Source organism: Crassostrea angulata, chromosome 2 (assembly GCF_025612915.1).
Source record: "Crassostrea angulata isolate pt1a10 chromosome 2, ASM2561291v2, whole genome shotgun sequence".
In the NCBI taxonomy this organism is placed as follows: Eukaryota; Metazoa; Mollusca; class Bivalvia; order Ostreida; family Ostreidae; genus Magallana; species Magallana angulata.
The window spans coordinates 3,817,076-3,889,164 of NC_069112.1; the positions used below are offsets into that span (position 1 = coordinate 3,817,076).

The following is a 72,089-nucleotide window of genomic DNA, read 5'->3' on the forward strand; positions in this document are numbered from 1 at the left end:
TTACGTCGCGGCTGGACTATGGAAATGCGCTCTTATACAACATAAATAGCACCTACATAATGAAACTCCAGAGGGTTCAGAACACTGCTGCACGTCTTATTACCAGGACAGGCAAGCATGAACATAATCAGCCCATCCTGTTTGATTTGCACTGGCTTCCTGTGATGTATAGAGTGTAATACAAACTATGTGTATATGTATAGAAGGCGCTCCATAATCTTGCCCCGACGTATCTAGCTGAATTAGTTTGCGAACACAAACCTGCAATGTCACTTCGCTCGGAGGCGGCAAACCAACTAGTAGTGCCGCGAGTCCGAGCAAAAACCTATGGCGATCGTCTATTTGACAGGGTGATACCAACGCTGTGGAATCAGCTTCCAGTGGAACTTCGAACAGTTACCAGATTAAATATTTTTTAAGCACAACTAAAAACTCATCTTTTTAGAGAGGCATTTCATTTAGTAGTGTATATATCTGAAAAGTTTAACATGGTGATTGCGGTCATTTTTTCTACATTTTAAGAGTCCTGGTCTTACTTAATTTTAATCTATTTAATGTGGTTTGTTTTAGCGGTATAATGTAAATCAGTCCTGTTTTATTATGTATTTTTGACTTACTCTGTAAAGAGCTTTAGAATTTTATTTCACCAAATCAACTGTACTGAGGAACCAATGAGATTGCCTATAGGTCACGTGATTGTCAGTGTTTAGAGGTTTCTCAAGATGTATAGACTTGGTTTTTTGGTGTTTAAGCAGTTTGGATAATTAAAGCTGCTTGGTCCGATTTTAAATCAAATTTTATGCACGCTTTTAAACGATGGTTATGATTAGTATATGTATAATAATAGACATTGCATAACTTTTTTCTAGTCAATTAAGCCAAATTTCAACGAAGAAAAATACGTACAAATTTTGCTAACAAACAAACGACATAAAAGGGGACCTCGTTATTTCGCCTCATGTTAAATTTCACTCCTGACGACGAGACGGGTATGGTTATATTACGACTTTGACATTGCATTAAATAAAGGTAGAAATAATCAGACAAATTACAAATAAACATGTACGTTTTGTTCGCTAATATTTCTGAAGTCTGCTCTCTTTACAATCGATGCATGGCATGCGGGTTGAAAAACCCCAATCATTCGGGGGACGAAACCAAACGGTTTCCTTTTTCTAAAAATTCCCGTGATGCACTTTGGTTTGTTTTCTCGTTGGCCCAAAAAGAAATTATTTTTATTTACTTTGATGTTTCTAACTTTGAAAGGAGACTGATTCTGCTCGTGTAAATAGGAGAAAGTCCATAATTTTCTAAGATAATTGGTTTGTATGGAAAAAAAATTGATACTGTAAATACAAAACAAGAGGCCTTGGCGTACAATAGGTTGTAGATTGTGTATGGTCTACTGTCTTAAACGGTAGCATTTGTGAGCATTGTGTTTTGTGAACATGGATTTTAAGCAAAAGTTGATTTTGATTTAAGACAGTGTTGAAAAATTGATTGGGTAAATTTGTTAAAACCAAGGAATTCTAAATGTGCAGTTATAACACATGAAGTACATACATGCAACTTGGCAAGCGGTGTCGAGCACTTGCTCTGGTTAACATGTTTAAAAGGTCTAAAAGCCCATATTAAGCTATCATGTCAGCCATTGAAAAAATTGGGTATTTATTGTGCATAAAAATGTGCGGTTGTTTTGGTCTGATCAACTTTTTTTAACGTAAATTTTGTGAGGAAAATAGTATTACTAAAATGTTCATGCAAATTACATTAATGGTATTGTGTCTTGACTTGGGTGCGATTGTATTTCAACACCGTCACCACCCCTGTAAAGTCAAGCGGTTTGTTTTAACTCTGTGAATTAACTCATTTCTTTCATTGAAATTCCTGAGCAGAAGATATAAATAAGAAAAATATATACCCCACCCCCTCCCAGCCACAACCCTTGCCTAACATGTAGGTAACATGCATTGCCAATATTAATATAAATGACAGCTTAATTTTTTTTTCTAAATATGCAGTCAGTTTTTATTCTGTGTCAGTAGACATTTTTTAAACATTCCAGTATATTCATTAACACTAAATGACCATTTCGGCCACACCCTGCAATAAGAATCCCTACCCTATACAATACATGTATACGAGTGTTTTGGTCCCACCCTAAATTTAAATCCCTACATTGCGGGACATGAAATTTAAAATTTTGATAGATGGCTTTCTTTTCTTTCTTTAAAGCAGTCAGTTATTATTCAGTATCAGCAGAAATAAAGATGACAACTTTTTAAAACATTAATGCATTAACATTATATGAACATTTTGGCCCCACCCTAAATTCAGAAACCCTACCTCATGGGACATGAAATTTATAATTTAGGAACAGGGCTTCCTGGTCTAAAAAATCAAGAATTCCGTTTTCCTTACAGGTGTGTGAGAGTAGAGAAGATCATTTTTAAACATTATATGCATTAACATTATACATCCATTCTGGCCCCACCCTAAGTCAAAACCATACTCCAGGGGACATGAAATTTACAATTTTAGTAGATGACTTCCTATTACCCCTAGTGTTAGCATAATTATGAAGTCATTTTTTCTAACAGACGTGTGATAATAGAAAAAAAGATTTTAAACATCATATGCATTATCACTATATGGTCATATTGCCCCCCCCCCCCCCCTACAGCCGGAACCCCTGACACAGGGGCCATGAATTCACAATTTAGGTAGAGCAGGTCGTGGACATCATAACCATGCAATCAATTTTTTCCCCACATGTGTGGGAGTAAAGAAGAAAGCATTCTAAGATTTAATACATTTTTACTATTTGGCCATATTGGCCCCACCCTAGAGCCTGAACCCCTGAACCAGAGGTCATGAATTTCACAATTTAGGTAGAAGGCTTCATGGACATCATAACCATGCATTTAGTTTTTTAACAAATATTTATGATAGTAGAGAAGAAGATTTTCTAAGATTTAATAATTTTTACTATTTGGCCATATTGGCCCCACCCTAGAGCCTGAACCCCTGACCCAGGGGTCATGAATTTCACAATTTAGGTAGAAGGCTTCATGGACATCATAATCATGCATTTAGTTTTTAAAAAATATATATGGTAGTAGAGAAGAAGATTTTCTAAGATTTAATACATTTTTACTATATGGCCATATTGCCACACCCTAGAGCCAGAACCCCTGACCCAGGGGCCATAAATTTCACAATTTTGGTAGACGGCTTCATGGACATCATAACCATGCAACCAGTTTTTTCCTCACATGCGTGGGAGTAGAGAAGAAGATTTTTGAAAATTTGGCTTTTTTTGCATATTTGGCCCCGGGGTGGTAGAGCCATGAATTTCACAATTTAGATTCTTCTTACCATAGAGATGCTTCACACCAAAAATGGTAACGATTGGCCTGGTAGTTTTCAAGAAGAAGTTAAAAATGTAAAATTGTTAACGCACGACGCACAACGCACGACGACGGACGAAGACCAATTGCAATAGGTCACCTGAGTGACTCAGGTGACCTAAAAATTGGACCAAACAGCTTTAAGGATTTTTATTCTTATATCGGAACTTTCCACCTCCAGTGCAGATTATTGTGTATTGATTGTATAAAATCGGAGGAATTTGCAGATCTAACACTGTAATTAAATGCAGTGAAAGTTAGGGAACTTTTCCATGAAACTTGATACATGTACTGTGCCTAACCCAATTCTCTGTAACGAGGCTGGAGCTACACCCAATTCTGGGACTGGCATTTATCATAATAATGCAATCGTGACTTTACCCAATTCTGGGTTGAATGATATTGTACCACATTCGGGGTCAGACATTTTGAATACATCCAATTCTGGATCTAACATTTTAACAATGCCGTTGTGCAGTCAATTAAGGTAGTCCATCCTTTACTATCATGCATATTTCATATCTAATATTGCAAGTTTGATTACTAAAATCTTAGTGTGTTTTTAAGGGGTTTATTTGATAATAAAGATTCATCTTTAAAATTTGTAAAAATTTTGTATTTACAAATTTATCCCATTTTGAAGTTATCATTAAAGTCTATGGGTAAAAATGCATTTTTGAATATATCTTCATTGTAAAAATAATTCTCTCACAAATCTCTTGGTAAAAGGTTGCAAAAGCTTTCCATTTTCTTTCACAATGCTAAAAAATTCTTTACCGTACATATTTTTAATAATAATATATTTTTAATTTTTGCAAGGGGTAGACAACTCTTTAAAAAAGTTCAAGTGTAAAAAGTTCATTTAATCGACTGCATACATATTCCCGAGTTTGTTTATGTCGGCCTCATAATAATTCTAAAATAGAAAATCAATATAGTTCATATCAATCAAAATTGTTAAATTCACCTGTTATGGATGGACTGCCTTAATTCTTGATCCAGACACAAATGAAATACGATCCACCAGTAATAACAACCACCCGAGATCTCGCGAGGCGTCCGTAACGGGAACAATGACGGCGCCCATACGCGAATTTACGCTAGGGACAATTTTAAACCAACAACAAACGTTGTTACACAATTTATTGTTTGAGATCAAGCAGCTGAAATCCAAAACTCCAGTGACTGAAAATCGAGAGAAGACAGAGAAAATACACCTCGGCAGACCAGAATCCGATGAATCTGATGACGACGATATGGAGGAAATTCGGAGGACAGTGTCAAACAAACCTGACATTAATATAAAGTTAGACGATCTCCTCCAACCGAACATACAAGTCCAGATGATGTTAATGCATATAATGTTAAAAATTATCTTCTTTACTCCCACACACCTGAAGGGAAAACTGAATTCATGATTTTGTAGACCAGATATTTCAGCTTTTCGCCAAAATTATAGGTTGTAGTTCTTTTTGAAAGATTTCAGGTAGGGAGGTGGTCGTCATTACAAATTTATAATTTTTCTACTCCATTATGAAACCTACCTAATTAGACGCATATATGACACTCCTCGACAAGTTTGTGTATGGGATTTATGATACTCGGGTGGCCGTTAAGGCCAATCTGCCTCTTGTATCATCCTTACAATCGTTAGCGATGGGGTTAGCTTGGTATTCAGCTACTACCTTCCACCCTTAAGGGCTAGAATCAGCTATTTTTATTGATGTCTGTCTCTAATTCAAAAGTTCAATACCTTCACCAATCTTTGTCCGGGCGGTGATTTTGTTTTCAACGTTAAGGTTGTTGCTGTCCAAATTGGCGTCTGCTTCCTAAGATTAGTGATAACTTGTGCGTTTCCCCGGTTCTTCACTTCGTTTCCATAACGTTTTAACTTGTAACTGCCAAATTTGTTCTCCTCTATTTTCGCTAACTGCGATGACGAGAGTTCTTTCTATGTTGTTCCCATGGACGTTTGAAAATTCTTGAAACTGCTGTCTATCAGTCTTCATGCTGCTTAAGATTTAATTTTGCGACGATTCCACTGCTCTTTTAACTTATGAGCTAATTATTTGCTGAACCTCGGAACTTATACCAGCATCCCCGTATTCGAACACAGATCATACACTCGTCACCGCGTGACTCGTAACTATAAATTTCATTGGATATATTTTTCTACTCATTAAACAAGACAGTTATTTTCCACTAATCTCCGTACCTCGGAAAATATTAAATATCCTCGGGCGAGTATATAGCGTGACACAGGTGACCCGATTACCGGACGAAGGCACTGTTTAAACCCAACTAGCAAGCCCAGATTTTTTTTTTTTTTTACACAAATTTGTAGATGAAACCTTTTGTGCCCTCGGACAATAAAATTTGACCGTCCGTTTGAATGAGACAATCTTTAAAGGAAAACTGTATTCTGTGGTAAAATTTGACCGTTCGGATCTGGAACGCAGAATTTCGGATAAAAGAGACAAATTAACGTGTAAAAATTTGGCTCCCTGTGAAAATCGACTAGAAAGTGAAGCGTCCGGATATCCGAGGCTCCACTGACATATTAATGACATTACTAATGGCATTTCAAACAATATTAGATTTTTTGGTACTTCTCCATTTGCTTTTATTGATGATGATGTCATACAACAAAAATGACCTTGACATAATTATTAATTGTTCCAACACATGGGCTGTAGATTTTAATGCAAATAAAACTGTAAATGTTGTATTTACTACGAAAAATGTAACATATTCTGCAATTCTGTTTTTGGATATAATGATGAAATGATTAACAGTAAAAAAATTCATGTACACTTAGGCTTGCATCTACAGTCTAATGATGGTGGATATTTTAATGGTATTTATGAAACGGCATGCAAGAGATTGGTTATATTAAGATTGTTCAAGCATACAATTGATAACGAAGCACTGGTTAAAATATATATGGTTTTTATTAGACCTATTGATAACGAAACACTGGTTAAAATATATATATTTTTTATTAGACCTATACTGGCATGTGGTGATGTTGTGTGGGGCAACTGTACCAATGAAAAAAACTCCGGTTTGCTTGAAAAAGGTACAAATTGAAGCAGCCAGAATAATAACAGAGTTGAGAGTTAACTCTTCTAAAAGTATCTTATAAAGTGAACTTGACTGGTAAACCCAACAATCTCGAAGGGATAAACATAAGCTTATTCTGTTCTAAAAAATATTTCAAGGTTTAGCACCACAATACTTGTTAGATTTAATTCGACCAGATATTTTTAACTGAACATCCATATAATCTTAATTTTTACTTTTTGCCACTATGTCGGAATACTTATTATTACAATAGCTTTTTACCGTCGACAATTAAATTATGAAATAATCTTGATGCAGAAATAAAAGATTTAACATCTTTATCTACTTATAAGTCAAAACTCAGAAACCAATATATACCCAAAAGTTATAAACACTACAGTTTTGACAATAGATAAGGAAATATTATTTTGCGTCAATAAGGGAATAAAGCTAGTAATTTTAAAATGCTCACTTATATAATGATTTCTTAATTGATTAGAGTCAATGTTTATACTGTGGGTCTCAATGAAGAAAATATACATTTTTTTCTCGTCCAAGATACACTCAACAAAGAGTTAAACTTTTTAATTAATTCATGTTACCTTTTCATATTAACTATATTCTGACTTTACATACAAGTTAAAGTGTAAGATGTTTTTTATGTTCATAGTTATAGCTTCTAAGTGTTTTTGACTCTTTATTTTTATAAGTACTCTTTTTATTTACTGTTCCTTTGAAATGGGTTGGATCATAAAAACTCTATACTTATAGTTGACTGTCGGTATAAATGAAAAAGGTGTTCATGTAGTTTGAAAGACACAAACTTTCTGTTCTTAAAAGGGCGATTTTAAAGAATTTATTCCTTTTGGGACCACCTTTTCCACAACATTGGACCCATTGATACTTCCATATTAATTTTGAACTTGACTGTGCTTGAGAATGTATATATATAAAATTTTCCTCTTTTAAAACATTTATGATTTTTCTAATAAAGTATACAAGTTAAATGGCATAAATCATATTTTAACAAACTTGGCTTTTGTTTCTAAATACAATGAAAAGTTACATTTGGCAATGCATCACTTGTAAAGTTACTCATGAAATTTTTAAAATGATAAAAACTGCCCATCAGTCGGTGACCATGAGGCAGAATACAAGCATTTAGTCTAACAAATGTGAAATTGCTTCACCAGGAAGACGGAATCCTATCACAAAGCAGCAGATGAGTAAGACAAGACTGTGAGTCAAGTCTTTAAACAACGGTTTCTGGCTTCTATCACAGTTTTCACTGCTTCATTAACTTTTGGTCGTGCTCCCAGTATCTTGTCATCAACGACGAAGGGCAATCATTTTCAGAAGTACAAAAAGGTTTTTACAAAAAATCCATTCCTATGCGAAAATTCCCCTCAACACTAGGAAGAATGTTTCAGATCAAAACAGAGAAATTACCCATATTTCGAACAAACAACGATGAAATACATTCATATGCAAAGCCATATACTACGAAAAAACAATAGATTAAAAAGCCATCAATTTCAAGTACATGTAAGTCACAAAAATACCATATGCGCAAATATAAGTAGTTTAATAAAAATAAATATTGAATTATATTTTGTATTTATTGTAAGCCTGCCATTCATTATGGAAAGCATTCATTGTGCATACCTTCTAACAATTATAAGGGTCAACTGGTGGAATACAGGATGAAAATGTTTCTGTGTAAACATATAAATATATATTGTACATACATGTATATTGATTTATATATAACATCACTTCTTTTGTTTACAGATGACAAGCTGACAAGAGTGCGTAGTCTTTTGACACATGTGGAATCCATATCACAGTAAATGTTTCAGCCATACGAGTCTGTGTCTGTGGATGAACGGATGGTAGCATCAAAGCATCACTACTCGGGAATCCGACAATTTTCCGTGAAAAACCAATACGTTTTGGCCTGAAGTTGTTGGTACTAGCAGATTGCATTACTGGTTATACATGTGCATTTTCGTATACCTTTGCAAAAAGAGAACATAGCTGAATAACACAACCCAAGGGCTGGCATACAATATAGTGATGGAACTGAGCAAGAAACTTGTCAACCAGGGATATAGAATTTATACTGATTCTTTCTACACCACCCAACATTTGGCTACAGATCTCTTACAGAAGAAAACATATCTGATAGGTTTAAAGAACAAGTAGTGCTATGCCCCAATGCTTGAAAGATATTGAACTCTTTGAAAAGGGGTCCTCACGTGGAGATTTTCGATGGCATAGGGAAGGTGACTTTGTCTACGTACAGTGGAGAGACTGCAAAACTGTAACCATTATTTCTCCTATCCATAAAGGTTCTTCAATTGGACAGTGCCAACGAAGTGTAAATGAACGTTCAGGCTACAAGAAAAAGGTTATATCGCAGCCATTGATTGTTCAGGACTACAATACCAATATGGGAGGTGTTGACAAATCAAACCAAATGTCAAACAAGTATCCATGCTACATCAAATCAATCTTTCATTGGTGGAAAGTGTTGTTTTTTCATAGCATAGACATTATGGTTGTGAATTCTTACATCATTCTTAAGGAATTTATGAAGGACAAAGTCAATGAAAGTTCAGTTCATGGAGTTTCAGCAAGCTTTGGCCAGCTTGAGTATCGTGAAAGTCTTGCCATGACATTGATGGGCTTAGATTTCAACCGCCAAATTGCACCCAGTCCTAAACATAGTGTTGACCAGTGGTTGCCGAGGATCTCAGAAAACTGGAGAGACTGTATACATGTACTATGGTTTCATTAATATTCAAGGCAGCAATTTTCGTGGATAAAGTGAAAATCACAGTTTCAAGGATACGTAAATTCGTGGCCAATGACCCTATCGATACAAAATGTTAATAAAAATTGCACTTCAATGAACATTTAATTTCATGGATCAACTAAACAACGAAATCCACGAAAATTGGTATTCAACGAATATTGATACAAGCGAAAAGCTGTCAATGTGACAGCAAACCGGGTTTTCTTTTATGTAAAGTGTATCCATAATCCATGTCAACCCTTATCCAGTGAAATGGAGTACCCTACATGTATATGCAACATTTTACCAAAAAATGACTAAGTTCAAAAGCTAGTATTTTTTTCATAAATTATCGGAAATCAAAATCCTAGCAATATGCACACCTCTGATATATGTACAATTGATCTGCAAAAGAACAACTTCCTATCTTGAGAACTGTAGGAGGAGTTATCCGTACAATGAGGGTACCCTATATGCAATATTTTGCCAAAAAATGAAGAAGTTCAAAAGCTGGTATTTTTTCGATAAATTATCGGAAATCAAAATCCTAGCATTATGCACACCTCTGATATATGTACAATTGATCTGCAAAAGAACAACTTCCTATCTTGAGAACTGTAGGAGGAGTTATCCGTACAATGAGGGTACCCTATATGCAATATTTTGCCAAAAAATGACTAAGTTCAAAAGTTGGTATTTTTTCGATAAATTATCAGAAATCAAAATCCTAGCAATATGCACACCTCTGATATATGTTCAATTGATCTGCAAAAGAACAACTTCCTATCTTGAGAACTGTAGGAGGAGTTATCCGTACAATGAGGGTACCCTATATGCAATATTTTGCCAAAAAATGACGAAGTTCAAAAGCTGGTATTTTTTCGATAAATTATCGGAAATCAAAATCCTAGCAATATGCACACCTCTGATATATGTACAATTGATCTGCAAAAGAACAACTTCCTATCTTGAAAACTGTAGGAGGAGTTATCCGTACAATGAGGGTACCCTATATGCAATATTTTGCCAAAAAATGAAGAAGTTCAAAAGCTGGTATTTTTTCGATAAATTATCGGAAATCAAAATCCTAGCAATATGCACACCTCTGATATATGTACAATTGATCTGCAAAAGAACAACTTCCTATCTTGAAAACTGTAGGAGGAGTTATCCGTACAATGAGGGTACCCTTTTGGCAGCCGCCCGCCCGCCCGCCCGCCATCCGCCCGCCCGCCCGCCATTTTCACCATTTTAATAACCGGATTTTTCCGTTGGAAAACCCGGTTAAAAACCACAGTGTGCTGCAATGGTAAAGCATCAATGCTAGGACAGAAAGTTCCAAGTACCAAGACCCACTATTACTGTTCGATATGTGAAGTGCCACTTTGTCTTCAGAGAAAAAGAAACTGATTTCTTGAGTGGCATTCTCCAGACGGGAAAGTCATTAAAGATTGGGCAAGGACAAAGGGCAGAAATAGGAAACTTTGAGCTTCGATATGTTATTATTTTCGAAATTCAGACGTGAAGAATTGTTGTTCTCTGTGTTACCAATTAGCAAGAGAGATTTCAAGTATATGTATCTGATTTTACATCTTCAGTGCAACTCCAAATGTAAGCATTGTGTGTCAGTTACACATTAACACTATTTCAAGTATTTTTTAATTGTGTTAATTTGTTTTTAAATTTATGTAAAATGATAAAAACTGATAGCCTTCACTTGCTGTATTTTTTATTTTAAGTTTTAAAATTATGCTGCCACAATAAAATATTATGCTATAACCGTCGATGAATTTATCGGGGACATTGGTCTTTCATTGAAGACACGAACAACGTCGGACATTGAAAAAGTGAATTTCATCATCAGCCATCTGGAGGGTCCAGCAAGGGAAGAAGTTCGTTACAGGTCGACAGCCGAAATAAAGTAGCCAAAAGATATTTTAGATATCCTCAGAGAAGTATTTGGAGACAGAGGAACCATATCCGAACTCCTCTAAGACTTTAATCAGTGTAAACAAGAAGATGAAACTTAACAGTAGTATTGCCACAAAATCATGTGCAAATTAGACCGAGTTTGCAAGAAAGATCAAAAAGGCATTACGGATCGCGACACTCTGAGAAACAAGCTAGCAGAAAATGTCAAAGAAGTATGGTTGAGAGGAGAGCTGAAGAAAAGGACCCGAAGCACACCATCTATTACCTTTAGTGACATTAGGGAAGAGGCGACTCTTTTGGTTGAGGAACTAAAGAACACCGCAGCGGTAACAATCAATGACTACGAATGTGAGGTTTTCTTTTTAAAAATTTGGGTCCACTCGGGGTTTACTTGGATATTGCTTTTGTGGTCAACTGTACGCAGTGAAGTGTGAAGCAGACCCGTCTTTTTTCGTTCCATCCTACTGCCTGTAATTCCTGCCCCTTGTGTATTCAGAATACACAGTTAGCGTCTGCTTTCAGGGGTACACTTCTGAACGTAGTTTACTTTATGTGTCCACTCTGGGTCCACTCTAGTAAACTAGGGTTTACTAGTAGTTGGAGTATACTTTCTGTTAGGTTAGGTCTGCTCGGTACTGTATCTCTTTTTCATGAATGAAGGTTATTAAGAAAGTATTTATGTCCAAAATATATTAACATGCATACACATTTATTTACTTTTGGTGTTTACCGGAAGTTGTTTAATTCATTCCTTCTCTTGGTTCTTTCATTTAAATGGCCTTTTGATCATGTTAACTGTTAGTTTATTAATTTTTTCCTGTTTTATCATTAGATTTATGCATTACTACCATTAACTGGACCACGATGCACAACTTACTGTGTTTGTTTTTAAAAATGTGCTTTTGACGGAGTTGCAAGGTGTCACATATAGACATTTATCGTCACGTTCAAGTTCAACATTGATGTAAGCCCAACAGCAGTCAATAGATTTCCATCGGCAACTAACGGGTGATACAGAGGAACGACTTGGAGCAATTTGTATGACACAAATCAATAAGCACGGTTTCTAAGCTTATGTCTGTGATTGTTAGAAGACTGATCAGTAAATAGATTTCACATTTTTTTGTTTTCAATTTTTATATTAAATAAACGCTTTTCATTTTTTGTCGCTGAAAATTTGGAAATACATGTATATATTAAAACATTGATGTATTACAGAGAGAAAAAATCCCATTTCTCAGAGATGAACATGGAACCTATGATGATATCATTGTGAATCCGAGCAGACTTAGGCAGGCTTTGATGGTAAAATCTCAAGATTTTGGATTTGATTTATACATAACAGGAACTTGAAGCATCTAAGAGAGTTAGACCCCCAGATGCTTACAAAATGAAAGTTGTCAATGGTTAGATTCTGATATTGTATTAGTAATTTTTCACAGTTGATTGTCAGAATATTTCACGTCATATTTTACACATATAATACTCAATTTTTTTTAAATTGTACACTGTACAAGAAATGGTGTATAATAACATATAATTTTATTTAAAAGCTATAGATAAGAGATAAACACATAATAAATCCTTTTAAAATATATATATTCATCAATGATCCCATATCTAATATTGTTACATTTTTCATTTATTCTAAAGTACATCCATGCATGGACATAATATTGTTACATTTTTCATTTTTTCTAAAGTACATTCATGCATGGACAACAAAAATGAATGTAGACAACTTGAACGCACGTCACAAACCAGCCTTATTCACAACAAAATTGGAAATACACGGTTTTTTAAAAATAGAAATAGAATGCTGTTTTTTTTTTTGGCAAGTGATTTAAAGGGACCTAAACACGATTTGAGATTTTTAATTTTTATGTATATCAAATGGATTATCTGCGTATTTTGAATGATTCACCAAAATTTGAATTCAAGAAAGTTGCAAACAAGATACATAGAGAAGTTGTTGTTACGTAAACAAAGCTTAGATCTATATATTTGTTTACAAGTAAGAGCTTTGATCTAATATTTGTTTCAAATAGTGTAAATTAAGGAAATATTGTTTGTGATTCTACGGAAACCCAGTATTTCCATAAGCGTAAGTTAATTTTGCGTGATTTTTAAACAGGAACATCACGCTCGGCTGAAAGAAATTACAGACACTATCCAAAACATACACTATGAGGATATGGCACAGGTAAAGAGCCTCTAGAAGATCCACCGGACAAAGTTCAAGAAGTTCGAGTAAACCAGCTACCCCTCATTATGGAAGCAGTGGCTTTTAAGACCATATTAAAGTACATTGAGGTAGAAGCTCAACAGTGGACAGAGCTTGAGAAAAGGATTTGTGGCACAATTTTGTAAATCTTATATTTTCCTATAAAAAAAATGCTAATGCAGCTGATGAAAAAAGAGACAACTAAGTATTTTTATTACCCCGCGGTGTACTGCTGATTAGACAGCTGGTCAGAATATGCATAATTCTGAACTGATAAAATGGCTCTACGTCAGAGGTTCGTCCCAGTTATCAGCATCAGTTCTTTGTTTACATTTAAGACACAGAGGTTACACTAGTTTTTAACATATCATGCTTAACTGTGCTGCATTTGGTTGCCACAACACAGCAGTGGAGGGAAGTGGATTTAATTTTAACCACTTTCTAAAAGATTCTAATATGAGGGACTGGATTTATTACTGCATCAGGATGGATTTTACACCTGGAGATGGGCATAGAATGTGATCAGTACGCTTTACAAACAAATGCTATGATCAAGATCCTGAGGACTCTAGAACTAGAGTTCAGCTTAAGAAAAGGTTTAAAACCTGATGCTGTGTCACACAAAACCACTTAAGTGCGAGGGGCATTTGCTAAATGGCAGAGAGCATGTCAATTTTTAAAAGTAGAATTTACACTATAGATAAAGTATTCTTTTATTATTATAATTCATGTTTCTCAATATAGTAAGCATATATAACCTTCAATATGTATATCTGAAGCCTTGATATTAATACTGATATAGGTTCTATATAAAGCTATTAAAGAAAGTTTGTCGCTCCCTTATGACGATTCCTGAAAATCATTCCACAAAAACATCCAAAGAAACTAGAAACAAAACCGTTTAAGTTGATCTCCACCCTCCTGAACGCACTTGGTCCAATCAGACAGATGAGCGACTAATGTCATCAAATGAAAAAACAGAGATCGTTTGGTATTAAGACAGATGACACATTGTTCAAATCACGATCGCCGGGGTATGGTGGGACAATAATGGGGGGGGGGGGTGTTAAAATTACCTGAAACTTGTGAGAAAGCACAGTGCAGATTGAAGTTTGATCATGATTCCTTTCTTCCGAGAAGGACGGATCTGCGATAAAACAAGAGGACGATTCAGTATTTATCAAAGAAGTTACAAAGTACAAAATTAAAATTGACAATATATGTGATTACATTTCATAAGAACCAGCGCAACTAAAGACTGTTTACGATATAGTAAACAAGCTCAAAAAGCTTTTCGGTAATTTGAACAAGACCTTTGAGAAATTTGACGACTATCTACAGTCAACAAGAACTTTTGACAGACAGGCAGAAATAACCAGGTGGAAGGTGGTTGTATATAATATGAGGGAACTACCTCAGCATGTGACCAGCTGTGTCTGGAAATCTTGTCTGCTTAATGCATAATGTCATTATTTATGCTAATGAAGTAGGCCAGCCTGGAGAGCAACTAACCGAAACGATGGTAGGCAGTTTTCCTACTAGGGGGTCAATTTGTGATAACAATGTACTGTTACAAGTATTGTGGGTAATTATGCTTTCTGAAAATGGAAGGTTACGCATTGGGTGTTTTATTTTCTATTATCGTCACATGGAAACGAGGTGCAGCATCAAGTTGATCAAGAAGTTGAAAGTAAGAAGGATCAGTCAGAAGACTCGGAACAGCGGCTTGTTGTTTCCATTCCAAGTTAGAGTCAGACACTGAGTGTTGATCATGATGTTAGAGAGCATTTAGAGTCTAACTCCGAGTCTCCTATCAAAGTTTATATTCAAAAACTAAAAGTTTTACCAATAGACCAAAGAACATTGTGTTTACATAAGTATGAAGCTGTACACAGATGGTTGTATTATTCTAATGTAAAAAGTGGCTACATGTGTAAATACTGCGAACTCTATTCTTTATCCTCTGATTCTCAATCTTCTGACAAATCCTTCATATATAATGGTATTCTCTTTTGAGAAGTGGACAGGCATAGCCTACATCCACTTCTCTTCGCAAGCCCTCATATTTTGATTCTGGAAAACCTGTAAATGTCGGAATCAAAGACGGTTTACACTTCCACCCATGTTTCGACTCCAGTTTCCCTGAATTTTCGTAACAGACCTATTATTTCTACATTTTAAGCATTATTGAATCCATATATCACTAAAAAACTCAACACTAACCCGCTGTCAAATCATTTTTTGCAACTTCTACATCCCGGGTTTGAATTTTGTGTATCACATTGTTTATCTAGGTCAGCGCAGATTAAATGTTTATGTTTCGGATAAAATTGGATACCTATTTAAGACAATAATGTCGAAAACGCAATTTTAATGTTTTCCTTTGTACAACTGAGTCCCCAATGTGGCCCCAAACTACTCCTATGAAAACATTAAAAAAAAAAAGGAATATAAAAAAAAATAATTTTCTCGAAAATACGTCAACCAGACGCTACAAAAGTGTAAACTTGATCTGTAGTTTGACATTTTGAAGCTGTTCAGCAAATTTCACATTATTCCTCAAACGCATAAAGAAAAAAAGGTGTGGAAAACTGAAGTGGGACAGAGAGACGGACGGACGCAGAGGAAAGCTATAGTCCCCTCCGGTGAAAACCGGTAGGGGACTAATAACCCATATTTAAGGCTCTGACTATGTTGCATACACTTTCATAATATGCCCATATGAATTTTATTTTTCTACATGTACCTTCTTAAAAGTATCCCTTTTATTAGTCCTTCTTATGTGTTATAAGTAATAGTACCCGCAATATCATTTTGATTTTTTAATACAGATTTTTCAAACCTCACAGAGATGAGAATATCACTGGTATGTGTTAACGAGGTCATTCCTAATACACGACACAATGCGGAAAAATAAGATTAATGTAAAGAAAAGAAACCCTGAGTGATGAAGAGAAGTGCTTATTAATGTATCTCTTATATTCATCCTGATAAAGCCTTTCCCCTTTGATGACTTGTATCATTTATTTGGTAATTTAAGGATGAAAATATTTATTTTAACATGTATGATATATTATTTAGACAATTAATAAACAACATTATTATTGTAAAAGAATATACATTATAGTACATGCAATATATGCTATAAGAAATAGAATTGATAGATATCAAAATTTGTTTATACTGACGAAGTTCAGTAATGAAGATTGTAATGGCTATATACTGTTTACTGTTCATGTGGAGTACAGTAACTGATTGTTAAAGTATATGTCTTATGTTTATAATTATGTTTAATTTTATGATTGCATAGTATATTCGAAATCTGATAAGTTTGGTATTTATTTTAAGAATGAAATTTTGTATTACATTTTGACAAAGTAACAAAGTTTTCAAAAACTTAATATGTTCGTTACTGCATCTGTAATAATACATGTATACTTCCTGTGTAATGTATTCGACGTATACGTAACCTCAATTAACTGTCCACATGTAAATATCACATACTAAAGAGGACTCCAACACAACGTACAATAGCCATAAACCTATCACTATCAAGAAAAAGTGGGCGTTTGCTCTTTAAACAATCATGTCGTTTATTAAGACACACTACGATCTTTGCAGGTCATTTAATGTAAAAGGTCAAACAAGAAAAATAACTGTTTACTAGATGGCAAAGAAGCAATCGGCAAATGTAAATACATGTAGTGATGGAAGTATATTGATAAAGTTGTCTCTACCTCGGATATTCACAATGCAAAAAATTATTTACAAATTGTTGCTGCTCTGTGCAATTGGTATTATTCTGCCTTTGCCTACAGATAGTTAACCAACACAACAATCCAGTGCTTCGAATTTATTGTGTATGCGGTAAGAAACTGAAACAAAAACAAAGTATGAATTACTCATACGTTCTCAAAAACAATGTACATGTAAAGACAAAATGCATATAATAATAGTTTGTAATGAAAGAATAGAAATACAAAACTAGACACGATCTCGTTGCGAGCAACGAGGAGGTCTTCCGTCTGATTTTAGAACTTGAGATTTATGTTTGATCTTGATTTTGCTATTTAACAGTTAAAATGATTTAAAACAGGAAAGGAGGGTCTACAATTTAAGGGTCAGATACTGATTTGTTTTAGGTGTAAGAACTTTGTTCAACAAGTGTTTAGAAATTCGTCACCGTTCTTGAGTTATCTGTGAAAAACGTTTAAAAAGCCGGTCCCTTATCTCCTTATCGGGGCCACTAAACCAAATTTTGAAACATGAGACAAGTGAAAAGCTGTCAATGTGACAGCAAACCAGGTTTTCTTTTATGTGAACTGTATCCATAATCCATGTCAACTAATATTCAGTGAAATGGAGAACCCTATATGCAGCATTTTGCCAAAAAATGACTAAGTTCAATAGCTAGTATTTTTTTCATAAATATTCAGAAATCAAAATCCTAGTAATATGCACACCTCTGATATATGTACAATTGATCTGCAAAAGAACAACTTCCTATCTTGAGAACTGTAGGAGGAGTTATCCGTACAATGAGGGTATCCTATATGCAATATTTTGCCAAAAAATGACTAAGTTCAAAAGCTGGTATTTTTTCGATTCATTATCAGAAATCAAAATCCTAGCAATATGCACACATCTGATACATGTACAATTGATCTGCAAAATAACAACTTCCTATCTTGAGAACTGTAGGAGGAGTTATCCGTACAATGAGGGTACCCTATATGCAATAATTTGCCAAAAAATGACTAAGTTCAAAAGCTGGTATTTTTTCGATTAATTATCAGAAATCAAAATCCTAGCAATATGCACACCTCTGATATATGTACAATTGATCTGCAAAAGAACAACTTCCTATCTTGAGAACTGTAGGAGGAGTTATCCGTACAATGAGGGTACCCTTTTGGCAGCCGCCCGCCCGCCCGCCATTTTCACCATTTTAATAACCGGATTTTTCCGTTGGAAAACCCGGTTAAAAATCATTATACTGTTAAGCTACATAACTGTAAGATAAACATATTTGCTTCTATAATCTATTACGAAATATCCCTAGGTTAAGAGCTATAGGAAAAAGACTTTAGAGTCCTCTAGGTCCCTAGATTTAGGGACCAGCCCCTTTTTCTTGGTATCAAATGAAAAGTCATTTAATTATAAAGACATTTTGTTCACCAAGTGTTCAGAAATGCGTTACCGTTCTTGAGATATCTGAGAAAGGATGATATAGGGGCCGGTGCCTTATTGGGGCCGTTTAACGAAATTTTGAAGATTGCATATTATATTGCATAAGTATATCATTTTGGGCATCTTTTCTTCTATACTGCAGCATTTCAAATTATTTTCCTTTCTGAGATATGGGTGATCAAAATTTTGGACTTTTGGCCCCTAAAAACGCCTAATTACGTAACACATGATTATATCATTACATTGCTTGGATACATAATTGTAAAATAAACATATTTGCTTCTATAACCTTTCCCAAAATATCCCTCAGTAAAGGGCTACAGATGAAAGACTTAAGAGTTCCTTTGTTCCCTAATTTGAGGGGCCAGCCCCTTTTTCTTGATATCAAATGAAAGGTCATTTAATTCTTAACACATTTTACATAACATGTTTATAAAAAATATTTTTCAGAAAAGAGAAAAACAAAGGAAACCGAAAAAAATAACGACGTTTTATAAATTTCAATTTCCGGGTCCAGGCGAGCTTCAGTGCCTTTTGAGTCAGACAAAAATGAATGCCTAAAGACACATCTACAATCTTTCGACTACAATCTATGAGAGTTTGAACTCAATATCTTCAATCGTTAAGGAGAAGATCCCAGGACAAGCCGACCCTCTGAAAATCGCTAAAACGTCAATATATCACAAACGGAAATGACGTCATCAAAATAAAAAATTACCTATAAAGATTAGATCAGTATCTATCATATCTGAAAGTTTAATGAAAATCGGTTGAGTCGTTTATGAGAAATCGCGTGCACGAAATTTGTTGGAAAAAAAAGAAAAATAGCGAAGAAAAAGAAACAGAACGAAAACAATAAGGTCTTCTGTTGGAAACGGAAGACCTTAATAACAGTATTGAAGATAAGGTCCAAAACAATTTATTTTAACACAAATGGGTTTCTATAGAAAAATGTAACAAACGTACGTTTATTTACCAAGATTGACAATAACAATAATGGCGTTCCATCCGTTTTAGAGAGAAAGAGAGATTTACTTATAAACAGTATTATAAACAAACAAAAACAGGAAGTCAGCAATAAGGAAAAGTAACTCTAAATATTATAATGAAAGGATAACTCTAGGTTAAAAAAAGAAAGATAATTGCAGAATATACATATCAATATGATAATAAAAGATAACTCTAAATGTATTTAGATAATAATTAGACTTTATCATAATACACATTACAAAATCTTGTAAACAATACATTGTCCCTCTCTTCATAAAAATTCTAATGCAGACTGTGAAATTGCACAGAAAATTTCAAAGATGGCTAGTAAAAAAAACCTTGTAGAGAAATGTGTTCTGAGATAATCAGAGTTTTCACTTTACGACTCTAATAACTGTTTACATAATTTCCTAAGACGACACTAGATGCCATACGAGCACTAACGTTCGGTATATATCAGGTCCACCAGGCAGCATCCAATGGAGTACATAGACGATACCACTTCACAAACACATATTCACAAATTTATGTAATTCATGCCCGAATACAATTATACAATTTCGGCATACTTCAGCTAAACAGTTCGACAGCTGGGTTGAACATGATGAAAAGACCGTCACTGCATGGTATTGCAACTGTCCTTTATGTTCAAGACATGGATAGGTTGGCACATGCTTGCACGTAGCCTCAGTGAGTTGGTTTATTGCATATACGATGCATATCAACTATAAACCCAGAAAAGACAGAATATCGCCTTTGTTGATGGACGCTGCGGAGGGACATTAAACATATATTCATGATTGAAATACACTGAAAGTACATTGTAAAATAGATTATGTATATATTATATATGTATCTCCGATTGCCAAGGGTTTGCGATAAGCTCCACTCCTTTAAAGAACAGATTGCAAACCCTTGGCTTGTGAAGATGGTATGAATATTTCTTGTAAATGGTGTATACGTAGTAAGTTCATATTTAGAGATAACTCTTAATGCGTGACGGGAATTTAAATGTCCTTCTCGGTTTAGGAGAACTTTCCGCATATATGCAACACCTTGTTTTCATAATATCAGAGGCCATTTATCCTTTTCGAAAGATTTGGACAACTGTGGACATGGTTATTTTCCATAGCCTTAATTATGGAACCATTTTCATGTCAATGGGAAATCTTCACTTCTCAAGAAAATACTGGTTTCAGACCTTCCAGATGCCCATCCCAGATCGTCTAACATCTCCAAAAGGTTTTTCTGTAAACAAACAAGCTTGTACTAAACTCAATTGTCAAATTTTCCAATCATTGCTAGATCAAATAAATGTTATCCATGTTCATATCATAAGATTTACCCCAGAAGAAAGACTCTATGCTTACTACCATTCGATGGATCTCTTTCGTTAAGTCTCTTTGGTACTGCTACAATGGACGATGTAAACATTTCAGCCTCTCATATCAATGCTCTAACCAAAATTTCAAATAACATTGTAAATGCTCTTCAAAAACACAATGAACATATGACTTCATTTATGTCAACAGCAAACAAGAGAATGGATAATCTACAATTTTTGTACAAGACACAAAAGTTTCTTGTACATCACAGTGAAATTCCCCCTCACATCTGAAAGACTCCCACTCTCATTATACAAAGTCATATACCCTGTACAAATGAACTCTACATCATCACATCCAATTAGTTTATTGAACCTCCCAACCTACTTTGCAGCCACTTCACACCAATACTTTTTAAAAACATTTACAGACGCAGAAATTGTCATATGTCAAAATGATGATGATTTTCCATGTACATTCAATAAGGCACTAACTCCTGTTACTTCATCTTCTTGTATCATTAGCGTTTTTGCAAACAACAAAAAGTGGATCAAAGATTTATGTCATTTTATATTTTTACGAAATGCTATAAAGTAAGATATTATTGATCTTTCCAGTACTTCTGTTTCAGCCTACAACACATGGAATATTGATTTGAATTGTCCAAACAAACAACAAATTTTGAAAGGTTGCAAGTTCTGTATATTGCATATTCCTTGAAGGTGCACCTTAACCACAAATTCTTTGTTTTATTCTCCAAAACTTGTTGATGGTCATAAAAGATTAGAAAATATAACCATCTCATATCCTGTTACTGTTATAATTAAGTTTTAATCGATAAATTTTCAACTTATATGTTACAGTTATAAGTAACATGAATCAACAATTCATGATATTTCACTGTTCGATTAATTGACAAATGTTGTTATTTGAAATAGAAATTAGTGAGTTTATGACTTATTATTACGAACCAAAATTTAATAATAAAATTTGTTTAATTTCGTTTAGAGCAATGGAATATTTCATGCATTCTTTTAACTTAGATGGTATTCTTACATTTAAAAAATAAATCACTCCCAAGGTTTACTAGTCTAGCACATCCTATGTAACATATAGTGTACCGTAACACGGGTTGTTTTGTGTGTTTATCCGTTTTCGTCCGTGTTGTGAAATTTGTGTATGTTTCGTTTGTATCCTATACAGTTATTAATGCTTTGAGAAGATTTGTACCCATCCGGGGGAAGAGTATCAGAATTCCGTTCTGATAGAGGGGCAAATTTTGTTGGTAGCACAGATGCTCTAGTGATTGTTGCAGTCAATGTAGAACGTTTGTCGATGAAAAATGTTCATTTCAACAATGGATGTATTTGGACCTTCAACCCTCCCCATTCTTCCCATATGGGAGGAGTGTGGGAGAAGATGATTGGAATGACGCGACACATATTAGATTCTAAGTTCCATAAGGAATACAAGAACAATCTTACCCATGATTTATTGAACACCTCATGGCGGAAGTTGCAGCAATCATTAACAGCCGACCTATATTCAATAAGTCACTAACTCCTGTTACTTCACCTTCTTGAATCATTGGTCTTTTTGCAAACAAAAAAAGTAGATCGAAGATTTTTGAAAAGAAACAAAATGTACCCAAATTATATTAGAACAGCCTTTTGATGTCCATATTTTGATCTCCCATCATGGTTTATATCAACCACTGCCTCATATTGGTATTTTAATTGTTGATTCAATGAATTTTATAGAACATTCCCCATAGATCATACATGTATGTGTTTCAACATTGTTGCATTTTACTTCAGTTATTTTACATATATTTGACTCAAAAGTTGTACAACACATGTTTTGTGAATTATAAACAAAATCTCTGTTCATTTTTTCCTCCCCGCTTGTTTTGTATATATGTAGCTTAGATTCATTCCACAAAGTTTTAATTTATTAGGTTTTTTCTGAATGTAGATTTTTGTATATACTTGTATTATAGAGTATTTTTCATCATTATAATATACATGAAATTTGTCTATCAAGTTATAATATATCATTATTTGTTCATGTATTACATGTAATATATTTCCTCATCTTTATTCCTATGCTGATAGTAATTCATTTGTTTAGCCTGTGTTTACTGTCAGTTTTTCTTGTATATATGCATTTATATTGATTTTTCAAATGTTGTTATTTGAAATAGAAATTTGTGAGTTTATTACTTATAATTATGTACAAAAATTTAATAATTAAGTACAGGTTCACGTAAGAATCAGGCAAACAGTGATAAGTCATATATTTCATATTGAGATGATAATTTACTTTGAGAACAGTATATAAAAGTGTTCTCAAAAAATGATAAAATTTTTAGTGAATCGTGCATAATTGTGAAGCTGTGTTACTAAAAATAGATCCACTCTGTCACAGTTTTTAAACACAATGAAAACACTATGGTATGAAGATCTGACAGGATTTTCAGAAATTCAGTGTCAATTCATTTATTCAAAAATGTTGGTATGAAGAGAAGACAATGCCCTCTTCTTTTTTCTAATGTTAAAGATGTAGTATCCCATTGGTTTCCATGGCAACCACGACAATAATGAGCCATACAGTCTTTAAAATTAGAGAAAAACGATCACTTTTATGTCTCTTTTTAAAAAAACAAGCAAACATATATGACTGTGTATTATAAATAAATGAATAAAGGATATTCTGAAATATTTTTTTACATAAAAAAAAGTTTTGAAAAATTAACAGACGGTTTACATAATCTAAGCAATCATGTGGGATTCCTAACAAAATTTTAACAATCTTTATCATTTTTACATGTATCTAAGAGTAATAATATAATTATATTGCATATTCATAGTTTCATTTTAAAACAAGGATTAGACTTTGATTTCATTGATGTGTTAATGTTATTGTTTTAACCCATTACCTGTGAAAATGTGATCTTACATCATTATTGATCGGGATCGGAATACCAAATATTGTGTTTCAAATTTATACCGAATTTTCTCAGACTTCTAAAAGATACGTTCATAAAGTTATCAAAAGTTTAGTTTTCAACAATATTTAATGATGTATCACAAGTCTTAAAACAATATATAAGTATGTCTATCAAAAAATAATGGAAGTAGCCAAAGTTAGCAAGGCTTACGATAACTAACAGGGAAAAGGAACAATATTAACTGTCCGACCTGCTGTATATCATGGTTATAGTGAGTAATATGTACAACCATTAAAAACTTATATACAATATTGTTTGTCTCGGTGGTCAATAATACCTTAACCTACATGTACTTTTGAGGAATTCATATTATTTTTACGTAATTTGAAATGAGGTTGTTGGGGATGTTGACTTAAAAAAAAATAACACAATTCTTTTTTTTTAACAAAGATGTCTGCAGATTTGTTAAATACCATGTACACCATATTAGCAATTAAAATAAATTTATCATATTATTTGGACCCTTAGCCCAGCCTTTCCAATCAAAAATAAATATATTTTATACTATTACAATGTACAGTAAAACAGGCTAGCTCATATCTGATATATAAATTTAGAATATGTTTGTAGACTATATGGGGGGGGGGGGGGGGTCCTCAGTAAGCATCAATTTATTGTAAGCGTAATTATTGTAAATAACCCTGTATTAGTTTATATAATGTGCTTTGGATACAGTTTAATCATTAAGGGCATGCTTTATATTCCAGAATTTAACAAAACATATAAGCATTTTTCACTCCCTTTATATAGGCCTATATAGATATACATTTTTAGATATTTATTCAAATATACTACAAGGTAGTATACTTAATAAAAACAACCATATGTAGAAAACACGTGTGACACCATAACAAGTACTTTATTAAACTGACTTCCAGTCATACATATAATAAACAAGTTGTACATGAATAACTCAATATACATGACACCATACATGTCAAAATGTATCACACATACTATAGATGGCTATATCAAATATCAACCAATAGATTACATATTGATTTTTTTCCCTCAATTTGGACCCTGGAAAGGCTAAAAGTTTACAATTTTTTAAAAAGAAAATCCTAAGTGAACGACTGCACACAAAAAAGACATGTTTGTGAAACAATTATGCCCCCTCCTTTGGAAACATCTGAGAAGAAAATGCAAATAATTGGAATTTTTTTTAATTCCAAGGTCAAAAATTGCTCAATGATACCCAAAAAATAACTTTGCCTAGATCTTATTCAGATAAATCTGTATACCAAATTTCATTTCAAAATGTGGAACCCCTGCGAAGAAAATGAATGGTAATTGTTGGTGGACTGGCCGTCTTCTTCGAAGGGGGAATAAAAATAGTGCATACATTTATATGAATGTGCAGCAGTTGGATAAATGCTGTGTATACAAATTTATGCTATTAGAATATTCCTATATACATGTATATGTAGTCCAAAAATGAAGCTACCATCATGGTAATTACATAAATACAAAATATGAATTTCATGAAAATGCATTAATTATAGTGCATATCATGCAGTACATTTCATCAGATGGTTATATTATTTTTACCCGAAGTGATTTTGCCCCGTTGTGGGCCCTTTAATGCTGCATCGTGCACCTACTCTGACAAATTTCCCCCCATGCATCAACAATTTCCTGGGGAAAACACTGTATGTAGTCCAAATAATGTAGCTTCCATCATGGTAATTACATAAATACAAATATTAGTAATTAAAGATGAAATCATGATATATCATGATAAGTACATAGTATTTCACTAGTTATCTTATTATACAAATATCATAGCATTCTGAGATTCTTTTTTTATATTAGAAATTCAATTAACTTAATCATTAGTTATTTTTCTGTCTTCCTTGGTTATTAACCATGCAGCTAAATTTGTCTTTCTTAATGCTAATTACACATAATTTTTCTTGAAGTAATGAGATATAAACTTTCTGTCTTCTTTCAATACATGTATAATGGACAATCAGTGAGAAAGGGACATACATATATGCACTTATCTTCTACATAAATTAGTTATACATGTATATCTTATTACTGTTATATATATTAACATAGTTTTTTGACATTGAAAAAATTTGAGTGTGAAGTTCAAAGTTAGTTATTTCCTCATATACATGTAGTTTGTAAGCTCTTTATCTGTTGGAGTTGTTTTAGGTCCTAACATAATCAATTGTTTTAATTTCTCCGATTGCCCTGGTGCAATCAGATTAAGCACTGAGTCAACACATTCTTCGACTTTTCGCTTGTTGAAACATTCCGTAAGATATATTCTGCCTCATCAGTTCAGTTTGATGTTATGACAGGGTCTATGATTGTCAAAGTTCTGAGCCCTGAAATAGAAAGATTTAAAAACTAGAAATATTGTTACTTTTCATATGTAATGTAAAACAACATATAAATATTAATACACCAGTCATGTCAATAAAGCCTAGATAAAACATTGATTCCTATTCCAGTCTGAAAAGAAAGAATCAGTAGATAGGGAAAGTTGATGGTTGGGTGAATTGGTCTATGTTAATAAAATTGAAGGTAGGGCGAATTGTGGAACCCTATTAGACACTATTAAATCAATGTAATCTGAAATGAATTAATCAAAGAAGATTTGAACTTCTGCAATGGGATCTCAACCCATGACCATTTATGATACACTGAATGGTTTGGAATAGGGAAAAACAACAGGGGATACTTGCCAAACCATTACATAAATTAAATAGATCTTCAAATACCAGCAACAAATATAATTGTTAAGGGTGGGGTGTAAATTGACCAATGAATTATAAAAATATGGGATAAGAGATAACCCCCGGGCATTTGCATACCAAAGTAATCGCCACGTCTTATCATGAGCTGTATCAAAGAATTTACATGTACCCGTACATTTAGGGGTGGGGATCTCTACTGAAACACAGCGAATTACCAGTATATATTGAGGGGGTGGAAATGACCTAATCATTATTTTAACCTTTGCAATTATTTTATAAAATTATACAAATACAAATACAAATATTTTATTGGCACAAACACAATTACAATAATTGGCAAAGGCCCAATGAATATATAAAAACATCATTGTATGTTTACAATAGTTTCATGTACAGTATATATATTTTTACTGATCTATATAGATCAGTTTAACATTTCCTTAGACTAATTGACATCTGTGTTCAAAGCAGTCATTAATGAATTTAACAGTAATATTTAAAATAGTATGTATTTCACTATTTAAACATACATGTAAAATGTATCTTTCTTTGTCCAAGTTATTGGCAATATTTATTTTACTTATCTTATAAAAATTACTAAAATAGCTGTTCCTTAGATGAGAATAGGCTTTACATTGAAAAAGAAAATGAGTTTCATCTTCAATTGCACCAGTTTTACAAGCATTACAATATCTTTCATTCCTAATTGTGGCATTATATCTACCACTTTCTATTGCAAGTTTATGTGCACTTAATCTTATTCTACTAATAGAGGATCTCTCAGATCTTTTCCTGAGTATATCAACATAAGGACTTCTTTTTCTCATATATAATTTTTGAAAAAATGAAAGTTTTTCTGAACTAAAAATTTTTGATGATTGCTCTTGGATACATTGGTCAATGATTCTTTGCTTTATGTTTGGTAAAAAGTGTTGGATTGTGCTTTTATAATTACTAATGTTTGAGAATCCCAAATTGTCTAGGATGCCATAAATTTTCTTAGTCCAGGAATTGGAATTGATCGTTCCCTGATATAATTTAAATGCCAAAGAATTAGATGTTATCAAGTGATTCAAATATTTAATGCTTGAGAATGAGATTTTAGACCAAAGTGGTAACCTGTTTAATTCTGCCAAACAACCAGCATTAGATGCTTTGCAATGTAATCCAAGTATATCTTTAAGAAATTTTACATGAAATTTTTCGATAACTGAAATATCTTTCAATGAGAGATCCACTCCCCATATTTCACAACAATAAAGAAGTACAGGAAGTACAATAGAATCAAAAAGTTTTTCTAAGAGCTTACATGGATTATCAATACCAATTATTTTTTTCATTTTAAAATATGCTTTTCTGGCCTTTTCAACAAGCACAGATGTTGCTAAATTAAACTTCCCATTACTTTTCAATACAATACCCAAATAACAGTATTTTGATACAACTTGCATAGTATTTCCATTGAAAGTGAAATTGATGCTTTGATGTTTACTATTTGAGTTAAAAACCATGATTTTAGATTTATCAACATTGACTTGTAATTTCCAATTTGAACAATAGTTGTAAAGAATATCTAAACTAGTTTGTAAACCACTTTTGCTCTCTGATAAAATAACAATATCATCAGCATAAAGCAGACAGTTTACATTGAGATTATTTACATGTAAAGGTTCACATTTTACATTTTGTTTCAAGTCACTGACAATACCATCAATAAATATATAGAAAAGTGTAGGGCTAAGAACATCCCCTTGTTTGACACCACATTCAGAGTTAAATATTTTACCTAACCCATCAGAAAATTATATCCTACTGGTTGTGTTGCTGTACATGGAAAAAAGAATATTAAATAATTTTTGAGAAATATTAGAGTTAAGGAGCTTATAAAATAAACCTTCTCTCCATACAGTGTCAAATGCTTTTCTAAGGTCAATGAAAGCAGCATATACTTTTTTACTTTTATAATGGTCAATGATAGTTTTTATAGAGAACAAGTGGTCTGATGTTCTACAGTTTTCTTTGAAGCCAATTTGATTTTCACTTATAAGTGACATGGACTTTACAAATTCAAGTAACCTAGTATGTATTATTCTATTGAAAAGTTTTCCAAGATTTGAGGTAATTGATATACCTCTGTAATTGCTAGGGTCAAGCCTATTTCCAGATTTATATAACAAAACTAAATAACTCTCATTCCAGCTTTGAGGAAATGTACCAGAATTTAGTATAAAATTAAACAATTTTCCCAAAGAATTTAACATTAAATAACCTCCATGTTTTAACATCTCATTTGCTATCATATCTGTAGATGAGCTTTTCCCATTTTTCAGAGATTTTAAGGCAGTTTTAATTTCATTTATGGTGATTTCTGGTTCGAGGAAATTGCTATGGTGTAGTTTATTTTTCATAGCATGAAATTTTTTTAATATATCTTTATGAAACTCATTAAGATTGTTGTCAGCTTTATTGAGGTTTGTAAAAAATTGGTAAAATTCTTCAGAATTAACTTCATGAGACGAAACCTGTCTTGTGGTAGATTTATCCAGTTTGTTCAATAATTCCCAAAATGATTTAGGATTATTGTTAATATTTTTGTAAATATCATTACAAATTGTGTTTCTGTAATTTTGTTCCTCAAATTTACATAGTCTTCTGTATTTTGCTTTATATGTATAAAACATTTTCCTGTATTCACCATTGAATGGGTGTTTGTTTACAAGTTTCTCATAATTTTTAACTGTATTCCTAAGATCAGAGCATGACTGTGAGAACCATGGTTTTTTCCTTGTTTTATGTTTGCCTCTTGATGTTTTCATAATAAATTTGGTTGATATTCCTGCACATTCAACAAGTATTGAGCTAAAGGCTTTTGAGATTGATTCACTATCAAGAAATTCATTATTCATAAATTCAGAAAATTTAATTTGAAATAAACTGCTTTGAATATTATTAGTGTATGATTCTATTGCATCATTGTTCCACAGAAATTTTCCGGGAATAGGTTGTAAATTATTTAATCTATCAGAGCAAGGTTCTGAGCAAAAACTGTCAAATATTGCACAACATATAGGCCGATGGTCTGAGAAGGATGTAAAATCTAAAACTTCAAAGTAACCTACTGAATTCAGAATATCCTTAGATACAAGACAATAATCAACAAGACTACAGCCGTTATATGTTATACAAGTTGGCTGACCAGTTAGGTCACCTGTTGTTCTACCATTTAAAATTCGTAAACCAGATTCCTTACAAAGGTTCAAAAGGCATTTGCCACTATTGTTAATATGTTTGTGGTCAAGATTATTTCTTGACATAATTCTATCTGGTTGATATAGAACATCATCAGAACTTGTGTGTTCAAAATCAAACATAACAAAATCAGGTTGGGTATTGGTGTACGCATTGAAGTCACCTTGTATGATTACATCACCATATTTACTATATTTCACAATATCACTTAGCAGAATTGAATATATGTCTTCAATGTCGTTTACATTGCCGTTAGAGTATTTAGGAGAAATATAAACAACTCCAAGATAAATATCCCTTTGTAATCTAAAAAAACTTTTATCAAGTTTGATCCATAAAATATCTGGATGATTATTACTTACTGGTTTTATACCATTTATAATTGTTGTTTTAGCATAGATATGTATTCCGCCTGAATAGCGCCTAGCTTTTTTATGTTTTTTCCTAAAACTTGAATGAATTAATTGGTGATTAGGAAATCCATTGAATTGGTTTGTTTCACCTGTCCAGGTTTCGACTAGACTAGCTATGTTAAATTGGGACAATTGCTTTTGAAAATGAGGATCTTGGATTTTTTCATTTGATAGACCTTCAATATTCCACATACCCAACTTCAGAAAATCTGCATTACACTGTTTGGAGTGTTTTGAATATTTTTTCATACTAAATTGAAATGAAAAGGGATACTGGAAAAATACACTTTTTGTAATAAGTATATGCATATCTTTGAGCAAATATTCTTTGCTAACACTAAAATAGAATAAAAAAGAAAAAAAAAATTACTTGTTCCTGAAAACCCACAATTCATAGTGGATAGAGACATTAGTTAAAGCATCATATACGATGTGATGAAATGTCGTAATTATATGGGACAATTCAGTACATTATATGTAGTACAACAATCTGGATAACGAAAATTCTTCAGCAATACCTTACAATGCTGACATTATACAGTAATTAGACTAGCTATCTGATAATAAACATATATCTTAATGGACATATATGTCTATTTTGTAAATTTGAACAGTGCTTTTTTAGGTTTTCAAAAGTAGCTTACATCTAAAACAAGAACAAGTAACATATTATCATAATACACTGTATTACAAAGTTGTTCAGTGCTAAATGAGTAATTGAGTTGTAGAATGTTTTATGTAATTTAACCGTTATTTATAATGTTGACATTATATAGTATTCAGACTAGTAATATCTGATAATATAAAAAAAAAAAGAAATAAAGAAAAAAAGAAAACATATCATATGTCTATTTGTAAATTGGTACAGTGTTTTTTTTAGGTTTTAGAAAGTAGCTAATATTAAAAACAAAAGGAAGTAAAATATCATAATATTCCCTGTAAATTTGTACAGTGTTTTTTTAGGCTTTAGAAAGTAGCTAATATTAAAAACAAAAGCAAGTAAAATATCATAATATTCAAAAGTTATTCAGTACTAAATGAGCCACAGAACATGTTTCAAGCAGTTGAACAGTTATTCAATTTTAACGTTGGAACTGGGGAATGGCCCAGGGCGCCCTCCACGGATCCGCAGGCGGAAAAAACCACGGTGCACTGCCTGGGTGTCCATGGAAATGGAACAAAGGAGGGTTCTCGTATTTGGTGTTACTCACAGGCCGAGATCCGCTGTGCCGCGTGGTGGCTCCCGTCGAGCCCAGGGTAGATTGACGACGACCATTTCCATTGTCACGAGCAATGTTGAAAGCGAATTTTAAATGTTTTACAATGGCTGGTAGGCCTTTTCTAAAGTTCAGGTGGACATCATCATGGTACATGTCTTCTGTTGGTTGGAATGGGTCTGCAACAGTGACTTTTGAGTATTGACGACAAGCTGCATAGATTGCAGCATTTGCCTGATCCACTTTGCTAGCATTAATATCTTTTCGGTATATGATTGGTAATAAGTATATTTTGGAGTGTGTCCAAACTGTTGTACATAACTTTAGAAGATCTGAGAATTCCTCACTTTTTACGTTGTTGTTGTGGAGGTCTCTTGTTCCAACGTGAATCAACACTGATTTTGGGTTGAATTTATGATAGTACTTCTCAACGAAGTTTGAACACACCTTTGCGCCTCCTCTTATAAAACGTATTATAGTTTTCCCTTCTGGTGTAAATCGCTTTGGTTATATTCTTTTAAGCATGGAATCACTTAGGATAAGGACATCACATTCTGTAACTGTGTTTGCATTATCTTCTGTTTTTTGCAAATTGTTGTCAAGAGGGTTTGGTAACATAACATCTGCTGGTGAAGAGTTTACAACCGGATTATTTGCATTTGTACTGCAAATCGATGATTGTAATGAATGTGGTTTAGGAAGTGTTGGGCTTTTGCCCACTTTTGGAGAGATCACAGGTAGATGTTCATTGAGATGTTTTGGATTGTCGATATGTGTAAGCCATGATGAATTCGTAGTCTCTATGTATTCAACACGGTCTTGTAGGTTTGTGATCTGGGACTGAAGAGTTTCTAACAAAGAAGTCTGTTGATTCTGAGATCCAATGATTTCTTTCAATTGGTTATCTAGTACGTTGGTCTTTACATGTAAAGAATCAATTGTGGAGTTGCAATGTTTGACTTTGGATTCAATATCATCTAGATGTTCATGTAGTTTTTTCTTGTGAGTGTTCAGAAGATCTGTAAGGAGTGACAGAGACAACTCTGGTATTTTTGATTGACTTTTGATTGAACTAAGTTGAGACAGCTTCTCAGCAAATGATTTCAATGTGTTGTCTATGACATACAAGATGTTATGGATTTCATTAAATTTCATTTCTATAGTTTTACTATGGTGATTTATTTTTTCTTTCGGAGTCATTTGTCGTTTTGGGGCATTTCCTGATTTTTTCATTGGTGTGGATTCACTGGATTGTGAAATTACTGTGTTGTTTGTTAATTCATGAACTGTTTTAAGTTCAGTTTCTAGGTCAGGAACCATTTTTAATTCAGTTTCTGAATTGTTCATCGCTTCAGATTGTTCACTTTCGTTATCCGAGTTGTTTCGTTTATTGATCAAGCCAAGATTCTGTGGTTCTGTCTGTTTTCTAACAATTTCCTTTATAAACATGTCCAGTTTTGAAAAGTAAGTGTCATGGAAACTTAAGCATGAAGCTCCTTGTATGTTAACACTTCCTGTGTCAAAAAAATTGAATTTTACCCAGTTTTTGGTGTCATAATTGATTTTAACAACCCTGTTACTGTTCAACAATGTTGTTCTTGATTCACCGAAGAACGTAACGATTCCGTGTTTCCAAGTGTCAATATTTTCTGCTTCAATCTTGAACGTAATGTTGTTAATCTTACCATCACATTGTCGATGAACGGTTACAGAGTCCTCGTCTGAAGTTACGACTTCGTCCAAGTCGTCTCCTGTGATGCATTCTTCAAATTTAGCTGGACGTCTATGTGTGCGTGTCGTGGTCATGATTTATAAATCACAAGAGTTAATAATTGATTATGATTTTTACACAGCGCTACTTCACTGTTACACTATTTCAGTGTTGATGATAATACCATGTGGCTCTCATGGCGGCCGCCATTTTTGTTGTGTACATCAGATCTAAATAACTCGATAGCATTGGCGTACCTTTCAGTTATGTCGGTGTATGCCGGCCAGCAAATCCCTTTTCGTCTAAATACGTTAGCTGCACATCTTTGTGAGAAAATTTTCAAGCAAATCAGAGATAACTTCTAATTATTTCTTACGTTTAGCGAAAGACCTTCAGCCACCTTCGCGCATGCGCTACTTAATTATTGGTCAAATATTGTTAAAAAGAAATTTCTAAAAGAGTGAAAGTGTTTAGATTATAATATACTTTCATCCACATCAATACCGACAGGGGTTCCATACCCCCAAGTTTAGTGAGGGAAAAAACCCCACCTTATTTTAACCCCACAATGAAAACAGCTGTAAAAAAAAACCCTACAATGTGGAACTTTTCATTCAAGATTGACTGGTGTTTTGTTTCAATTGTTGATTGAGGCATGAACATATATTAGTTTCTAATATACATGTACATGTAGGGATACATCATTTTTCAATGTATCTGAAAACAAAGGGCAGTGTAAGGCTACTGCAGTACATTTATTCAAATCAAGATATGATATAAAGTTATAACAACGCACCATTTATAATTAGAATTGTAAATGAACAGATGAAAGCATACATTCGTAAAGTATGCAGTTATATTTGAGTGTCCGGATAATTGCCAAAATCAATCGCTTTGATGTTCTAAAAATAGATTCGGGGAAAACCAGTATGATCACCGATACATGTAGTGAAATATGCCAGTAAAACGAAAACTTCACTGCAGTTGTTAGTTAACTTATATCACTGTTTGAAAAAGCTTATTTCATTGAACATGTATAGCATTAAACCAATCTAACTTTTTTTTAATAGGTTAACGTAATTTCACTGCACATTATACGTACGAACTGCTTTTCATCATTGAATATAACTATGATAACTTGTACTTTAATTATATTAATTTTCGCCAATGCAATTTTTTAGCCGGGCTCTGCTGAAAGCAGAGTCCTGGCTATAGGCAGGCCAATCGCCAATGTTACTATAAATAGCACAAATAAACAAAAAACCAAACAGCGTCAAGGTAAAGCTTCCGCTATACCAAATAGTTACCCAAAGAGCCCATTTTGTCAAAAGTATTGGCATTTTGTTTCTTTTTTTAAATTTCGAATTAATTGTCTCTCTTTTTTAGTTTTCTTATTAATAACGTGTTTTTAAAACATTACTATGCATTTTGGACACATACAATGCACATGAATTTCCATGAACTACTTTGCTGCACGATGAAGAAACAGGGATTGAATATCTAATGCTTGTTGCAAAATTCAAGGCAGCAACTGTTGAACTTTTTAACTTCTACTAGACAGATTTATTTTTTATTTATAGCCGCTTACAAAATTTGGTCGCTCTCTGATGCTTTGCCGACATTAAAAGCATGAGAGAGAGAGAGAGAGAGAGAGAGAGAGAGAGAGAGAGAGATTTTCAGTCTTTACTACACAATATGCATAAAGACACACCAAAAGAGCCCGGCTTTCAGTACTTCAGTACTTTGATTTTTATATCTAGCTATATTTTTAAATAGACTTGATAGTTAGGTGATCATTTAAGTAATCGCTGACGCAGAAATATCTTAAAATAATACAACTCATTCTAAGAATGAATTATCTTTAAATCGCGCATAATTAACAGTTAACTTGCACGTGCAGTTATTCCAAACGATTTAAACAATACCGATTTTCGATGAAAGAATAAGTCATACCGGAGACATAAATAACAGTTATTTATGTCTCTTGTAATATGAACATCGAAGAATTCCACAGATATTTTATATATTTATTTATTAGGCGTATCAGGGCCGGCCTGTCAGAACTCGTTTTATGAAATTTGATATCAAAGATGGCTTGTATCTTTACATAGAACTTTGCACTGCTTAGGGTTTAGGATTTTAAATGTGATCTGGTCCATTCTACGATTTTACACTGATAATTGATACCTGCTGTTGTTATACCGGACGAGTTAACTTTCACTACGAACATTAAACGTTGTTAACTCGTACGTAAGTATTTTGCCTGAGGGGATGTCGGTAACATTTGCTCATTAGTATGGTCATCGTGTTTCCATAGCCATATGAAAACTGTCACTAAGACTATGAACATGCCGAGTGTAACTTGCGGCGAGGCCCAATCCTTACTGAGAAAGGCTGAGGTGTTGTACACCGTCAGGCGGTTATAATAAATTATTTCCTCGTTTATCATACGACTTGAATTTGTTTTTGACATTGTAGTAAGTTGTAGCATTGTTGCAATCTGAGATTGCAACATACCGTTGGATGGGACTGGCTTTATTAATTTATCAAAAATGGCGTCCTATGACAATGAACACAGTTGTTGACCTTACACATTTCATAATTATGCAAGTCCGTGTTTTGAATACCAATTGGTTGTCAGAAATGATGGAGTGTTCGTCGCTCCGTTTACTGTTCTGTGTACACATTAAGCTAAACTTTATGGTTGTATCTATAATAAATTTTATATACACATTCCCGGCTGTTTATAAAAATGATCAGTTTGGTAAATTTTATCGTTCTAATAAGCATCTATACAAGTCCGTGTTATTAACGGGATTTATCATGCTTTAAACGACAGAGATTTCAATTTTAGCTCGTAAACTAAATCAACGCCTTATCATAGCTGGGCTTGTGTGCGTTAAATGAAAGTAAAATTTTCAAATCTTAACACAAGCAGAATAGTTATATAACTGTGACGTTGTACGGACAATTATCGCAATAGAATATCAGGTCAATTCGATCGGTATTTTTTGCTACAAAAATCTTACTAATTAAACATATTTCTCTTAGTATTAAATTTATTTCATTATACATAAATATAAGTAATATGTATATAGCTTCGGAAATATATAAGGCATTTACAATCATGTCTGTTTTATGACAGGTTAGTCCCGTCAGTTCTTATACTGGTATACAATAATATTCGTACTCTATTAATGACAGTCTTGTTCTAAAAAGACGATTAGTCCCCTGCAGCGGTTGCTCATATAGCCAGACATGTTAAAGTAATGCACCAGGGCGTGAACTAGTGGCAACGTGTAACGACATTCTTCCACAATGTGGCTCTTTGTTTAGACATCCTTGCACCTAGTGTTAAATTTTGGCTCGTGTGTTCTGTAGGGTATATACGTGGCAATGTTACTTTTCTTTTCACACGTTTTCCCTAGTCTGAATGTTTAACTTCAATGTTAAAACTTTGATCCTTCGCGACTGAACATGCTCGCTAGAAACAACATCATAAAATGGATTTAAAATGTAGAAATTGTTGTAAACAACATCTTGAGAAGTGTGTAAATTATTTCTGTCTCTTACCCCGTATAAGTTTGAAAATATTTACCTTTTAGAGGAACGTCGTAGGAGGGGTGATCAAAAGGAATCCTGAATTTACTGGCATAAAAATTAGTACTGTAATTATTAATTGGATTGAAATTTCAATTTAGGTCTGTTAACATTTGTCGTCCAGTGGATTTAAATCTGTTCTGTTGACTACATGAATCGACCCTCCGTTTGTAAATGATAAATTATTCGATTCAGAATCTTGCAAGTAGAGGGCATAATTGTTGGTCTCTACGCGATTTTAACATGGCCAAAAATTCAAATAGAATTTCCAAATGCGATAACAATAGAGTTTGTTTTTCGCGCCGTCCTATTTTTTAAACAATTATCAGGAAACATTTTAGAATTTAACATTTTTGGCTAGGTGGTAAAGAGGACAGGATTCAAAGGAAGTAAAGGTTTTCCATCACGAGAGAGTACGTTGAGTTGTGTTCCACGGCGACTGAACCCATTTGCTAGCAAGAACAGCTTATCCTGGTCGTAAGGCACCAATGTGATGCTTAAATAAAGCACAAAGGGAAAAGAGTACTAAGTTCAAATACTTTTAATATGGTTACAAGTCAAAAGATGACGTAAATACAAACCAGGTAAGACATTTATCTCGGCTACAACAAAAGATGAAGTAAATACAAATCAGGTAAGACATTTATCTCGGCTACAACGGACACGCTAGATAAAAGTCTCTGACGGGTGAATGGTCCGAACTCTGTGAACGTATAGGGTACAGGAGAATGGTCCGAATTCTGTGAACGTATAGGGTTTATCTTAAAACGGAGTACTTAGGATGTCCTTACACAAATGTCTGTAATTGCCGCCTAAAGGTCTTTTTACCACTGAGCAAGAAATTTTCTATAAATTTAAACTTAAAGTTTAATTAATATAAAATGGTGGAAATTAAAGAAAGAATTCCATATAAATAAAAAAAATTATACTTCTACTATGAAATTTCATCAACAGGGGGGGGGGGGGGGGTTGAGGATCCGCCTGACAAATTCCTCTCGAACGATGGGATTCGTCAAGTCTTCCTGAAAAGTACGCCTTTAAAACATGTTAATACCTCGTATCTCCCAAGAACATCAATGTTTAACTTCAATGTTAAAACATTGATCCTTCGCGACTGAACATGCTCGCCTCCCGATCATACATGGTGTACTCGGGAGTTTTATTTAAACGCAAAGTTTGGTTTAAGAAAAGTGAAAGGTCCCCCATCACGATCTTGTATTTCTGAGAAAAAGCTTCAAGACTCTCCTTGTAACTGGCTACAGTATCAGTCAACAATGACATGGCAGGGTGAAAAAAAAGGGGATCTTAAATTTTACCGGCATAAAAGTTGGAACTGTGACTAATGGATTAAAATTAAAATTTGTGTTTGTTAGCATTCGTTGACCAGTAGAAGTCTTTAAATAATTTTTAAAAAAGTAATAAAACAGAGTACTAAGTATAAAAATTAAATAAGTAATAAAACAAAATATAAAGAACGTTAATATTAACAGGCATCTTAATCAAAAGTAGCATGTCCTGAGTTAGTGTTCGATGTGTAATTGTAACGCACGTGCCCTGGTGAACAATAACACCGAAACTAGTTATGGTGACATCTCCGTAAATGCTCTTTAAATCCGTTATAGCTGTGGGAGTAGCAAATTGCTTTTCTCCGGATCGAGAGAGTAAATTTGAAGCCTTTCATCGAGACGAAAACTTCATAATCATTAAAAAAGCTTGCATTAATAACCATTGTCACTTACAATCGGCTTTTAGTTCTGGTAATATCATGAGATTGTTAAAAAATTACATTTTTTCGAATAACCATGCCATTGGTCAGCCAAATAAAATAAAACAGATTATAACACAGCACAAAGAAAGCCAACAACAGATCCAATTAAATTACTACTTTAATAGAGTTAACAAAAATACTATAGTAATTGAATAATTACAATAATAAGGCAAAAACAATAAAGAAAAACAATTAAGGATTTTACAATCAAAGAATAATTGTTGACAATAATTTAAAGTCTTTTAGAATGTCAGAGTCACTGAACAAGAGTAATGAAAAATATAATAATAAAAAGTCAGACAACACTTTGGGAAGCCGGGTGTAACAACAGAGGGAGACCGTTCCTCACTGGTGGTGGGTTGAGGACTGCTTCACTCTGTCCATGTCAGTTCGTATATACGGTCACTAGAAACGCCCCCTTGTCACTGATGCGTGGGAATTAACGTGGTCATTACTTTTGAAGCTCGTAAACTGTCCATAAAAGATCCAGTCGTTAAAATAAGTTTACACAGTCTTTGTATAGTATCCATGTGTAGTAATTAGTTTAACTGTCAATTAGCCACACTCGAATGACAACAATTGTCAGAACGTCCTGGTCAGTGAGTAGATCATCGAGAAGAGTGTTGGTTCACCAGTAACTGTGTCCTTGATTGGCGTCCAGGTAGCGGTCTTCACGGTTCTGCTCTGTTGCCCCCGGCACGTGTACAAGTACGTCCTTGTCTAAGCGCTGCACTCTGCACGGTCGAATGACCTCTGTCATTCATGCGTCCAGGTAAACAGACTACTATAAGAGTACAGGTAAACAGCTAAAACATAGGAATTAATATTAAGTCATTAAATAGTACATAATTGTTATGACAATTAAACACAATTAAAAATGGGGTCAATTGTGTTACATCCGTCCCCTGCAAAAAGATGAATTAAGATTAATTCATATCATCAACATACATGGATATACATAAAAGAAGAATCATTATAAAATCAATAATAATTAAGTCCCCGTTACCACCAGTAAGTAATTATATGAGAGGTCCTCCACTACTTGGGTAGAACGAATGTAGTAACATAATATTTAAATATAACAATACAAATCCCGAAGAAGAACATTATATACAAAAGAACAAAACAAAATACATAAGGTTAATTGTCACCTTTAGTGCGTTCATACTCGCCAATGATTGTCGGGTACATTTTTCTGATGGCATCTGGGTCATCAGTCCCTGTGCTATATACTGAAGTCACCATTGGTGCAGACGGCTTGCTGCCTCTGCCAGCGTCAACATCGCCAGATGAGTTAATCATCACCAAAGGAAATCCTTCTCCATTCTCTCCCTTGTCACTGCCCCTGCCCTGTTTTCGCCACAATTTACCTGACCAACGCCTTTTTATTTTACAATAGACAAAGATTATTACAATTATAATTATTGCAGAAGCTACACCCATTAATACATATGCCCAAGTAGGTAATCCCCAGAAATCGAATAATGGGGGTACTGAATTTACCAGTTTTAATTCTTCAACCAGTTTGTCCATGCTAACCATTTCAAGATCATTTAATTTTTCAGGAATAGATATATTGTTTAAATTATCAAAATTGGAATGAACAGGTTTCCATAATTGGATGGCAGACACGTTATAAGATTGCATGAAAGTTGTCAGAAGGTTTGTCGCATTATATTTACTTTCTTGGTGATAATGAGGGGGTAATGTCATTGCACTTGTGACGGCTGAACAGGACTGATCAAGGTTCACAATTTGGATGGGAGGACGTACAATGACATCAGTAGCTAATGTATTTTTGCCTTCTCCACATAACTTTACGAAATGTAATTTTTCTGATGTTGATACCACCCAATGTCCATTATTTAAATAAGTTGCCCGGGGCAATACAGACTTAAGCTGAACCATTACTTTACAATATTTTCGAACTTTTTGAACTTCTTGAAGAAATAACGCCGTGACACATAATCTTGAAATGCTAGTCTTATAAACTGGACTTCGCGCGAAACAGAACCCCATTAAAGGATTAGAACAGCTTTTTAATTCTTCGTTAGATAACAACATGTATTGGGTTCGCTCTGTATTGATAGCAATCGCATTTGATTCGAGCTTGTATTGTGCAACCATAGAACAGCCATTTGTAATGACGGAGTTACTTTGATTTGTCATAAGTGCGGGTATGTTATGAATTTTGTAAACATGATAAGTTTCCTGCGCGTCTAATAGTGGGATAGATAAAATAATCAACAGTTTGTTATCCGCAGTTGTCGATGTACATGTAAGAAATTTATAAAAGGACCATAAATCTTCATCTGGGTTTCCAGGTAATCTCAAAGTCCGGGGTAATTTAGTTTTAATGGTAAGTAATAAATCTTTTAAATCATGAGGAGCCATTATACTTGGTGTCAAATGTCCGATTGCAAGAGCATTTAGTTGAATATACAAATGTTCGACATGAGTTCTTACTTCGGAAGTCATTACTTGAATTTCCTGTACGGCTCTATTAATTCGCAAATATGAATTGACAAAGTAATCTAATTTATGAAGTTGTTTTTCAATACCGGTCGTAAGATTTTTCAATTGGTCCGACAGAGTTACTAACGCGCCTAAAATTTCATTGATCTTTTGTCGATTTTCTCGCACTGCAAGTCGAGTGCCATTAATTAACGTTAGGCTTTCTTGTATTACGTGAGTAATTTTTCGTTGGTTATTGGCCAAATTATTTATATTGTTACGTATCCCCTGTAAATCATCTTCCGACACTGTTCCAAATAGAAAACTAAAAGCTTTACCAATAATGGGTAAGAGTGATCGTCGACGACGATAACCCGTAAGATCATGTAAAGGACTCAGAATTTGGAAATTATTATAAACAGCGTCTTGAGCAGTTCTTAAATTTATTATTTCTAACTCTAACCCTTTAAATGTTTGGAAATGTTTGTCTTTAAGAGGAACATCATAGAATTTGACAAGAACATTATTTATCCTATTAACTTCATCCAGAGCGGAATATAGTTTGTCAATGGACTGATCATAAACTGACAAATCGATAACCATCGTTACAAGCCAGCGACTTCGTGTGGTTGAAATTTCATGGGATTGTTCAAAAATTACATTTTCTCTTACTATCATACTGTTGCCGTTGGTCAGCCAAATCAAGATTAAGAAAGGCAGAATGGTCGATGCCATGATCTGCAATACAAAAAAAATATTAATAAATGACATAAATTACGTTTTCTTAATATTGATAAAATTTATATTAGCCGGTCACACAAAACTCATATACCGGAGGATCAACTTTGTGGGATCTGCTTGACAGATACCTGTCGACCGATAAGGTTCGCCCAGCAGATCCCAAAAATCATCCCCGAATACGTTTCGTAACACTTCGTCCCCCAAGGAACCTCAGGGCGTCCCTGTCGTATATGTCATACTTAGGGACGGTCTGAGAATGTTCCGTGAGTTTCAAGAACACCGATATATTCCCCATAACTTCTTTATGTTTATGGGTTGGCTGACCGTTGGGTTCAAATGGCTGGACAGCCAAAATGTCTCCCAGGTCAGATGAGGTTCCGAAAAGAAGATCGAGACGAGCGTGTCTATGATTGATTTTATATTTACGGATGTAGAAATCCGTACTGACGGCATTCAGGGGTTGTTGATACGTCGTCGAGGGGCATATGCGTGCGTCCCAAACGCACTGGTGGCCGGAGGGCGTCTCTAACCACTCCAGAATCTTGGTTCTGGGCCACATGAACCTACTGTCCCGTTCGATTTGCTCGATCAGGTAGCGTAATGGTCTATTGCAGGAAGGTAAGACTAACGGCCTTACTTCCTCAGAGTGTGACCGGACAGAATTTGACAGGAGGACAAGCGCATTTAAATTCTTAAAAACTACGTTCAATTTCTGTTTATGCTCGTCTTTAAAACACTTATCTAGATATTTATCAAGGATGTGCACTTGCACAACGGGCGGCAGGGACTTCAGCGACATCATGATCTGTAACGGAAATGAAAAGAGAAGGTTATGCGCAATTCGAAATTCAAACACATAGTTTACATAAGTCGAATGGCAGTTTCCAATAGGAATCTGAACTTATTCTCAGCCGATTTTGGTTTACGAGTGGTCTTGGGTTTAATATGACATGCGTTAACATCCATATCCAAAAGAGACCCATTCCCATTGTCAGTGTCAGTAGTAAGGTCCAAGTCTTTGTCAGTCTTAACATTGTCTTTTGCTCTAAGTCTCTTTTGAAGTTCCCACAGAGGAATATCATCTTCGGAAGAGGAGTCTTCTCGTTCTCTTCGATACTGTCGTGCTAGCTGTGCAAGCGGAACATTGTCGTCCTCATCTTCACTTTCGCTAGGGAGTACTTCGTGATCATGGTGTTCTTCAGTCATTAATGAATCTTGATCTGAAACTACAGATCGCGCTTCTGAATTATCATCAGAGTTTGGTGCTGCTGAGTGTGATTCATTATTCACGTCCTCTTCTTCTTCTTGTGGTTCATCATCGTCTGACTCTGACTCTTGTGGCATAACATACGCTGTTTTACGTAGAGGTTTTCCTGTATCATCCTTTGGAATCTCCCATTGATCGATCTTGGCAAATCTCAGCAACTCTTTGTGGGCTTTGGTGACCTTGCCATCGAGTTGGTTCTTGATCTTGAACGTTACTGGTGATGTTTGTTCAATGATTCTGTAGAAAGGCTTCCATCTGGATTGAAGTTTACTCTGGCGCTGATTGTTTCTGTAGTAAACAGGATCGCCTACCTTCAGGTCGATATCTACTGCTGTTCTGTTAGCATATTTAGCCTGTCGTTTCTTCGAGCGTCTTAAGATCCTATGAACTGTAGTAAATGCTTTGTGTTGTTGTTCAAGCGCAATTCTGTGAGGATCTTCTCCAAGGTACCGTCGTCTTGGTCTCAGGATGTTGTCAATTGGCAGAACAACGTCCCTGGTATACAATAGGTAGAATGGTGTGTATCCTGCTGATTCGTTGACGTTGAATCTGATGGCAGCCAAAGTTTGGTTTAGATGAATATCCCACGTTGTTAGGTTGTCTTCCATCTTCTTAGCCATTACATCATGTAAAGTTCTATGGAATCGTTCAACCTTGGCGTTGCTTTGCGGATGATAGTATGAGGTCTTCACATGAGATATGTTCAGTGCTTCTAAAGTTTCTTTCACAGTTCTGTTTTCGTTTTCGGTTCCATTGTCTGTGATTATTTCCATAGGAGCTCCGTGACGAGGGAAGATTTCCTCAATAATCAAATGAGCGATCGTAGCAGCTGTCTTCTCTGGTACTGCGTATGCTTCTGGCCATCCAGAAAGTAGATCTACAAATCCCACAATATACTTGTTTCCCGATAAAGACTTCGGATAAGGACCTGATAGATCTAAACCAATCTTTGCAAACGGGAACGGTGGAACATCCGTTATCTGCGTTGTTGGTTTAAGTTGTTTTAGGTTTCTTGTTGCACATATGACACACTTGCCGACATAATCATATAACTCTTTGTACAAATTAGGCCAATAGTACTTTTGCCTAATTGCATCAAACGTCTTGTCGATTCCCAAGTGGCCATTGTCATCATGGTACTGCTTGATAACTCCAGATCGGTAATGCATTGGTACAAACAGGCGTAATACAGGATCATTATCTGCGTTGGTGAGATAATAGAGAACATCATCAATTAAAAGATGCTTACTTCCTGTGGATTTTGTTGCCCGGCCTTGTTGTAGCTGTCTTACAAGGAATGCAATTTCTGGATCCTTAGCTTGTTCTTCAGCAATGTTGAGTTCTCCGTTCTCTTGTAACTCAATCTTGGGCTTATAAGGGATGTCTGGTTCTCCAATGTCCAAGTTTGTGTGTTCTCTAGGATTGATTGCGTTGGAATTAATAAAGTTGATTTCCAATGTGTTGTCATGAACATCAGGCTCGTCAAATTCCGTCGTACTAGCTTCTGTAGTTGTTGGAGTCCTGGACAGAAGATCAGCACAAGTATTTTCTGTCCCTGGAATGTACTCAATCGTACAATTGTATCCCGCGATGCCGAGAGCCCAAAGCTGAATCTTCTTGTTCTTCATAGGAGCATCAAGTAGATACTTTAAAGGTTTGTGGTCAGTTCTTATCACAAATTTTGCGTTATGTAGGTAATGATCCAGTTTCTGAAGTGCAAAATGTATCGCAAAGGCCTCTTTCTCCACAGTTGACCAACGAGTCTGTGTATCGCTCAGTTTGTGGGACAGGTAGTAGAGTGGTTTCTCTCTTCGGATACCCGGAATAATTTCTTGATCATCGTCGTCTGTTTCTTGTTCTAAACAGGCGCCCACTGCTGTGTCTGAAGCATCCGTATACAGAACGTACTCTCTGCTCGGATCTGGATATGACAACAATGGAATAACCGTCAAACTGTCTTTAATGTAGTCGAAGGCTAGTTGACACTGTGGGTTCCATTTAAACTTCGCATACTTCTTCGTTAGGGAGACCAATGGTTCAGCAATCTTTGAGAAATTAGGAACAAACCTGCGGTAATAACTGCACATTCCTATGAAACTTCTCACTTCTCGGACAGTTGTAGGGCTCGGTAAGGATCGAATAGCAGCCACTTTGTTCGGGTCTGGTTTAACTCCAGTTTTGTCGATGATAAATCCCAGATATTGTGTTTGTTCCTTGAGAAATGAACACTTTTTCGCTTTTAGTTTTAATCCATGTTTTCTAAGTCTATCGAACACAGTCTTGATATGTTGTTCATGCTGTTCCAGAGTTTCGGAAAAGATCAAAATGTCATCAAGGTAGGCCAAAGCACATGAATCTAAGCCCTGAAGCACTACACTCATCAGTTCTGAGAATATTTGTGGAGCATTACATAATCCGAAAGGCATCACATTGAATTCAAAGAGTCCTCGGTGACACGTAAAAGCAGTCTTTTCTTTGTCTTCTTCTTGTACTTGAACTTGCCAATATCCGGACTTTAGATCCAGCGATGTGAAATACGACGCTTTTCCTAGCTGGTCCAGTAGATCGTCAATCAATGGTAAGGGCCAGGAATTGGTCTTGGTCACTTTGTTCAATCGTCGGAAGTCTACGCAGAATCTTTTGGAGCCATCTTTCTTGTCCACCACGACGATAGGAAAACTCCATGGTGATTTTGATCTTCGGATGACGTTAGCTGCTAACATATCGTCTATGGCGCGATCTACAATCTTACGTTTGTTCAAAGGTGTCCGGTATGGTTTCATCTTTATCGGGGGATGATCTCCAGTATCGATCTTCATCTGTATGGTATTGGTGTGTCCTAGGTCTGCGTCCGACACAGCAAATAGGTCTCGGTGTTGTGAGATTAACTTCTCTATCCGTTGGCGATGTTCGGGTGGAACGTTTAACTCCGCTGTGATGTCTTGAAGATCATCATCCTTCCCCGTACTGGTAGTTGGTTCGATGCACATTTCGTCGACGGCGTTGATCTTACCAATGATGCTGCCGCGCTTCACCTTAAAAATCTTGTTAGTATTGTTAACCAGCAATACAGGCACTCTACACGATTGTCTTGTTTTCGCAATTGCACTTCCGATCATAAGGCCTGGTTCATCACTTAGAAAACATTTATCAATTGCATTAATTTCAACAGTTTTATTCACAAAGTTCGAATGGTTCTTGTGTTTTGCATAACACACAGTCGAGGTCTGAGGTCTAAGAACAGTCTTTTTGCATGCACGTAAGATAGAAGCTATATGAATATCTTCCACCATAGGGACATAAGTTTTACCAATTCTTAAACTTCCCAAATCAAAATAAAGTCTAACCCCGTTTTTAATTAACCAATCTCTTCCAAAAATGAATGATCTATTTACATTTTTGACTACATAAAACTCATGATCTAAAGTCAATCCACCAATTTTGAATCTAATATTTGCACAACCTTCAATTTTCAAATCGGCGCCATTTACAGATTTTAAATTTACTTTCGGTTTCGATAATTTTGAAGGATAAGGGAGCGACCAATAAACGTCTGCGTTAACCAAAGAAACGGCGGCGCCCGTGTCCAAAAGAGGTCTAAATCTTCGTTTTCCAATTTTAATGATACATGAATTTGGATTTTCAACCGAATTTATTGTAATAGTTGGTAATTTATTTTCAATTTTATATTTGCTCCCCCCAATCGTCCCGGCATGGACGGAGCGTTTAAGTTTAACTCTTCCTGACTTTCCTGATCATGATTCGCGATCTCGTCAATCGCTGCGACTTGCGGTGTTGTTTTCCGTGGTGTAAATCTTGCATCGGCACCTCGCGCTGCGACGCGTGCATTTGTACACTCAAAACTAAAATGGCCCCGTCTATGACAATTCCAACAAGTGATTTGCGAGCGCGGTCGATGCTCATCGACTGCCAAAACTTTCTTGTGAATTACTCTTGGTTTGTTTTCAGGTCGCGGTTGGCGTTTATGTTGCTGTCGGTCGCGCCTAACCCTAAAATGATCAATGTCCATTGGCTCGCCCTTAGTATCTCGCGGTGAGAAGTAGTCGCGTCCTGTGCGTAACTGAAAACGCATTTGTAAATTTATCTCTTGTCTCGCGGATGCGATTGCATCGGTCATTGTCTGAGGATTATCTCTCATTACCTTTAACCTTACGCGATCTGAATGCAACCCATCTGTAAAAATACCCACTAGCTGTACTTCCAGAACCCCTACAGCTTGTTCAGCGAGAGAAAGCAATCGTTCAGCGTAAATCTGTACGTTTTCGCCATGTTCTTGTTTTACCGTTCTTAATAATTGAAGGGCATGTTGTGGGTCGTTTACCGCGTTGAACCTTTGATTTAGTTCCTTTTTCATTGTCTCCCAATTAACCCCCGGATTTCCCGACAAATAACGGTGCATGAACTCGCTAGCATGTCCAGAACTAGTTTCATAAGCTACAAGTTTGATTTTTTCATCAGGGACCCTTCTCAACAAAGCAAATTTCTCGATAGCCTTTATCCATTTCTTAAATTCTTTAGGATCTCCCTCAAAAGGTTTGATTCGAGTTGCCCCAAAAGCCTGACCAATGTTATCTACTATAGAAGTTGCTAACCCTTGCATTGCGTTAAGAAAAGCTTCTTCACCCATGTTAGTTCGCGTTGTGTTTAGTGGCAAAATACAGAACAAAAACTTACCAGAGAGAATGTAGAAGATTCCGAATTAAATTTCCTTGGCAAGTTGAACCCGTTCGTGATGCAACTGACGCTGATAGATGCAGCATATCCTGGTCATGGCACCAACGAGGATCTATAACACAGCACAAAGAAAGCCAACAACAGATCCAATTAAATTACTACTTTCATAGAGTTAACAAAAATACTATAGTAATTGAATAATTACAATAATAAGGCAAAAACAATCAAAGAATAATTGTTGACAATAATTTAAAGTCTTTTAGAATGTCAGAGTCACCGAACAAGAGTAATGAAAAATATAATAATAAAAAGTCAGACAACACTTTGGGAAGCCGGGTGTAACAACAGAGGGAGACCGTTCCTCACTGGTGGTGGGTTGAGGACTGCTTCACTCTGTCCATGTCAGTTCGTATATACGGTCACTAGAAACGCCCTTTTGTCACTGATGCGTGGGAATTAACGTGGTCATTACTTTTGAAGCTCGTAAACTGTCCATAAAAGATCCAGTCGTTAAAATAAGTTTACACAGTCTTTGTATAGTATCCATGTGTAGTAATTAGTTTAACTGTCAATTAGCCACACTCGAATGACAACAATTGTCAGAACGTCCTGGTCAGTGAGTAGATCATCGAGAAGAGTGTTGGTTCACCAGTAACTGTGTCCTTGATTGGCGTCCAGGTAGCGGTCTTCACGGTTCTGCTCTGTTGCCCCCGGCACGTGTACAAGTACGTCCTTGTCTAAGCGCTGCACCCTGCACGGTCGAATGACCTCTGTCATTCATGCGTCCAGGTAAACAGACTACTATAAGAGTACAGGTAAACAGCTAAAACATAGGAATTAATATTAAATCATTAAATAGTACATAATTGTTATGACAATTAAACACAATTAAAAATGGGGTCAATTGTGTTACACAGATATAGCACTATATATAATTATATGTAACAAGGGCATTTTGTTACACAGAGGCAGAATGGGCAGTACCATGATCTGCAAGTAACAATAGGTACTTAATAAAAAATACCAATGAAAATTCATATATTTTAGAATGACCTTTTGAGGATCCGCCTGATACATTCCTAAATTCTGAGAAGAAGGTTAAAGAATCTCATGGTAACTGGTCACAATACCTTGCTGTATCGTACCAGCAACTTCATGTCTATTTACAACTTCTTCCTTTTTAATGGCAATTTTAATTTGAGTTTCTCATGCACTGTCGTACTAAGTTCATTAAACCCTTGCTGTATTGTACCAGCAACAATCTTTGTGGCATGTTCTAAACATTCAGTCATGTTCACCGGACAATAAATACCCCAAAAAATAATAGAATAAATCAAGATTAGATGAGGCTCGGACTTACAAAACAGGGCAGCAAAGAATAATAAAATTGTTTTACAGTAACTGGTTATATAAATCCAAAGTCTGAAAGAGGATACGAATCCTGGTCACGGCTACAATCAGCCAGTATAGCACTACCACCTGTATATTACGTAACTAGTGTACACGTTAAGGAAAAGTCTTTGACAACATTGATGCACTATCTAACTCGTGTGAAGTTAATAGGACATACTGGGTTCGGTCTGAATTTATTGCCAGCATTTCAAGCGCGTATCTTACAACAAAATTCTTATTAATGGAGTTAGGAGAGAGCTGTTGTTCCGCAGCGGAAACGGAAGAAGTGGTCATTATTGGAACAGGTAAATTGTAAACTTGGTATACTCCAGACGTAGAATATCTGTCTAAAAGAAATAAAAATCCTGTTGTAGTCCATGGAACCAAGGATCCAACCAGGAAACACATAACCAGGGGGCAAATAGGAACCCACATACTCTCCATATCATCAAAAGGAAATTGGTCAACTCCGTCGAGGTCGTCCCACTCACCTCCTTCGAGTACGGACACGAACTCCTCGCTACTCTTGCGGCCCGAGGTGGGCGAAGGGTGAGTTGGGTAATACCCCAGCGTACCTCTTTGTTGTAGTTTAAGTCTAGGTAGGCCAGTTTTTTGTCGGAGTCCGAAAAGTCTTGGTACAGGTGGTAGGCTTTTCCACCCAGATTTTGTGGCCACTCAAGGGGGAGTTGGGAAATACCCACAACGTACCTCTTCGTTATTGTTAAAATCTAGGTAGGTTAAGTCATCTGTAGAGTCTGAAAAGTCTTGATAGAATTGGTAGGCATTTTCCTGCCAGATTTTGTGACCACTCAAAACAAGGGCCTGTTTAACTGCTGGCTTCAGTTGGAGGCGGTGTCCTTGTTAGTTTGCCAGCCAGGCGATGGCGTTGTACCCCCGGATCCGCTCCGCAACGAGGATCAAAAGTATGTCGATCCTCTGTTCTACGAGCCAGGCCGTCGTCTCAATAAAGACGGTCAGCGTCTGTAACCTCCGGACCCAGAAGTGCGAGCACTTGCTAGCCAGGATGGCCTCGCCTGTTCTTCCACAGTCGAGTGCTGCAGTGGTTCTTCTTCAGGTTGTGGTTGTTACTAATTTGTTAACAATAGCGATTTCTTTCTTGAGACAAATATCTAAAACTTCTCTAGGACGTGACACTGTACGATAGGCGGAAAAGAGGACAGGGCGTCAAGGATGTTTAAGTATTGAAATAATTATGAAGTGTAGGCAGAGCAAGGCTGCGCGTTCATTGGAGTCCAGTAACCTCTTCAGAATAGTAATGACCTGTGTGCTTTCATAAATGGTTAGCGTTATTTCATTCTTAGTAATCCTCCTGCAGACAACTGTATTGGGTATATCGGAATAACTATGGTCTAATGATTGAAAAGCTTTTAGTGTTTTACTCAAGATTGTTATCAAATTTTACTTACTTGCCATCATCTGAGCAAGATTCAAAGGTGTGCCACTGGATGGCATAAGTGTTGGTCCATCCAGGATACGCAACTCTAACATGGCCAACAAGTCAAATAGAACTTCAAAGTGTGATAACAATAAGGCTTGTTTTTCACGGTGTTCTTTAAAACAATTGTGTAGAGACATTTTTAGTCTATGACATTTTAAGCTAGGTGGCTTTCAAGGAAGTTGAAGTTTACCATCATGAGAGAGTACGTTGAGTTGTGTTCTACGGCTACTGAACCTCTTCGCTAGCAAGAACATCTTATCCTGGTCTTACGTCACCAACGTGACTTTAGAACAAAAGATAAAATAATAAAACACAGTACTAAGTTTAAATAATTAATAAAACAAAACATAAAGTAGGTTAACATTAATGATAGACTACTAAATCAAAAGTAGCATGTCCAGACTGAGAGATCGATGTGTAACGGTAACATACGTGCCCTGGTGAAATATAACATCAAAACTAGTTATGGTTATAGGATCTCCGTAAAAGCTCTTTAAATTCATTGTAGCTATGTTAACATGGGAGTAGCTAGATACTTTTCTCCGGATTGAGAGAGAAATTTTAAAGTTTTTCATCGAGACGAAAAATTTATATCATTAAAAAGTTTGCACCAAGAAGTTTTAACAATATACATACTGAATACGGAATGAGTGGGACTGAAAGTTAAGGGGTTGTCTGTAAGGTAACACACTTAGTACTTGTTTTTATAGAATTAATAACCCTCAAGTACATATTGTTTTCGGCAAAATTGACTTTTCTGCCCATAAGACATGTCATTACATGTTAAAACCTCGGGTTGTTTAATGTCAATTAAATTGGTCGTTACGTGTGAAAACCTCGGGCTGTTTTATGCTCAATAAGCGTCATTAAATTTGATAACCCCGGGTAGTTTAAACAACAGGCTTCTAATTGAAAATTACTAATAGCTACAGGAAAAAAGGAAATCTTGCTTTTGACCTTAGGGTATCGTCAAGAATGTGACCCAGGGCCAGTTGTGCAAGTTTGAGGTCATTACATTTAAGAATGCATAATTAATGTCTAGACCATATCTTTAAGTGGAAAAGATAATGAATCGAAAATAGAACAAAATACTGCCCGTGACCTGTAAATATGTCTAAATATAGAGCTCTGGTCATGTGTTAAACAATGTAATACTGTTGTAAAGGTTAACACATCGATTCTGTTCATCAGTACTTTAGCTTATTGATGATTTTAACAAACTCGTTAACAACTGTCACCAATCATCGAGTTCGTGTTATTCCATTAGATTTTTCGGAATATCACGTGTGCCGAATCGTCATACCTGTCGTGACTAAAAGGGCTTACTCTAACCCAGTTGACCACTGTGTTACCCTTAAATAAAACATTAGAATTTTCACTTGGTTACTTGTTTGAAAAGGATGTTTTTTAACTGACTGTAATAAAACGAATCATGTACATGTTTTACTACACAGCCCCAATGTCGACATCGGCGATGTCAATGTTCCTATTTTCAGACAGTTTATCGTTGTTGTTTTGATCGATGAACTGTCCTAACATTCGTTAGAACCCGTCATCATCCCCCTTTCTCTCGGAGTCGCAGTTCCGGTAACACTCCACTGACTTGCGAAAGAGGTTGGCAAAGTCAGTTACATCTTGAATCCGTCCGGACTTCCACGACATACTCTTTGCAGCCCAGGACACCGCCTTTAAACTTATCACGCGCTCTCGCACCGTCATATTGTGGATGTCGAGGCCATGGTCCACCAACCAGGTCCCTGAGCTCTTAATTATTGTACTAGTATATCTATTATTATTTATAGAACACTATTCTGATAGAAACATTTTTTATACATAAACAGGACGGATAATAAAAAAGTACATAAAATAAGTTACTTGTTTTACCACTTGGCGTCATGAAGATCAAATGTTTCTATCTACCATAAAAATGAGATACATAAAAGAAATGTAATGGGTCAGAAAAACCCTAATTTACAGCAAAGATCAATCACAAATCTTAAAACTTAAAATATTTACAGTAGTATATATATAAATACAACTTATATTAAGAATTCTAACTAAAGAGTGTCCGTTACAATCTGCCGAATAGACCAAATCGCAATGTCCCAGAAAGTAGATAACTGTTCTGAGTTTAATGTTTTCGAGCAAAAGTCCAATGAGAGTTTTCGAAAGGACGGCTCCTGCCCTCTGGCCATTTGCTATAAGGATCCCGAAAATCACGTAGTCCTAAACGTTGATAAATAACTCCATTGTCAAATTGATATGTGAGGCTTTCCGAATCTCATCCTTTACAGACGCCACAAAGTCAGATTTTAAAAACTGATTGATATCTTCCGGACTTATCAAATTGCCTGTTAAAAGAAACTTGATTAAATATACATTTATATGTCACTTATGAACCTACTACCTGATGCATGCTTTTCAATGATTTTCCAAGAAACACAAACCTAACGCATCTGCCTCAACTTCTGTTCGGCGTTGCGCAATTTTTTGCGCAGGCTCTTCCTGGCATCTCTCAACATCTGAATCATGCGATGCAGGTGCTCTGGCTTTCTTCCAGTTGGGAGGTCTGCGATAACTGTTAATATTTAACATCCATATCAATGTCCATGCTATATTATATTATGAAAATTGACATCCGCTGCTATGGCAACAAGGCCAAAAATAGGAAAAACAGAAATTGAAGATGATTTTGATTTTGCTTTAATTCTCTATTTAAGAGTGTTTTTTTGCAATTGTTTTAGTTGGAACTTGTAAAAATATATCTAAATTTTCATTATATACCACAAAAAGCTTTGTTATGCAACAGAGAAGTGTTGTTGCTATGAAAAATTAAGTTGCGTAAAATATCATACAAAAATTCTTACTTTTTAAAAAGTCAATTGCAACGGCGGTTACTTTTAGAAAGAAATTTTCAAGTGTCATTAAAGTTTGGGACATAAACTTTATTTCTTCTCACCATTTGATTTTATGTATTTATTCATTATAAGTGATTAAAATACATTTAAAGATGCCTAAAAGTATTATGATTTTCCTTAATTTTAAAGCTTGTTACCATGGCAACGGTTCTCAATTTTTCATATTGAAATTCTTAATTGCACATTCATAATAGTGCTTACAAAAAAATCCAAGATTTCCACTTTCTATTCAAATTAAATGAAGAGAACAGATTTTAAAATTTCTGTTTAATAACCACGGAAACGTTCAAAAAATATATGCGTTTCTCCATGAATTTTTTCTTTCTTTTTAAAAATGACAACTATTTTTACTAAATTATTCTACCCTGGAAAAACCACAGTTTTGCACATTACTCACAATATGTTCTCAAATAAGCATTAAAATGTCATTTTTACCCTCGGTTACCATGGCAACAGGACCACATAGCAAGAAACAAATAGTGTTGGGGTTTTATATTAGTAGTATATAGAGATCCAATATAGACACCATCAAGGGAGGAATCGATAAAGGCAGGGGGGGGGGGGATCCAGCTGGTATATGAATAATAAATGAGTTATTGATGTAATGTGTAACAGGGCATGAATTATTCATAAAAACAACACTAGCGGATCGAGTAATAGAGCGGGTGCTTGGATGAGTGTTCACAGTGGCGGATCTAGTGACAGAGCGGGTGCTTTGATGAGTGTTCACAGTGGCGGATCGAGTGACAGAGCGGGTGCTTGGACGAGTGTTCACAGTGGCGGATCGAGAGACAGAGTGGGTGCGTGGACGTGTCTGTGGACGAGAGTTAGTGTCGGCGGAGTGCCAGCTTGGTCTGCACGGGGACTTTAAATAAATCAACAGTAGAATGGATCCTATAAAAGATAAGGGCATATTTATTTAGTCCAATTTCAGTACTTCAACTGACATCATTGAAAATTCCTGAACGGAAACGTCATCCAACATTTCGCGCACTCTTCTTTTCTTTAAGAATTTTACACATGTCTTAACACACATTATCACTCCGATCACTAAAACTACACCACTTAGTCCACAAAGCCCACAGATCCAAGGACTATCTAAACACAAGAAAATTATCTATATTTAAGTAAGTTGTTAAAAAAAAAAAGTTGGATCTAGCAAAAAAGATATTTCATGTATATTTTCAGTTTCCCCCCAAAATCTTAATAACCAGATACATTTATAACATTGAATGAACAAAACTCAATATACCTATCACTGTAGATATAGAGGATGCTGTGACGGCCATCACCATCGTCGATGTCGTCCAGCCCTGAGATGTGGATGCAGGGTCCGTCTGTTGGTCCTTGGTTGTGCGTGTCTGTTGAAAAAAAAATACCAATTTTTTCTACAATCGACTTTTATTTATTCATTGTTATTATTTTTTTTAAAACTTTGACTATTTCCGTTTTCTTATAAATTAAATTACCTGTTCGCATTTCTTTCCATTGATGGTCACCTTCACATTTGGTAGAATTTCCAACAGTTCCAAACACGACACGCGTGATTTTTCTGCAACCAAATATTCTAGCTTGGGAAATGATCCCACCGATGTAGAAAACCCGGTTAGCTCCTTGACGTAGATTTTCTGAATGTCGGGGAATTTCAGATCAGTGGAGATATCTATCCGCCTACAGCTCAAAGTCGATGAGGTAGAGGTGCATCCATGAAGGATATCACACGTTACCCCCACAATCAACATCATCATCATCATTATAATTCTTAACATCTTGTCACTTTAACTGTAGTTTGAGAAGTGACCCTCGAGATCTCTGACCTACTGTTTCACTGACCACTGTTACGTAACGGCCATCGCGAAGCGCAGCGCAGGTGTCCACGGGTTTTGTTTTTAGGCTGACCATTACGTAACAAAGTGTGGGAAAGGGATAGTTTGGGTGTTCTCACTGACCATCAGTATCTAATATGTTTATTGTGATAAGATATTTTAAAGAAGAGGGAAAAGGATGTATGCATATATCTATTTGTGTTAAGAATGAAAAAATACTGAAAACCTATGCTGTGATTTGGGAGATAATTGAACAAATAAAGATTTTTTTTTTGGTGCGTTTCTTTCGTACTGACCCTTTTCCAAACACACATATATAGTTTATACATAATTTCTATGAACATTGATAGAGATTTTCGGTCATATAAGTTAATTTGAGTATTGCATGCAGTACATTACATCCATAACTCATTTATTATTCATATACCAGCTGGACCCCCCCCCCCCTCCCTTTTATTTTCTTGTTTTTATGAATAATTCATGCCCTGTTACACATTACATCAATAACTCATTTTTACCTCTCATTGGAGACTCTCCAGGATTTCTGTAACCGCCTCCTGGATGGCGACCACCCTCTTCTCAATGGAGTGGAGGTTGTACGTCAAACGTTCAACCTCCGCCCTCACACCCTCCTTGAGCCTCGTGTCAGGGGAGGCCCACGGGATAGAGTCCTATAACATGTATTAACAGACATATCAATACATAGTATATCTTTTTCTTTGTTATACTGTTGGGAATATATGAAAAAAAAATGTAACAGAAATTAAAAACAAAATGAATGCTTGCTTGCTTTCCTTTTATTAAAATCAAAGGAATGTTTATCTTTCTTTCTTTACTTATAAGAAAAGAAATACACAGTGGTTTTAAAAAAGGAATGTAACTTACACAAGAAATGTCCGACACCTCGGACGCGGCAGCTGGACTCGCCTGAAGGCTCAGGAGCCTTCTCCTCACATTCATAAAGTTCTGCAAGAATAAAGAAAAAAAATGAAAGTGTGTGCATATTTAAAATTTATATAGAATAAAAAAAAACCAGTCCCCCCCCCCCCCCCGTTTATTTCAATATGAATTAAATAAACTCATCCTTGATTAAAATGAACCTCCATGCACCTCTCAAAATAAATAATAATAACAATGAATATAATAATAATAAAAAAAAACCAAAAGTAATGAAAACGAATCTATATAGTATAAGAAAACAGTTTTCCCCCGTTTATATCAATATGAATTAAATTAAAGAAGTCTTCAACTCGTACTTGATTAAAATGTACCCCCCCCCCCCTTTTTTTTTAATAATGATAATAATTAAAAAAAAATTAAGGGCAATTAAAAAGAATCTTTAGATTATTAATAAGAATAATAACTTTCTGGTGATTCCATTGCCCTCACTGGCGATCTTTCAGGAGAAATTACAATTGGTGATGACTGGCTCATGATCCAAAATCGGAATAAGAAGAAAATTCAGATGAAAGTTATATATATTGCCCATTACATGATTATTTCTTGTTAGAACTCGGTAGCTCACGCTGTAGTCAACTAAAGTGTTGATTGTTTCCATTTATGAGCATGGTGATACTTTTTTTGTAAATAAAGAAAATCTTTCTTTTTCCATCTGGTGACACTCTGATTCTATGTGTTGTCGTTAGTATTATCATGCATGGTTGCTCACAAAATAGTAGCAACTACTATACGTGTAGACTTATCGTAATTAGAGTGTGATGCAGGTGTACTTGTATACCTCTACTTCATGAAGTATTCATTAAACAAATTACGATCACCCATTTGACTTTATGCTAAATATATCTTTACGTTACAAGTTAAACGAATTAAAAGCGATTGATGAAATAAAACAATAACGAACAAAGTTCGACTCGTAAGTCCTAAGGAAAAAAAAAATTAAATAAAATACGAATACAGACACCACACTTTCAGGAATTATTAGGATAGGCTTGAAGTAAATGAATAATCTTTAAATAAAACTTTAAAGAATGTTTTCTCTCTCTCTTTCTCTCTCTCTGTCTTTCTCTCTCTCTCTATCTTTCTCTCTCTAAGATCAGTGTTCAGTCCGACACAACGTACATGAATAATGTTAGACAAGTATTGGGCGTTTCTCTCAATGCTCTTTTCTCTCTTTCTTTCTCTCTCTCTCTCCATATTTTATTTTTTTTCTTTCTACTTTTCCATTTGTTCTATATTGTCTCATATTCTTAGTTGTATATTATTGTAATCAATTATCACAACTTGTAATTAACCATCATGTCAAATTGATCTTAAGGAGAGGGTTCAAATGGGCAGTTAAATTTGTCTGCTGCCCAATCCTAATTATGTAAATTGTTACATAATACAGGGATAAAATGCCATCATCAAAATGTGAATGGAAACTTGAAAGGAATGCAAAGAGTTGTCATTTTAAACAGTGTTTATGGAGGAAGATTTTGGATCTCAGAATGATGCATTCCCACCAGCAGTTAATGTGACATGTAACTAGAATGGAATGTCCGTGGATCAGTGTTATTGTGACCTATTTTTTCTTGCACTCGGGAATTTCTTGTTTATGAGTTTGAACATTATGTGTGCTACATAAATGAGCACACAAGGTGCGCATTGCACAGCATCCTGACTTTTAAAAAGTGTCTTAGTCCTGTTATTCTTCTGACAGCATAAACAGAACCTGCGTACATATCATCAAGATCTTATGTATAAAAAAAAAACAAATCAGAAAAATCTCAGGGCATTTAAATAAAAAGTAACGGTAAGAAACCCCACATGGAAAATGGAATTACAATTTTATATTAATTTAAATTGAAATCTAAAAACAGCATTTTATTTATGTAAACACTGACTGCCACATGCATCTCCGTACAAACATCTGGAATTTGATGGTCTTATATTTCACAAATTAATTTATCTATATTCATTTTTTGTACAAATAATAAATAGTTATCTGAGGTTCATTTATAGAAATGTACTAAATCCTTGTCTTCTCATGACAGTACACAAAATTTTTCTTCACATCAAGGCATAATTTTTCTCCTCAACTTTTATCAACTCTGTACTTTAACACTGGCCTAGTTCCAACATTGACCCAGTCACCAGCAGCAATGTGACTTATCTACGTCAGAGAACAGATGCATGCTGGGGAATAATGGATTACCTCCATAAACCTTTCACTGAGAGTGTTAAATTGATAAAATATCTTGATAGAAATAAACAAATAGGTAACAGACCTCATTTTTAAGTTTCAAAAGGCTTTTATAATTTATTAAGCAACAATTATTTTTTTCATGTTCACTTCCTTTAAAGATGTGTAAATATAGTTACCGAAATGTCACTAGAAAATTCCTCTCTTTGGTGTTTCTAGTTTGAGCTGATGACGACACTGTGCATGTTGATGACGTAACTGTAGAAGTGTGAGCTTTTGGTTTGACAGCAAGTGCCACAGCGTCTGGTTTCACACAATTTGGAGGTGGTAGTAATTTAACTGACTGTTTGTCGTACTTGCTACTTTCGTCCACAGCAATTTACACTGTTACTGTACCTCCCGGAAAAGAAAAATAATAACTTTTGTTTTATATTTGTCTAAAATGATTAAAGTTAATTATCATATTGAGGGGATATGTAACTTATATTACCAATCGATACATATACTTTTTAATCATAAAACTTATGAAAAAATAGTAATCTAAGCAATATATTTTTTTACAGTTACCTTAATTTTTTAAACATTGATTCATCTCCACCTCCTTGACAAAATTTTCTTTTTCTACCAGCCTGAGGCTGTGCCTCCTCTTTTGGCTTGGTGTTGAGATAAACCAATTAGGGAAATGTTGTCAAGCTGGAGTCACAGGCATCATCATTTCCTGTCAATATGTTGTCATGGTCAAATGGGGGAAAACTAGGTCTATAAGAAATAAAAATTGTATTATTGTCAATAACTGTGCAAATTTTAAATTGAAATCATAAATTAATTAACAATAATCATGATAATAATAAAGAAATATCAATACGACACCAAAGACGATCTTAATAAAATTTTAAAAAGTGCCAAAAAATTAAATTAACAAATCTTTTTTTTTTCATCAAAACCAAATCAGGATAAAATATAGTGAAACTGTAAGTAATTTAATCATTTTATTTTGCAACTGAATTTGACTACTTTTTTTATCCGGCCTGATCATGACGTCGCCAGGCCTTCTACAAGTGCACAGGACGGGGGTTAAGATCGGGGTCCGACGAAAAATCGGAGAAAGCTTGCAATACCATAGAACTGTTAAGAAAACGTTTAAGGTAAAATTCAACGAACAGTGGCAGGGAAAAATTATTAGATATTACTAACAAATTGCATGAAATGTTTGACGATCTGTTGTCTCAGGCCAGGAATAACGATGCGGATTTAGGTGGATTGGTAATCAGTCACCCGAGTTTAAGCAATGCGATTGTTGTACCATTACAACCATGGGAGAAACTAACCGCTGATGTCGTCATGGGGGAAATCGCCAAAGTACTGAATTCAAATGAAAGTTTATCAATCGATAAGAAACTATTCGTTAGTGTCGGGTCCATCGGCATGCCGACAGGGGGGAGGTAACCCTAGAAAACTACCCAACACATCGCTGTTTCGCCCTTTAATAACTCTTGAAAAATTTAAAGTTTTATTTTCCAACCATCACATAACCACTTCAATAATTATTTAAGAAACTTAACCCCTACCAGCTAGTTCCAAAAGCTCAATCATGTTTTCCCCTGTCAATGAATTGACTCTATTTTCTATCTCATCCAACTTTAAGACGTCTGTCTTTTTTTCCTTAGAAATACGCGCTAACTCTTGTAAACCCTCTGGTCTTTCTCCTCTGACCTTCTTTATGACATGTAAGAACTTCAATCCTTTCAATGAATGTCTCTTCCGTAAGATAGTAGGCTGCACCATCTATAACCAATGTATACAAAAATAAAATATCACGCATGTAAGCATCAAGCGGGATAACTGTAATATAACGTCATAACTCAGTTATCCCGATTTTTTTTTTATAGATATAGTATACTAACATATATTTAAATATAGTCCCGTAAAATCTTATTACGAACTTAATGATGGACAAACAAGTTCAAACTTCAATTAGTTTATCATGCATCAGTCTTCATCTGGTCTAGCTAACAAAATCATAAACCGCTCGTGCAGCTTGCCGCCTCGAGAATCTGCAAACGTGTCTCAAATATATATGTATGCTACCCCTTTCACTAAAAGGTTATCTTTCATGCAATAGCTTTACACATATTTTTGAGTAAACCACCTAGGTTCATTACAATAACTTTTTTTAACAATTACGGCTCACCTTGGCCGAATATTCATACCACTCAGGTATAGGAAAATATTGATCACCTAGGTCAAAAACGGCCACCCAGGCCAAAAAGAACCAACTAGGTTCTGCCCCCCGGGCAATGAAATTTAAAAAAAATTTAATTACCTTTCCTATACTTCGCTTCGAGTACAACTCCGTAGCATGCTCGTCTGCTCGAGTGCATGGATGTCTGAAGAATGAATTATACGTCACATGTACTTCCGCTTGGGTATTAACCAATGAGGCTCGCCAAGACACAGGGATTTTTTAAGGCATCATATTTTTGTCATACTTGTTTATAGCCATACAAAGATAAATATAAACATGCCTGTGCTACCTCTTGCGATGTATGCTTAAACAACCAATGCAAAAAAAACGGACAAGTAAGTTGTCGTTCCTGTAATCGTGTCTATCGGTCCTTAAGGTGCTTTCAAAGACACAAACAAGAACGAGTCGTCAAAAAAAGATAGTTACCCCTCTCCCTGTAAGCTGTTCCACCAATGTAAAAAATGTAGAGTTACTCTGCAACATGCCAAGCGCTCTCCTGAGCTACACGTTTGTCAAGAGTGCATGTGTCCCAATTGTCACGAATATCAATTGTGAGCATCGCTGTTATCAAAAATCATTTGGACCAGAAATAGACAAAAGAAAGAAGAAATTTATATTTAACGATTTTGAAACCCTTCAAGACGAGATCTTTCATTGTGAGCAAGGATATAGACAGCCCAGCATTCGATGTCGTCATTGTGTCCAAATGGAGAGTGGATGTTCCGACTGCAGACTTTGTCAGACCAAGCATTTGCCCCTTCCGAAAAAAAAATAACTTAAGTTTTGCGCATAAATCAGTTGTCACCATAGGAATAGATGACGCCTCTTTTTTTTTTATCCGATCCGTGTTTAATGTGACGAGTGTCTAAAAAAAGACCATAAAACATCCGGAGAGATCACATGATCAAAAACGTCCATTGCACCATTTTACGCCAGTATATATACATGTAAGTCAGGAGACCAAAGGTGGCGAAACTAGCAGCTGCTGGTCCAGGCATCCATTTGCATAGTCCTGTTACATGTAGCATCAGCGCAATTTACGAGATTTCTGAGATGCCCGAACATTATGGGTATTTTAAGAATATTATGGCAAATGTATCATTGTTTCCTTCAATGAGAAAGTAGAAGTACCAAAGTGTTTCAAGAATGGAGTCTTATACATATTCACTGTGTCCTTTTCTGGTGGAGGAGGCGGTTATTTTCATCATACACCGGTCGCTTTGTAGTTGTAGCGTAACTAAAAAATAAAATATTTATTCAAAGATATATTTACTCTAATAATAAATATTTTTTATCATTAATAATTTTTTAGTAAAATATGAACAAGGAGTAAAGATATCCTTACCTTTTGAAAGGTAGTTTTGATGTCATATGATTTTTTTTAATTCACTCGCTATTTGTTTTAATGTGGGAAGGTGTGGGTAAGGTCTCCATTTTTCATGTAGGTTTGGCATTTACATTCTGCGTTAGTAGAGTCTTTATAAGAGAAGGCACCGTTGCTTCAGATGGTGTTTCGTTTCTAAGAAGAGTGGGGGAAGACCTTTAAAAAATATAAATGATAAAAGGATAATGAAATGAATATAAGTTAACTTTTTTTATACTGAAGAAAAAAAAGTGATTTGAAGCAGCGTATAAAAAGAAGAACGTTTTAAGCACACAATTAGTGAGATCTTACAACACAGTATGCAATTACAAAGACGTACTGCGTTGTAAATTTACCCAAACTCCCAAATAACTGCTCAAAATCTGTTTCCTCACTATTACCAAAACAAGTAAAATAAAAATAATTATTTTATTTCATGTAAAAAAGATATCCTAATTATTCATAAGAATGTTATCTTTTTTTTTTTTTAATCTCTGAAAAAAACCTTGAAATCATGGAGTTTTCCCTATAGATCTGAAACTTTAATCTTAACTTTACGTTTGTCAGCTTTTATAATAGCCGTATGCCCGACCGCTCGGGCGTATAAATTTCGTCACCGGCGCTCAATTTTTTTTGAATAGACGTCCGATTGAACGTGTTAGAATTTCCGCTAAATGAAATTTAGATAAATAAAATCTTTTACCGTGCAAAGTCAATAAACTAGTCAAATTGTTTAAAAATACATTTGATTGGAATGAAAGTTATAGACGCTAGGGCTATAAGAACGACAGGTTTTAGCATTTCTGTGCATATTTTAAGCTACGAATATGTGCTATGCATCAAACTTGCACAGCGTATACATGTAATGCATTTACAACAAAACACAATTTTTGCTTTAAAAACAGTAAACGATTGTTAGACATCATTAAAGAAAACTTACGAAAACGCAAGGTATTCATCAGCCATGTTGATTTTAATCTCGGTCATTGATGTGTATTGATTGCAGTTCTTAACATCTTGAGGTGGTGATTGGAATAAAAATGGTTTTCCGGGAGGTGGTAATGATTAACTTGCATGAATTTTCTATTTTTAACTTTTAAATTTTGATTTGGGAAAAATGAAATATCCTTTAAAATTTAAGAGGCTGACATTTAGTGACAGTACACCATGTTTTTAACCTAGTTCATATGACGTAGGTTTCTTTTTAACTCAACCCGGTAAATTTATTCTCACTTCAAAAACACCGCTCTGTCACAACATACCTCCACAGAATTACAAGGTGACCAGATAATAACTGTATTATAAGTAGTAGTTATAAAATAGGTTTTAATTGGTTATGTACAGAAGGACGAAGGTGGGGCAAAAATGTCACGAGGACGCGCAGCGTCCGAGTGACATTTTTGACCCGCCTTCGTCCTTCTTTACATAACCAATTAAAACCAATTGTTTAAGTCACATGTATCAGAGCAACCAAAAATCATATAGCACGCGCAAAGAGAAATGTTGGCTCTTCATTTCCCGCTTAGAAGTCGACAAGAAAGGACGACATATCAAAAGAAATGGAAGTAGACGACACATGCGAGGGTTTTTTTTGATTTGGGTGGGCTATGGGACACCACAATTGACGATATTACTCTTTCGCAAGCAAGTGAGCAGAGAGAGAAGGAGATTGAGTGCGAAAATTTGTTGGAGAACATCGCGTTGTCTCAAGCGATCGACTTGTTCAATCCCGGACCTGCCGACATGGAATCGAACTACTTTGTGGATTTTGACCTCCTTGCGAAAAAAGAGGGAGGATCTAGCATGCCGGTGGGTCGCTATGAACATTTTGTTAATGATAATAACTTGAAAGATTTGCTCAATTCGACAGAAAACAGTCTACAAATTATCTACAATTATGAAAAATATGTGCGACAAAGCCGGAATTCCCGGATTCTTCTCTAATCATTCGGGTAAGCGCACCTGTGCAACCGCTCTTTACCAAGCCGGGGTTCCGGAACAGGAAATCATGGAACGCACAGGACATAGATCCATCGAAAGTGTCCGTAAATATAAGCGTCCGAGTGAAGAGATGCTGCGTGATATTTCCAATGCATTGGAGCCAAATGAACCAGTCAGCAAAAAGGCCAAAATCTTGGATGGAATTGAAAATCCGAAGTGCGGAGATTGTAAAAACATGTTCAATAACTGTAAAGTATATTTCAACCTTTGAAAGTGTCTTAAGTGTTGAGTATTTTTTATTTGTTAAATGCCGTGTGTGAACTAGTTATGTTTACACATACAGCCTGATAGGCGAAACACGCACTAGATTTGTTTGTCATTTTTTGTTGGATAAAATTGATGTCAATTTGCAATAAAAAAAATATGCAAATGATGTGTTGCGTCATGGTTTTATTAGTGAAGTTTTACCACGCCTACTGGGTATCAGTGGTTATGTACAGATACCCACAGTTAAGATCAAAAGAAATTTACTGCAGCTATGGTACATCTACTGTTTTTATAATTACTGTCTAAACATGTCCAAAAGCCGTGAATTATACACATATTTAGTGTATACATCCTTAATTAAACTTATTTAAATTAAACATAGTAATTTTCTGAGTTTGTTATTTATCGTAACTATGTACCATTAGAAGTAATAAACTATCCAAAAGAATTCATTTTTAGGATTTTTTCTTTCGTCACTATAGGTGATTTTTTAAAAGGATATTTAAAAGGATTTTGCGCCAAAAAAAGCGCAGGTGCTGAGCGCGAAAAATAAATCATGCGCAGTATCTCCGGAATTTAATATTAGAGAATTTATTATTTTAGGATAAGGATTGATAAAATGTTTATCATTCAGGCAATGGCCATGGAGGTGGATGTTGCTTAAATTGTATTTGTGAAACAACAGTGATTCATAACTTGAAATGAGTAATTTAAAAAGGATATATTGGTTGCGAATGTGTGTTCAATAGTAGTGATGATGATGATTTGTGTGCCGAGTTAGATTCTGTTGAAGTGAAATACAAAAAATTAAAGTCAGAGGAGGATCATTTTCTGTGTCATATATGTGGAAGAAGTTTGAAACACAGGCAAAGTCTAAATACTCATTTGCTATCTCATACTCAGACATTTTATTGTCCAAGTGGAAAACAATTTAAACATAAGGAAAATTTTTACAGACACCAAAAACGATGTGTAGACAAAGCTTGTACTTTCAATTGCAACCTATGCAGTGCACAGTTTCGTGGAATCGGTGATCTTTCATCACACATGGATAATACACATTCGCAAAGTGGAGGAAGAGCTCCTACAGCAGTTGAAGATATCTCTCAAGACCAACCATCAACGTATAAAGATCAACCAGCAACATCTAAACATAAACCATCAACGTCTCAAGATCAAGAACATAGTAAGGACAATTTGGAGAGAAGGTCTGCACTCAATGAATCAGCTCAACAAATAACTATTTACCCGCAAAATGATGCTGAAAGATATGATTTGCTACACTTTTATAGCGTCATGAAATCTAAAATCCAAGCCATTCTGAAAGACGGAAAAAAGAAATTTCATGATATTAAATTCTTTCTAAATACTAGAGTTAGAATGATACGAACAAGAGAAGAAGGGGAAGAATTGATCGTTCCTCATTTCAGAAGTCGGACTTTTATTTCTCTCAATCTCAGCGATGAAGAACACGACTTAAACACAGCCTTCCAACAAATGCAAAATGCCCTAGAAGAATTCATACACAGAGGGTCAGATTGGCGTGTAGATGTTGTCATCGGTTTAGAAGTAAGCATGGTCCCTTACATACCTCTTTTCCTAAACAAATCTAACATCTCAAAGGAATCGTAAACATGCACAATGATGAGGAAAAATGTTTTCTGTGGTGCATTTTAGCAGCTCTACATCCCAAAGGAAAAAATCCTCAGAGAATTCAACAGTATTATCCATGTGAAAACGATCTCAATTTAAATGGCATCACCTTTCCCACACCCATCTCTAAAATTCAGAAGTTTGAGAAACAGAATAATATATCCATAAACGTCTTCGGATATGAGAATGACTTTTTCCCTTTGTACATTTCCGAGTTAGAGTCAGCTAATGCGAACGTCGACTTGTTATACGTTGAACAAGATGAGAATAGTCACTACTGTCTCATTAAAGACTTGAATCGTGTCCTGGGGTCAACTAAACGTGCCAAGAGAAAGCATTACTTTTGTCGACGTTGTTTACATGGTTTTATCAGAGAAGATCTGTTGAAAGACCATTTACCCTACTGTAAGCAATTCAGTTGTCAGAAGGTAGAATACCCAGTCGAGGGCAAAGATAACATATTAAAGTTTGAAAATTTCTACAAGAAATTGAGAGTACCCTTTGTGATTTACTGCGATTTTGAAACATTAGTACAGAAAATAGATACCTGCGTCCCAGATCCTCAAACATCCACTACTACATACGAGGCCTATTTTAACCCTTGCGGCTATGCATACCAAGTCGTGTGTACTTATCCTAATTACACTAAACCACCTGTTGTACACAGAGGAAAATCGGGAGAAAATGTAGTCAAACACTTTCTGGAGAATTTATTGCAAGAGGAAAATAATATCAAAGACATATGTCCCTCAGCGATCCGGAACCTCTCATCATGAAAACAGAAACAGAAAAAGAATTTCAAATGGCTACTCACTGTCATATTTGCGAGCAAGCATTTACTTATATAACGAAAAAAGTTCGCGATCACTATCATATTGGGGTTGAAGGGGATGCTAATTTTCCCAATTACAGCAACTTCCGCGGCGCGGCCTGTAATGGTTGCAATATAAATTTTCGAGAGCCTAAATTTATCCCGGTCATTTTTCACAATCTCAGGGGATTTGATGGACACATTCTTTGTCAATGTATTGGAAAACTGAAAGACAAAAAAATGAAAAGTTATTGCTCAAAACATGGAAAGTTACGTAAGCTTTTCCGTCGGTGATTTACGTTTTATTGACTCTTTTCAGTTTATGAGCAGTTCACTTGAAACCTTGGTCAACAATATGACTTGCGAAGGATTCTCAAATTTTAAACACTTTAGCAACCATTTCAAAGACGATGAAAGTCTTTACTACGGAAAAATGTGTATTGTTATGATTATATAGATAGCTATGAAAAAGTTGCCACCCAAGGAAGCTTTTTACAATCGTTTGAAAAAAGAACACATATCTGACGCAGATTATGCTCATGTACAACAAGTGTGGGAGAATTTTAACTTACAAACCTTAGGTGAACTTCACGATCATTACGTGTTAACTGATGTTTTGCTTCTGGCTGACGTTTTTGAACGTTTCCAAGACATGACTTTAGATTATTATAAACTGGATGCTTGTCAGTATTTCACATCTCCGGGATTGGCTTGGGAGGCTGCCTTGAAAACGACCGGGATTTCACTAGATCTCATCACCGATCCTCTCATGTACACTTTTTTTGAATTGGGGCTACGTGGTGGGGTTTCTATGATCAGCAAAAAATATAGCATAGCGAATCAGTCAGATATTTAAGGTTATGATCCTACCAAACCTACCAAAAGTCTTATTCATTTGGATCCGAATAATCTCTATGGGGGGGGGGGGGGGTCATGCGTTTCCCCCTTCCCATCGGATTCATGCGCTGGTTGACGAAAGAAGAAATTTACAATTTTGATGTCATGCAAATACATATGGATGGTCGAATGGGTTATACATTAGAGGTAGATTTGATATATCCAGTCGAATTACATGATTCTCACAATTGTTACCCCTTAGCGCCAGATCACAAAATCGTACAGGATAAAGAACTCCCCCCTATAGTGAATAACTTTGGAGGGATTTGTACGCTACTGATGGGTTGAAATTGCTAGGACGCGGTAAATCATCAAAATTGATTCCCACATTAGAGAGTAAAAAACATTACGTCCTTCATTATAGAAATTTACAGTTATATTTGTCTCTAGGAATGAAACTGTCTCATATCCACAGAATTTTAGAATATAGATATTACCGTGGTTGATGTCTTACATCGACTTTAATTCCAACAAAAGAAAAGATGCAAAAAATGACTTTGAAAAAGATTTTTTAAGCTTATGAACAATGCTGTGTTTGGGAAGACGATGGAGAATTTACGAAATCGTGTAAATATACAACTTGTCCATACAAAGAAAAAATTCAAAAAAATATGTGCCAAACCCTCTTTTGATCGTTTCAAGATTTTTAATGAAGACTTGGTGGGAGCGGAAAATAAGATTGTTAAACTTAAACTAAACAAACCTGTTTACATTGGACAGACCATCCTAGACCTATCCAAACTAGTCATGTATGACTTCCATTACAATTTTATGCGAATAATGTATGGAGAAAAGAATCAATTTATTATTTACGGATACGGACAGCCTTATGTATGAAATAGAGACATCGAACTTGGATGGGGATATAGCTAGAAACAAAGACTTTTTCGATTTGTCTAACTATCCACCCAACCACCCACTTCATGACAACTCAAACAAGAAAGTGGTGTTGAAGTTCAAGAATGAAACTGCAGGTAATTAAAGCTTTTGAAAGTGTATAGTTCATAAATGATTTATATCTTTAATTTATTTTTTTTAACCTTTAATCTTTTTATTTTTAAGGTATTCCAATTCAAGAATTTGTAGGACTTCGACCAAAGATGTACTCTATGCTGCTTCTCGATAGATCGGAGAAGAAAACGGCTAAAGGTGTTTCGAAACCTGTCGTTAAACAGGATTTAAAGCATTCGATGTATTAAGACTGTTTGTTCAACCGATCTAAAAGCACCCACAATATGACTTTAATTCGCAGTGATCATCATGAACTTTTTTGTGATAACATAAACAAGACTACTTTGTCATGTTTTGATGATAAACGTTATGTGAAATCGTGTGGTGTAGAGACTTTGGCTTACGGGCACAGTGACATAGAAACTCTTCGAAATCTCACAGAATTATTGAATGAATGACTCTCAATGTGAACAGACATAAGTATATTCTTATTATTTTGTCTATGCATATAATAAAAATGAAATAAATATTTTTAAACAACCAAAGATTTGTCTTTTAACACAGACAAAACAAGAATTAAATTAAATATTAAACTTCATTCATTATCAGTCTGTATAATAACAATGAATTATTAATTTTTGAGCAACCAAAGATTTGTCTTTTCACACAGACAATATCAGTCTATATAATAAACAATAAAACATTAATTTTTGAGCAACTATAGATTTGTCTTTTCGCACAGACAAACCAAGAATTAAATTAAAGTTTAAACTTCGTCCATTATCAGTCTGTATAATAAACAATGAAACATTAATTTTTGAGCAACCACAGATTTGTCTTTTCACACAGACAAAACAAGAACAAGATTAAACTTCATTCACTATCAGTGGGGTTTGGATACGGAGGTAGGGATGGGTAAGGAAACGAGCGATGCTTCTTAAACCCTGTATTCTTCACTTTTGATACATCCCCCTTCTTCACTTTCTTTACGGGGGTTACAGCTTCCACAACTGGTGCGTAGACTTCAGTGTGGGCTGTCGTTGACTGATCTGAGGTGCTCTCTGCAGGTTCATCCTCAGGTGTGACAATTCTCTACATCGGGCTAGCAATGTTTGAAACTTTACCTGATGTGTAAGCTGCTGGCGAGATGCTTGAAGTTGACTGACTCTCTGCGGGTTCTTCCTCAGGTGTGACAATTCTATACATGTTTGAAACTTCATCTGATGTGCAAGCTGTTAGCGAGATGCTTGAAGTTGACTGACTCTCAGTGGGTAGTATAGCAAACTCTGTCGGATTAAAATCAACGGATTTTAGGAGATCCACATTAAACTCCTCCAGATAATACTCCTTCAATTCGGTGGGAAGGGGAGTTGGTTCTGCGGGTGGTGCTGAAGGTTGGTGTTGAATCAATCCTATCCTCAAGCACCCTGTTTTCTTCATAAAGATGTCGCGAGGAACAGGCTTAAGAATTTTTTTTTTTTTAAAAACATACATTTAGTGTTTTTATTAAATAACCTGTTAATTATAAATATGAACATATTATATATTTAACGCTAATTACAACTTTTACGGATGTTTAAAATAAAACTATTTCTCAGCTGTTTCAAAGTAAACCCTAGTATCCATTTCATATTTAATATCATCTTAAAAAGAGGCTAAATAATATAAGGTACCGTTTTTAAAACAATGTAGGTAATTCTAAAATTTTAATGTTTTGTTTGTTAGTGACGGCAAAAACAGGTATAAATGCTTACCTTTTTAAAATAATCATCCGCTAAGTCCATGACTTTGATTATCTCATACAGCTGTAAAAACTCATCGTATCCAAGCGTGATCCCAGGATATTTTTTCTCTACTTTTCGGTTATCATACTTATACCCCTCGTTATACTTCATGACAACTCCCTTCTGTCTTCCAAAGTTTTTCATTAATTGTATGAGGACATTTTCCTTTCCAACAGCATACTGTACTTCTTTAGATTCGCTCATTTTGATAATTAAAGCTATATGAAATGTTAGTGTATATATATACATCATTATGTAATACATTGAAAAGAAAAAACATTGGTTAAGAAAGTGGTGGCTTGGTCAGGCTAAGTCTAGCTTTTGATAGCAATCGACAGTTTCTTTTAGTCTGAACTTATGCTGTAGACGGTGAAATTCAACTTTATCTGATGTAGTCTCAGGTACTATAATGTGTGTCGCTTGCTATGTAAAATCAAGATTAAGAATATTTCCATTAGTGAAAGTAGAAGTCGTCGACGCTTTATATCAGTACTACTAACGGTTGAATTATACTTCCTCCAGGTTTCACACTCCATTAATTACTTCCAGCGCTGAAAGTGAGTATGAGCTATGCATATTGTTTTGCTACATTATCTACTAGATTGAAAAAAAAGATTACTCGTTACTTCCATTACCGAAAGTATAAGTCACCATTTTAGATAAAGGTGGAATTATACCTCCTCCAGACTTAACACTCTATTAATCATATTTCCAAAATTGAATGTATGAACAATGCATATTGTTTGCTATTATACTACACACTAAAATTGTTAAAAATTCTCCCAAATTCATTTCCATCAGCAATATGCTGTGTATGTGCTGTTCAGCAAACATGATTTTTAAAATATATCTATATACTCTTATACTACAGATTTTTTAATTAAAATTGAAAAAAAAAAAAAATTACATGTTTACATCTTTTTTTTTGGGGGGGGGGGGTTGTTACTTGCATTGTTTTCACGTACGAGTTAATTAATACAAACCAAGCAAAATGGCGGGAAAGATAGCGTTGGTTTTGTTCTCGTCTGTGTTTATGTTAGTTTTGGGTATAGAGATAAACTACCACGAGTGCCAAAGAAAACAATCATCTCTTCAATGTCCACGGAGAGGTGTTGGGAACTACGAAGTGACGGTGCCGATGTTGCAAGAGGTTCTACAAGTAGAAAAATTGACGAAGGAATCAACCCTCATCGTTCCAGAACGGTTCTCTGGAAGATTGACAAAAATCGAAGTCCTAACCCTGACAGACAAAGATGTGTAAGTAAAGTCGGTATCACAGCTTTGTAAAATGGGGGATTTTCCGTTGTAGATTTTGACCTGTAAACGTGGTGTTTCGTTTCAATACAAATGATGATAAATAAATATGTTTGATGCATTTTTAGTGTTAGTATACTTTTCCTGTAGTATATCTTAGCAGACAAAATTCATAATGCGTAAAGAAAAACTAAATAAAATAGGGGTCATTAAGGGGCGTGATTTTCCATGTGTAGGACTTTGACCTGTCACTTGAATGACGTGTATTCATTTTAGCATACATAATTGAAAAAAAATATATTTAATAGATTTTAATTGCTGGTATACTATTTCTATATAGATGAAGATGACGACTTCTACTCACGCCTCTACTCTCCACTCGGTCACCCCTACCAAAGCAGACTTCACCCCTACCAAAG

The 72,089-nt window shown here is 35.1% G+C and overlaps 2 protein-coding genes and 1 pseudogene across 2 annotated transcripts; all 3 read right to left on the reverse strand.

The window, feature by feature from the left end:
* Window positions 1-26,974: 26,974 nt before the first annotated feature.
* Window positions 26,975-28,312, reverse strand: LOC128172564 (uncharacterized). The gene has a single exon (XM_052838342.1). The coding sequence runs from the start codon at window positions 28,161-28,163 to the stop codon at window positions 27,093-27,095; it is 1,071 nt and encodes a 356-aa protein (XP_052694302.1). The 5' UTR covers window positions 28,164-28,312; the 3' UTR covers window positions 26,975-27,092.
* A 10,398-nt stretch (window positions 28,313-38,710) lies between these two features.
* On the reverse strand, window positions 38,711-42,643 carry LOC128173061 (uncharacterized; annotated as a pseudogene).
* On the reverse strand, window positions 38,711-47,915 carry LOC128173060 (uncharacterized). Its single transcript, XM_052838791.1, has 2 exons — window positions 47,768-47,915; window positions 38,711-41,802 (listed from the first exon to the last, which is right to left on the reverse strand). Exon 2 carries the CDS (start codon window positions 41,797-41,799, stop codon window positions 39,751-39,753), a length of 2,049 nt encoding a protein of 682 aa, XP_052694751.1. The 5' UTR covers window positions 41,800-41,802; window positions 47,768-47,915; the 3' UTR covers window positions 38,711-39,750.
* Window positions 47,916-72,089: the final 24,174 nt, after the last annotated feature.

Bases quoted from the DNA above. Each gene is read 5' to 3' on its own strand.
- LOC128173060 (XM_052838791.1), bottom strand. From the start codon at position 41,799: ATGGCATCGACCATTCTGCCTTTCTTAATCTTGATTTGGCTGACCAAC.
- LOC128172564 (XM_052838342.1), bottom strand. From the start codon at position 28,163: ATGGTTTTTAACTCAAATAGTAAACATCAAAGCATCAATTTCACTTTC.